The sequence below is a fragment of the Crassostrea angulata genome, chromosome 1 (assembly GCF_025612915.1).
Source record: "Crassostrea angulata isolate pt1a10 chromosome 1, ASM2561291v2, whole genome shotgun sequence".
Taxonomy (NCBI): domain Eukaryota; kingdom Metazoa; phylum Mollusca; class Bivalvia; order Ostreida; family Ostreidae; genus Magallana; species Magallana angulata.
This window is the reverse complement of record NC_069111.1, coordinates 22275714-22347802: the sequence shown is the minus strand read 5'-3', so window position 1 is coordinate 22347802 and position 72089 is coordinate 22275714. Positions and strand designations below refer to the sequence as shown.

General features: G+C 32.7%; 3 protein-coding genes and 1 long non-coding RNA gene across 4 annotated transcripts in view; 3 read left to right on the top strand and 1 right to left on the bottom strand.

Annotated features, from left to right (window-relative positions):
- Window positions 1–5170: 5170 nt before the first annotated feature.
- Window positions 5171–6069, top strand: LOC128165420 (uncharacterized). Its single transcript, XR_008241058.1, has 2 exons — window positions 5171–5290; window positions 5479–6069. It is a non-coding gene; the product is annotated as an uncharacterized LOC128165420 (long non-coding RNA).
- Window positions 6070–32781: 26712 nt separating this feature from the next.
- LOC128165325 (uncharacterized) lies at window positions 32782–52580 on the top strand. Its single transcript, XM_052829743.1, has 6 exons — window positions 32782–33205; window positions 36120–36267; window positions 37285–37332; window positions 37910–38134; window positions 43756–44208; window positions 49016–52580. Exons 2-6 carry the CDS (start codon window positions 36219–36221, stop codon window positions 50098–50100), a joined length of 1860 nt encoding a protein of 619 aa, XP_052685703.1. The 5' UTR covers window positions 32782–33205; window positions 36120–36218; the 3' UTR covers window positions 50101–52580.
- A 12430-nt stretch (window positions 52581–65010) lies between these two features.
- LOC128165401 (myb-like protein X) lies at window positions 65011–67083 on the bottom strand. Its single transcript, XM_052829912.1, has 4 exons — window positions 66946–67083; window positions 66236–66341; window positions 65952–66057; window positions 65011–65315 (listed from the first exon to the last, which is right to left on the bottom strand). Exons 1-4 carry the CDS (start codon window positions 66957–66959, stop codon window positions 65191–65193), a joined length of 351 nt encoding a protein of 116 aa, XP_052685872.1. The 5' UTR covers window positions 66960–67083; the 3' UTR covers window positions 65011–65190.
- Window positions 67084–67112: 29 nt separating this feature from the next.
- LOC128165390 (COMM domain-containing protein 9-like) overlaps window positions 67113–72089 on the top strand; it is a 13210-nt gene continuing 8233 nt past the window's right edge. The window contains exons 1-2 of the mRNA XM_052829887.1: window positions 67113–67252; window positions 71354–71479. Coding sequence (XP_052685847.1) covers window positions 67199–67252; window positions 71354–71479 — 180 coding nt within the window. The 5' untranslated portion in view covers window positions 67113–67198. The remainder of the gene's footprint in view (window positions 67253–71353; window positions 71480–72089) is intronic.

The window sequence follows — 72089 nt, the reverse complement described above, 5'->3', positions numbered from 1 at the left end:
AATGTAGTTATTGTCTAGACAGTTGATGCTTGAACGATTTTTGGACAACAGAACGGTGATAACAAACGCAAGACTTGATGGCATTAGGAATAACAACCCAATTTATCATTCTGCAATTTACTGAGTTGGTGGCCTCCATCGGTAAAGATTTTGCAACAAAAGGCCGCTTTTGTCCTAATATGAGTACCGTGTTAGCAGCCTTAAAATAGCGTTGGGGAAAATTGTAATTTGATCTGGTTAGACTTTCCAATTCTGTAAATGAATAAGGGTAGGAAAACCTGAGTCTTGAAGGATAAGTGAATGTATTAGAAATATGTTTAATATCAGATTTGATTGCATCGCTAAAGAAAACCGTTATTGAAGCTCAAAATTGTATTTTTTGGCTCTACATAATGGACCCTCCTACAAGCATCCATAAGGATGTAAAGGATGAGGGTCATTCTACGTAATTAGCCTGAGGCTCAAAAAAGGGTATCATAGAGCATTTTCCTTCGAGCCAGCGATGCGAACCTCATTTCAAAGAGTCTAAAAATATACATTTGACGTATGTATCATCTGAGTATTCGTCGTATATTAAGCCTTGCTCCACGTGCCGAACCATTTTTAAAAGAATGTTTGTGGCAACCTTACAACATTTAGGATGGGTTACTAAATTCATAATAGAACACAAATTAAGGGCGGGTATATGATATCCTTTTTAAGCCTCAGACTCATTACATAAAATGGCCCTCAACCTTTACATCCTAAAGGATGCTTGGATGAGGGTCCATCCTATTACATAACGCCTTTCGGCTCTGAAAGGATATCATATAGCATATTTAAAGTGCTGTCGCAAACGAAAAAAAAATCACATCCAATTTAATGAGAAATAAGGTTTCTTTTATGGCACACGTAAGAAATTTTTTGGTTTGGAATTGAAAGTCTTAATCTTTTAAAATTTATCATTAGAATTTTTCACTTGAACTATTTTAGACCAAACTCAGGTTTGAAATTAAAGCTTCATTTTCAGCAGTTTAAACTATTTCGATTCAATAATGATGAATTTGATAAATACTTGTGATAAAAGCTTATTTTTCTACAGTACTAGTTTTTCAATGAACTCATCAATGATTGCAGTGTTTTAAAAGAAAAAAAGCAATTAGATTTACTCTTTTATTACAAACAAAGAGACAATAATATCAAGTCTTAAAACTTTCATATACAAAAAATGTATTCAAAAGAATATGTAAGATTTATTACAGACTTTCAAAATGAACATTGTCCAAAAGGTTATGTTACAGTTCATTTACTTAAGACACACACAAATCATCTATTTAACACTGCAGATGCAAAATGTCCATCTTTTGAAGTATTCCACTCCAATTTAAAATAAAACTTGAAAACAGTCTTAGAAGAAGTCCAGTTTGCTCTTTCCAATAATTTCTTCATGGACGCACCAGAAAAATAAGCAGCAGATGCTGATGCTCCTATAAAGTAATGGGCTGTAAAGATTTTAATGCCAGAAAACTCCAAAACTGTCCTCAACCATCTCGCCAGAGTACACAGGAAGGAAAGTTTTATATGATTGAACCAAAGCTGAGGATTTTCGACGATCATTTGTCCTCTTTAAATGTTCTTTCAATTTATTACATACTAAGTAATAAATACAGGGTTTTTTGCACATGTGATACAGATGACATCACAAAATCCGTATCGGCCTCCGGGGCTGATACAGGTTATCAGCCCTCCAGGGCTGATACGGATCCGTATCACACCCCTTGCGGAACTCCTCTGCCTTTTTTCGCTTCGGCATTTTTTTAATGTTTACAGACGAAAAATAAAACATTTTCAGTTACAGTCGACATTTTTAAGTGCAGTTGAAAACTTCAAATGCTAGCAAACGTTTTAAAGCAGTGAACTTTTAAAACATGATGAAATTCCGTTCTGTAGCTTCATGTTTGTTAAAACAAGAAGAACTCATATTTTTATTAAATACATGTACAGACTTTTTTCAAATGATATGAATAATCAATCTATTCAAGTTGATGGGTTTTCTTTTTAAAATTTATTACTAAGTATGTAATAAATATAATAATAGATACCAATATCAACCCTCGGGCCTTCGGCCCTCGGGGCTGATATTGAAGTCTCGGGCTGATACAAGCTGTGATATGGAAAAGGGTATGTATTATTCTCTATGTATAATACACACAAAGGCTTAATCAGAATATTTGAACTATGTTACTTTGTGTACAGCGGTACCTGGAATACAAGTTTTTAATAACGTTCTTATAGTAAAAACAATTTTATTGTAGAAAATTTCCATATTACTCAAATCAAGAGCTAGTGTGTGCAATAACAGCAATCAACTTCAAAGTCAACTTATGTAAATTACATTACATGTACTTAATTGCATTAAAGTACGCAAAAGATTTAAAACTTTTGTAACATAGCAAGTACATTTTACTTTTGGTATTTGAAGATTAAGGTTGAAGTAAACATTCATTAAGTTGGGTAATAATAATAACGAATTCTTTATCTATCCAATCAACGCCCAAAAAAGTAAAGTGAAATGTCACCCAACAATATAATGATAGAAATCCACAACATAATTATGTGCACATGCAAGTCAGCATTATAATAATCTATGATTGTTCGCAGGAACGATAACTTTGGTTCAAACTTAACAATTACAGTAAATCTGCAACGAGGCCTCGTGTAGCGACAATAGAAAAACAAGGAGAGGATCGAGGATCTGAATTTAATCAGAATGACACACATACGTATACGCACGCACCAACACACCCACCCACCTAAATCGTATAACTTATTCTTGAGTCTGTATTTAAAAAAAATACAGTTTTAAAATGGAAGATGTCTGCTCTCTTGTCTGATTCATCTTGAATGAAATTCAATTCAACCAAAGAAATATGATGCATTTTTGTGGCATAATAATTCAATGAAAGACACATTTTTAATTTTTATTTGAGTCACAATTCACAAGTTTTGGCCAAACACTATTTAATTTACATGCCTTTCAAATGGTATCAGATATTTTGGGACACCCCGTACAATACATTGTTGGGTAACTTTTAAAAGTAGGTAAATTATACTTAGATACTCAAAATTCTCTGACATTGGAGTTGAACTTGAAAATCTTTTTTAAATTTTAAGATCAAATATAACGAGTTTTATAAGTAACACGTTTTGTTGCAAATTGTCTGCAAATAAATAGGAGACAAAATTAAAAAAACATGCAGTGTTACAACGCACTTTGAAAATAGGCACTTTGAAAAAAAAATGTCAAAGTGCGTTAATTTTGGGACCAAGTCAACGCACTTTGAATTTTTTTTTTCAAAGTGCGTTGATATCGTCGATATTAACGTACTTTGAAAAAAAAAATTGTACAGGGTTTAGTCAAAAAAGTTGATACTTTTATATACAATAAATGATTGCTTTAACCTTGTGTAGCTTTATTTAAAAAAAGAACCCATTGCATTCTCAGCTAACTTGATTAACATTTCTTTTTTCTCATAAGACAATATCGACAATTTACATACAAAGAACAAATCGGGAGATTTGAATTATCCAAATATGACATAAACTTCATTCAACTGCATTTTCTTATTTTGAGTATGCAGCAAATTTACTTCTTATTTGGTATATTGAGCTATGATAGAACGAATATGATTTGTATATATTGATAATGGAGATCAATGTACATGTATAACATATTTCAACTGGCTTATTGCACGTTCTTGTAAACAAACATAATGTGATAAAAGGATACGTTAGTTATGTTTATCAAAAACAATATGATCTTTTATAAGATCAGTGCGAGAAAAAAAACCCCACATCTTAATGCTCATTTAAAGTTTATAATAATTTAATGTTTGTTTTTGTAATTTCTTTTTATTTGATTAGAAAATAAAAACAGAATGTTGAAACTCTTTTAGATTCTTTAACATACCAATGGAGAAATTATTGTTTTGCCAGCTCGTTATTTCAATATCCGTCCATGTACTTAATTTACAACAGAGCATATTTCTTTTTCCGCTCTTAAGCGTTTAAGTTGCTAAATATCATACAGGGTGTCCCATAATATCTTAAATTAAACTACTTTACGTTTTATTTGAGTCATAGTTCACAAGTTTTGGCCAAGCAATAATTAATTTACATGCATTTCAAATGGTATCAGATATTCTGGGACACCATGTATGTTTTGGAAGGAAAAATAAGGGGTAGGGGGTCCTTCTTCCTGTAATCAAGTAAATGATGCACTGGTGATTGACCGGTATCTTTTGTTAACCCCCATCCCCACCCAACCCCCATCCCAGTTCTCAAATACGGTAAATTATAAATTCACCATTATTATCAAATCATCATACCATCAACAAATTAGAAATTCAATTCCAGAATTTGTGATTTATACATATTTTTTCAAAGTGCGTTAAGAGTGTCGATACCAAAAAATGTTGATGTACCATCTTAACGCACTTTGAAAAAAATTTTCTAAGTGGGTTACATTTGTAACTTGTTCCAAAATTTAACGCACTTTGAAAAATATTTTCAAAGTGCGTTGTTTTGGTCCCAAATTTAACGCACTTTGAAAAAGTTCAAAGTGCGTAATTTTTTCTAAGTGCGTTGCCACAATGCAGAAGTATTAATTAATAAACTTCCATCAAATCCGTTTATAACAAAATGTTTATTTTTCCTCAAATACCTATAATAGGTCAAGTTGATATTGTTAGATTATGTCATAATTAAAGTTCACTCTTCGATCGATGAAATCAAGGCTTTGTTCAACAAGTCTGTGGATTTCTACCCTGTGTTTTTAAAGAAGTCACCAAAAATAGAGGAAACTTTCCTAAAGGCTTGCTTGAACTATTGAGATTAAATTAATCAACTAAATAACATATGAAAGAATGTTCAATGATACGAAGCACTATAAAATGAGTTGAACATATTCTAATAATTACGTTATTAGATACAATTTTCTTCGCCAAAACATATGGTGTTTTGAAGATGCTGTCATGTTATTAACCCTGAAGTTAAATCAGTTTTGTATGTAATATTCAGAGCACTGTATCCGATTAGGCCATGATCAGCTGGTAATTATTTGCTTAGCAACAGCAATCTAACAAAAGCTCAGGCTGGGTGTAACCTATGCGACCACGTTTAACAAATATTACAACAAGTTAATAATGACATTTTACTTTTTGTCAGAAGGTAGATATTTATGATGGGTGTTATACAATAGGTAAAACAGCATTTCCAAGATGAGTTGTTTCCAGGACGACAGTAAAGTGTGGTAAACATCTTTCTTTTATTCGAGTTATCAACCTACTCTAGACACGAGTTGTTTCCTTGATTCTCTACATTAGCCACGAGCTCTTTGAAATCTTAAAAAACAATGATATGAAAGCATCAATTATGTAATTATCTGGATGTTTTCATATTCTAATGGATTACTAAAAACTGTTCTATAATCACTTTCAGGTATCGTGTGCTACTGATTAAAGACCACAACATGTGTTTATTTGGTTAACCATTGCATACCGTTTATTGGATTCCTACGGGAGTTGTCGAACTTGAAAAGAAGAAACTGCTCATTCGTGCAAGGAAATGTCGTGTAGCTGGCTATTGGATTCACCTCAATGGACAATAGCACAAAAATATCACCTACAATCCAACCTTCATGTGGCTAATTGATTTTCATGCCAGACATATTGTATCAATAAATGAAAAAGAAATACTATATTGCTCATGGGAAGGAGCGGAAGTGGTCGAGAAACATTCAAGTGCGTGGAAAACATTGTCAACTAAACGAGTGTCAAAACTGTTAAACTTCCTTTTTATTAAACTTACAGCCAACTTAAAAAAATTGAAACCTTTTATTAGATATTTGAAAGTAAAAGAATGACAAAATTACCAATAGACTGGTACTTATATGACATATCATATATTTCCAGAAAAAGCATCCAGAAATATGAAATCGGATGCTAACAACTAATGTTTTCAGTTTATCTTTGGCCATTTTGTAAATTTTGAATAAACTTGATGTGTGTAAATATATAAATTACAATATGACGACTACTGCTTGTTTTTTGTCTGTGCTAAAGGTTGTCTTCATTGCTTGATATGGGCCAGCTCGTTGAATTTTCTCGCTCTCGTGAATAATTCATATCATACTCCGATTGGTCGCTGGTGAATTCACAATAACAATTACCATGATAAATAGATCAGTATGTGTATGCGTGGGTTGTCGAGAAGGGTCGAAACCCAGGGTTGTCGAGAAGGGTCAAAACCCAGCTTCTTAATGTTTACGTTCTAAATCAAGAGGTACATGTACATGAAGGGGAGAATTTTACATGTTTTTTGATATACAATCTAGACTGTCGAGACGATTTCTATTCTAAGGAAAATATTTTGTCACCACTGTTTTATAGGATATTTATATTTTTTAAAACAATATCTAATTCAATACATATTGAGTGGAATTGGGCAGCAGCATATTCTAGTCTTCTTCCTTATATTTATGTTGAGGATATCATACAGTTATTGCTGTTTTTTAGGTCAGTACGATGATTTAGCTACCCGAGAAGTATAATATTCACCGAGTCGGAGGCAAGGGGAATATTTTACTTCGAGGGTTGCTAATTCATTGTATTGACCTTAAAAAACAGCAATTCTTTTAATTATATAATTTAGCGATGAATTGATACATATATGATTCATACCAAACTGAGTGTCATCAAGCAAAGAATTTCGTTTAAAACCATAGCCGAACAAATTGAGAATCGCGATATTTCATTGGACGATCTATTTTTAGTCCAATGTAGAGAAAATCGAAGGTTAAATTGACCTCTTAATCGATCATATAATAATTGATGTTATTTTTTGCTAACATTAATTTGTTATTGACTTTTTCTCTGTTTCTTGGATAGGGGTAAGTAAATATTAATGACTTTTACGATCGGAAACATATCTACATATCACTTTCATTTGTGTTGTAATTTGTAATTCATCAATATTAAAATTTTTCCCTTTAATGAGTGTTCCAAGGTTTGAAAATGTTTAAACTATTGTATTAATAGCTTTTCTCAAAACTTGAACTCAATCCCCGATGGTTTGGTTTTAAAAGTATGTTTTTTTTTAACAACCGGAATATAGAACTTCCTTATCATTCGCCTTCTTAAGGTCAAGAATTGAGCTTATTATCTTTTATGTCATCATTTTTTTTTCCAGATTTTCCAGTCATCGAGTGGTTCCGTGGTCAGCTAGAAGGTATCTCTGGGTCACTCAAGAGACCACTTTATATAGGTCTGATGCCAACCACTGGTCTTTATAATGAATTAGACCAAGATGATCTTTGATCATTTGCAATATTTTCTCGATACCAAAGACAGACATTTAACTAATAAAAATACTGGAACTGGGAAAAAGGTACACGAATGCCTTATGTTTTCGCTACATTTATATCAGTGAAATGATCTATGATATTTGGAAGCTTACTCTTCGATTGAGTCCATCTTACAGCAAATACAGTGTAGTGATTGTGTTTTGTTTTCCAATTTAATAGCAGACGATAACACTATTGGCATCATAAAAGACGCGACTTTTTATATTTTTTACGATGTTTAAGTCAAAATTCTTCTATCCACCTCATCTACGTTCATTGGTTGTCTTTCGTATATGACGTGGATACAGCCACGGTTATCTCCCTTTAGAAGAGCCTTAGTGAAGTTCAGAATGGCTGTGTGCCATTCAGATGTTAAATAATATCAAGAATCTAGAACTTTATGTGAAATAATTATTTTGTGTAGAAATTAATTGATCGACAAAAAGGTTGATTCCACAGATATTTACATGTATTTCATTATTTTGATGAAGGTGTTTTAATGGAACTGCTTTAACTTTAAAAAAAATGCATTTATTTCTGCATTAATACAATTTATTATGCGATGATCAAATGATTTTAAGATTAAGTTTTCTTACGTTGTTACAACTTTACCAGTATTCTGTTAATCTTTTGTGAAATTTGAGACTTTTCTTACAAAACTTTTGGGTAGAAAAGTAAATTTTAGCATTTGTACAAATTATTTGGTGTCAGGATTATTGATTGTCTTTGTCATGCATGCAGAGAGAATCAACGACGAAGACTGAAGACTGCGGCGTTCACAGAAAACAAAACTCTGGTGATTGAAGAGATGGCTGTAAGTCAATATTTCACTTAATAATTTAAATGCTCGGTTCAATACGTGGTGTTGCTGGCCTAGAAGAAAAATTGCAATGATGGGGCACGGGAGCAATGAGGATGATCTGTATGATCCCATTTTTTGACCTTTAAAAAATGAGAGAGAGAGAGAGAGAGAGAGAGAGAGAGAGAGAGAGAGAGAGAGAGAGAGAGAATATGACGGAAAGCATGGTAACCTTCGGAATTCGAGACATTTTCTGACGGATATCGAACTAAAGTATTTTTCAATGTTTGCAAACATTACATTCTTTAAAAAGTCATGATGATTTCCTTCCGCATTTCCCAAATCGATTTTTTCACAAATAATCTACGCAAATTACGGAGATAATTAGTTAAAACATTTGTGTTTTTCTGTATCTTTCTTTGCCTTTGTAATCAATATGAATCCTGTCCGAGGGCTGTTGAAAAATTAATAACACCTATCTATTACAGGAAATAGATATCAATTATCTTAAGTGCTACTATTGCTATCGACAGATTTATTATTTAGATGCCAACTGAAATACCCATTATACTCTGTCTAAGAAAAAAATATTGGATATGCCTTTTATAATTATTATCTATTCATTCACATTTCTTTAAGTTGAAAACATCATTACCTTTTCGAAGTCTCTCAATGATATTTCTATTACCTTGATAAATAAAACAGAGACAGAATATACCCAGATGAATATTTGAAATTGTCTGTTTTTACCTTTGCACATTTTTAAAATATTAACTAGGGTTGTTGGCAACATTGATTATGTTAGCTCCCAGAAACAAAATAGTGCCCGACGCGAATACTAGTAGTATTGTTTATTTCTATGTTACCTGGCATTAAAATTAATGGTTGCTTGTTTTCTCCATTGTTTACATCCCACTAGAATAATGTTAAATTTTCAAAGGTATTTTGTGTGAGGATTCAGGGTCATCTTAATCTGCTGAGACGGTGGTCGAACAGACAGAGGAGGGGTTAGGGTTGATGTATGATTGGTCTTCAGTTTCCTGTTATTGTGTGCTTTTATACAGTTGAATTTTTATAAAATATCGAATTACAAGTGATAAATTTATCGTAATGACTCCACAACTTCGAGTGTTTGATATTTTAATTTGATCCTCGGGATCTTATTTCCAGCATGCCGACACCTGGCGGGTGTCCTATCCAAGGCGTTCCTTTAGAATGTCTCCTCCTCTACATAAGGAGTGGTCGTGTTCCAATCTGTATTAAAAAACGAGGCAGAAAGACAGCTTCAAGTTGACTATTCTTTATTCAAAGTAAAACATTTTAATATGGCATTTCAGTAATATATATTATTATAATACTTTCATGTTAAATACTGAAATCTGATTGGTTTAGACGAAGTTGATAATCCGTTCTATTACCCTCAGCGTTAGCAACACACTTGGCAACGGGTAACATAACGAATTGTTACACGCGTGTAAATAATGCGCGTACAGTTTGCCGAAGAATTCATTTCATTCCTATAGAAAAGCAGTTAAGTTTATGATATTCAGTATAATAAAATAAATAGTACCTGTTTGGGAGGGAAACAGTTGAATTCAACACCCTCGAAATCCATTGTCAACCTCCGCTTCGCGTCGGTTGACATTGGTTTTCTCGGGGTGTCAATTTCAACTGTTACCCTCCCAAACAGGCACTATTTATATAATATTTATTACCATGAAATATATAAAAATTGATATTTATTACTATGTGAATACAAAAATCTTTGAAATTAAAATATAAGTTGAACCGCCCTGAATCTATTAAACTTTACATCTGAGAGTGCGCAAGTATACCTGCATAAAATACACCCGGACACTGCGCTACATGATGACCTGCTGTCCGTAGTGAGCGGTAGAAGTTGACCCGACTTCGACAAGCTTATCCCTGGACTTAATTACATATTCCTCCATGAGCAAAAACAATTATCAATACGCTTTCTATATCACCATATCTTTACTTTAAACAATTTTTATAGAATTTCCATTATGATAAATCTACCATTTTGACATCTTTAATGCTTGTTTGCTCTCGCCTCCTCTTTCCGTTTATCTTCGAATATAAGCGTCGTAATTACTGTAATTTCATATTTATGTCTCCCTTTCTTCTTCTTCTTCATCCAAATTTGTCCAGGCCGTAACTGAAATTACCTTTGACATTAAGACTTCAAACTTTAAACACAGGTAGATGGCATTGAGGAGGAGTGCATGCCACCAAAATTTTTGACCTTGACTTATTTTGTTTTTCAAGGTCAAGCGTTTTATATAAAAAATATAGTCCGGATCATAACACAAGACTCCTTAAACATACAAACTTGTAACATAGATAATTGGTATATAGTCTAGTTGAACCTTACCAAAATGTTTGACATTGACCCAAAATTTTTATTTCAAGGTCAAATTAGAAAAAACTTTATTGTTCACCTCCTAAATGTTCTTTGACAGAAGGACTTCAAACTTTTCACAAAGAACAATAATTATACACTGAGGTGTACTATTGATTTATATTTGACCTTGATCTTGTTTTATGCAAGGTCAAATTAAGATAAAATAATAAAATTTTGTCTGGGTCATAACTTAAATACCTTTTGACATTAAGACTTCACACGTGAAACAAAGGTAGATGGTATTGAAAACGAGTTCATGCCCAAAAATATTTTTGACCTTGACCTACTGTGTTCTTCAAGGTCAAACGTTTTCTAAAAAATATTGTCCCGACCATAACACAAGACTCCTTCAACATACAGACTTTTAACTTGTATCATAGATAGATGGTATATAACCTTGATGAACCCCACCAAAATGTTTTACCTTGACCAAACATTTTTATTTCAAGGTCAAATTAGAAAAAAACTTCATTGTTCATATCTTTAATATACTTTGACAGTAGGACTTCAAACTTTAAACAAAGAACAATAATAATACACTTATACACTGAGGTGTACTTTTGATTAATATTTGACTTTGACCTTGTTTTACTCAAGGTCAAATTAAGAAAAAACAATAAAATTTTGTCTGGGTGGTAACTTAAATACCTTTTGACATTAAGAGTTCAAACCTAAACATAGATAGATGGTATTGAGTAAGAGTTTTTTACCGTGACCAATCTTGTGTCTCAAGTTAATTCATTTTCTAAAAAATATTGTACGAATCATAACATGAGATTCCTTAAACATACAGACTTTAAGCTTGTATCACAGAGATAGTAAGTGATCTAAATGGAACCTACGAAAACTTTTGACCTAGGCCTAAAAAAAATTTCAATGTCAAATAAGAAAAAAACATTCTCCTCCTTGATTAAAATAAACTTCGACAGAAGGACTTTAAACTGTAAACAAAGAACTAACATACCATGAGACATACTGTTCTTAATTTTTTTTTACCTTGACCAGACTCCTAACTCAAGGTCAGATTAAGAAATAAATTCATTTTTTTCCAGACCATAACTTCAAAATTCTTTGACAGAGAGACTTTAAACTTAAAACATAGTTTGATGATCTAGAGAAAAAGTGAACCAAACCCAACTTTTTGACATTGACCTTTTTGGATCTCGGGGTCAATTATCATGAAAATATTCCTTACAATAATGACTTGTATCATATATGGATGATATCTAACATAGAGCTGACATCATTCTTTTTCACTTATTAAATTTGCCCCATATTACAATCCTTGGGGAGAAATGTGGTGGTTTTTTTTTTGGTAAAAAAACCCCCAATACCCTCTAGTTTTACTTAATTGAATCTACGAATATATGTATTGAATTTACATGTCTTGAGCCTTTAACTTTATATCTTATATTTAAACTTTCTTTATATAATGTGTTCATGCCTTTTTAATTTTTATTTCTTGTTCTTTTATCTTTTCAGTTTTAGTGCTTTTGTTCTCTTTTGAATGATGCTGCACGTCTGCCAAGTTTTGAATGACACACGTTTGTTGAAACGAATAAACGGAAACTCTAGAGACATTTCATTTCAACACAACAAATATCATTTTTCTATTTTAATCTGTTTTAATGGAGGAAATATGAAATATATAAATATCAGAAAGTTGATATTTAGACAGTGTGACTATTAAATGCCACGTGGGACCATCTAGCCAAGCGCTTGAAATTAAAGCAAACGCAAACTGCACCAAACATCAAAACAGTTTCATATTATCATTTATTAATGTTTTCTAAAACAAAAAGGTTATGTGACATAGCAAAAGTAATGGTGTATGTTTGCTTTTTGATAACTATCGTTTTTCTGTATCGGTTGCTTGGCAATGTTTTTACCGACACAAAGTTTAAAAGTCAATGATCTATAGCTATCAGCTGACATAAGAACCTGACCTTTTTAAGAGCCATCACCATTCTTTCGGCATGATGTTACTATCTAAGTTCACGCATCAAACAGTTGAAATAGAAACTAGTACCAAGAGATAATATCACTGGTTATGTAAGCACATCATGGTGTAGGGAAATGTTTCTAGAAGCCAGTGACTAAATAGCGGACCATGAACTAGCCAGACTTGCATTGAATTGTTGATTAATATAAACTACTAAAAAGCCAAGGTCTTTTAAAAATGGTTTCTCGTTTTTCACTTCTTTTTAGTCTAAGAACTCAAATTCCAACGGTAATAGTCATCTCTTGATAGAAAAAATATATATTTGACTATGCAAATTTGAAGTTTCTCTATTCTTTAAAGTACAAACAAACAAGTATGATACCATGTATACATTTAATTCCTTTACTCTCAAATAAAACCATTTTAACAAGAGCTTGGACATTGGGCTGTTGTGTCAAAGAAAGAGCAATGTGACGTAGGCCTGTTTATTTCATTGCTGACAACTCAGCCATGGCTCTTTGAAATCAACAAGATTTGGCTGGCTTTTGAGCTGACTACGCAATCGGTGCAAAGGACTATATATGATAAGGGCCTAAAATGGCCCCCTAAAATGAACATCATCATTTTACTGTAAATCTTTGTTTTTTTTGTACAATTATATGTGATGTTTATACGTTATGTTCATTTTGATTCAAGTGCCCACAATTTAGAAATATGGTATCATGAAAACAGTCTTTTCCCGCCATTTTTGCATTTTTAGCATAAAACAGCTTGTTTTCAAGCAGTTTTTCTTTCAAAAAACATAGAGCGCACGCTTGAACAAACAACATATTTTAATCAGAGATGTAACTAGCCAAGACTAATAACTGACAAAAAAAATGTCCTTGTTCAAGCATGCGCTCTATATTTCCAATTCGTTTAAAGGTAAGAAAAATGTCAATTTTTGACTGATTTTGATTGAATTATAGAAATAGCGTCGCTTCTAACGTCATATACTGCAAGTGAGTGCAAATAAATCAAATAAATAGGTGAAAAATATATTTCATATCAACTCCTCTAAAAAATAACATAACATTTTAATATTCCTGAAACACTTTAAAAATGGCGAATTATGGGGGCAAAATTCAACTCATATCATATATAGTTCTTTCGCTTGAAAACACATCATTTTGATCTTTTGCCTCAAGAAATAGATGGCTATGTCCAACCGAAAGTCCAAGGTCTTGTTAAAATGATTCTATATGGAGAGAGAGAGAGAAAGAGAGAGAGAGAGAGAAAGAACTTAGATGGCTATGCGAGATAGGGCTTCATCAGGAAGATCACAGTCGACAAAAACCGAAAGCCGAAGCTTTGAAAAAGAAAATTAGTACTATCTTGGGGTTTGATCCAACAGCTTCATGATCGATAATTCTGAAAAAAATATAAGTAAATTTGCGTCCAGTGTTTTAGGAGATATTTGCTACAAGGATCGTCACCAAGGTACTAGCATGTAGCAAATTCAAGTTTCAAATATTGCCGCTTTGTGACCAAAATCGTGCCTGACTATGCCCCTTAAAGTAAAGAATTATGATTTATCAGAAATCATTCTATAAGTTTTGGAAACAGTAATTGCTAAACAGAGAAAAAAAAACCTAGGCAAATCAAAAGATTCCTGGTTCTATGTGTCCTGTTTTCTTTACAATTTTTCAGATGATTAAAAGAAAGCAACGATTCCAAATGCTGAAATTGCTAAGAACTCAAATACACTCAAAAACAGCTTCATTACTGGCTTAGCTAAAGGACATTTGCACTTGCAAACTCAAGAATGATAAAATTTATTTATTTAAAATCGCTTGTCTATATGACATTTTTTTCATTGCAAAATAGGCGAGAAAGTATAGATATCATTTTTGGGGTAAAATTATATAACGTCAGCATTTATGCGTACTTGTCTGCAGTATTGATATTTTAGTGTCAAAATACAGAATTAAAAATCTTTTACATAACGGTAATACAAACGTCAGGAGTAAGAGGATGGGTGGATAAGGCGTGTAAGGCCCATACACGGTCGGACAAGCTACTGAAAAATTAAAATGTCAATAAATCTCATATTTTTTTTAAAAAATCATTTAAAATAACATATATTTTAGATATCATTGATTTTCAGCCTATAAACATTTTCAATACTTGGAATATGTTGACTCAAACCGGCGTATACGTATCAAAACCTGCAAATACTGTCATTCTTTTTTAGAACTTCAATGCATTTTCTTTTATAGAGTGGGTCTGTGCTCCAAATTTTTCTCATAGTCTAAATAAGGTCTATTGGAAAGCAAACTGATTTCAATCAACAAAAACGTGGAGAGATGACCCACCAACATTAAAAATATCATTTTGTATCCCAACAAGTGAGCGTTTTGAAAAAAAAAAAGTCCGTAAATTCGTGGTCAAAGTCACACATTATATTTAAACAGCCTAGTTTTTGTGTCTGAAATGGCTCAGTGGTCAGAGTACCTGACATAAGCTAACCTTATATATTTAGGTTTTTGTGTTATGGGTTCGATACTGCAAAAATTTCTGGCAATATCTTTTTCTTATCTTTTGTTAATTGTATTAAAAACTGAATATTGTTAGAAATTGTGCTTTTGCAAACTTGTATTATAATATATTTGAATGGATTTAATTGGGAAAAATTAAATTCAAAATTGCATTTCACTATTAAACCGAATGGGCATTTGCGCCATCTTATTCCCCCATCTTCTTTATAAGGTAAGAATATAGAATGTACATGTAGAACGTGCTCAGAGCTTTCCAATATATGTGATTTGACAACATTTTTTGAATTTCATGAATTACATTATTAATCAATATTAATGTTATTAGCTAAGATACATGGAATAGTATATGACAGATGTTTGTAAAATGTACTATTTAGAAGTAATGTTGGTCTTTTAGATTACCTGCAAGTATTTGCCCTTAGGATAGCAGTAAGTCCAAGTGTTAATGACTGTGTGAGTCTACCGGTATGCCTTGCTTAGTTTTTAAGTCATACCTGTTTATCCATGACTATAGAAACACTTTTGACTTCTATCAAAGTTGACATCATGGATAATAATCGATATCTATACATAAGACTGTGTGTCTGAACAACATAAAATACGATGAAGAATTGATCTCGTATCAAAACAATACTGTATAAACTGAAGAAAAAAAAATTATTGCCACTATTTACGGTCAATATAATTGTACCAGTCCCCCGTAACTCTTGTCTGATCTCATTCTTCCTCTTTCATTAGCCACAATTTAAAATATTGAAATATGTGCATTAATATCATATTTTGAAAAGTTTATATCGCTTTTGCAACATGAAAGACATCATATATCATTCAGACCGAGTTAGTAAGTTCAATTAAGTTGAATGACGACGTGTCGACAAAACAGAAATCTATTTCTATCAAATGTTATTGCATCGGTAACAAATAGTTGAGAATTATATTTTTGTTCTGAAAAATTGTTTTTCGTGTCTTCTTAAATCAATACTGTGTTCCCAAGAACAAATTCTAATTTGTGAACGCTATCTGTGTCACTGTTAATCCGTTATGCAAAATCTGTTTCGGAAATCCATGGTGAGAGAGAGAGAGAGAGAGAGAGAGAGAGAGAGAGAGAGAGAGAGAGAGAGAGAGAGAGAGAGATTAATATTTTGATCGTAATATGCGAAACAAGAGCAAAACGTGATACGTGCAGATTATATAATGTTTGAAAAATATTAACAAAAGATTATTTTCATAAATAATTTTTTATTAATAAAAAAATAAACCATCTTATTGACTTTCTTGGACATGATTTTTTACACCAAATTTCAATTTCTTTAATATGTTACTTGCAACCTAAACAGATTTTCCGCTTTCTCATGAAAAAAAAACAACAAAATCTTATAAAATATATGAGATCATGTATCCTTCTTTGAACAAAGATATCATGTTTCAGAAATGATACTTACACGATCTTTAAAAAAATATTTTTGTATAGCATATAATTTGACTTTTTTCTTCATTTAAGGTGGCTTACAAAAAAAAATACAAACAAATCTTATAAAATATATGAGCTCATATAATCTCATTTATCCTTCTTTAAACAAAGATATCATGTTTCAGAAATGATACTTAAACGATCTATAAAAAAAGTTTTGGTATAGCATTTAATTTGACTTTTTTCTTTATTTAAGGTGGCTGGATGGTCACAAGTTAACCATCAGACCTGCCTTAAACTTTTTAATATGATGAAATTTGGCCATAAATTATTATTGACTAAAGACAAATTTTAAAATAAATACATATTCTTTAGTTTTAGAATTTGAACATTTTCCTATATCTATTTTATATACATAGTTCTTTGTGTTAAGGAGTCAAATAAAGCATAACAATGGCTGTAACCATAGAATCCTCTTTAATATGGCCAATATTGTCATATTTAAAATCTAAGTTAAATCTAATGGGTAGTTTATTCCGACACTGGCTTCCTTAAAATGCACTTTCAGAATCAGATTTGATATGAATTACTAAAGTTAACTAATCATTGCACAGTAATACGGCATTTTTTTGCACATATATAAGATGAAAAACAAATCCAGGAAAGTAGATGAAAATCATTTTTCGAGCAACATCTAATAACGGATGTGGTTAAATTTGTACCGGAAGTACTGGAGGCAACAACCGATGCCGAGGGAGTATATATATAACGGTATACTTTTACCTTAGTTACCAAACCTGATTTGTCATGCTGCGTGCTAAATTTTTCCAAGGAGAAAAAGTATGGAATAAATTGATACATTAACCAATTTATAAAGTGGGCTAAGGTTTCTGGACTATTTGTCAATATAGTAAGGAAATTATTTACGGTTCACATTTTATATCAAGTGCGTTCTGGGCTCGACTTAAAATACGTAATACTGGAATTCTCCTTACATAATCTCGATCAATGAAATAGTAGGGATCGGGCGGTATTTCATCAAAACTCAGATGAAATATTTCCATATTTCATTTTTCCTGTCTGAACTGATATTAATTTCTCCCCGACGGTATGATTGCCTTGGTCAGTTCTCACACTGTTCTTGCTTTATTTACGAGACAAGTCGTGATTCTATTGCGGCTTTCTCTGCGTGACTTAATTTCTTCTGGTGAGGGAAGCTTCCAGCTTCACAAAGCAAGGTTCTTCTGGTGCGAGAAGATTCCAGCTTCTCATAGCGAGTTTGTTAGATATGTGATTAAGAAAAGTGCGAGGATTGGGCCTCTAATCATCGGGTATAAAAGTACACGTTACCATGAACCATATGTGAAATTGATAAAATTTCGAGAATTACACGACACATTTTCCCCGAGATCTTTAAAGGGGATGGTCACGATTTTGGTCAAATTTTATTTTTCTGTTTTTATTACTCACAATGCTTTAGAAATGCATTCCTATAGATCAAATGAAATTTGGGTGCCAGTCGATGAGTTTTAAGCAAGATACTTAGCTCACAATTCTTCGTCATGTAAACAAGGCTTGTGCCCTGTTTTTGTTCACATAGGTTCAATATACCAGTAAAAATTCTTTTTCAAGCTGATTTGTCTAAGTATTTTCCTATTTATTTTAAGCATTAATAAACAGTTCCTAACGATTAACACATTCACTGTAGGTCTAAAACGGGAATTTTCACTTCAACATTCAAAATGTAAACAAAAGCTTTGATTACATAGCGAATAATTGTAAGCTCTATAACTCGCTTATAACTCAACTAATGACACTCACATTTTGGTTGCCTATTGAAAATGCCTTACTGAAGCATCGTACACATTAAAATCGGAAAAATGATTTTTGACCAAAATCGTGACCATGCCCCTTTAAAAAGAACTATATCTGATATTTACAACATGCATGCCAAGCCTTAGACATTAGAGACAAAAAGGGGTTTTGCGTGTTTAATGCTATTTGTGTGCTTAATGTATTTTAGGTAATTTATGAGTCAAAGCAAAACGTATGAAGCCCAGATAAGTCCTTGAGGCTGTTTTTATCATCATTGCATAACTTCACATATATAGTGAAATCACGCATAACCGTTTTAAAACAGATGTGCAAAGATAAAATTCGAAAAACATGCATGCAAGAATATAATTACCATTGTTTTGCAAAATATAAGTGACAGGGGTCAGTAACTAGACCATTGATAGCTACTAATAATTATCAAATCTAATTTAGCAGTACCCCTTATGTACTTACCTCGTGTGACAGTTATTTTTCTTTTTAACAAGATATTTGTATTTTACAAATCATTTTTTAGAATTTGGTAACTGAGCTGGCACAGTGGTTGAGAAGTGGTTTCATGTAACAAACTACTCATTACTGCCACTTAAAAATTCTAAGTATGACTTTTTGGGACGATAAACCTCGTTTAATAATGAAAAGCCCAAACGTTTAGCTTATTCGGTTAGATTTTTAACATTTTCCAAGATCTTGATTTTTTTCTTGGAGGTAATTATAAGAATACAGTGTTCAGGTCCTATAATCAGAGATTTATGTCTGGCAATGTTTAAAAAAAAAAATATTATAACGATAAGTTACTGTCAAGTTTGCAGTTAATTAGTCTCGTGTGTTTACTTTTAAGGAATCTTGTTTTACCCAGTAATTTCATAATTTTTGGATTTACAATAATTTCTTTGTTCCATGGCGAAAGTTTCTTAAAATATAGTGAATCAGATGCGCTGCTCATCTGAAATAAAAATTAAAAAATTATCATGGAAAGAATTCATTGAAGAAAATGGCTTTGACCAAATCAAGTTAACTTAACCATTTCCGGGTCATTTAAATAAGGGAAGAAAAACATTTCAAAACCACCAGAGAATGTTTGAATATCGTGCTGAGAAATACTTTCATTTAACTCTTTTATTTCAAACTATAATCACGCGTCATAACTTCACACAAATATCAAAATCTTACTGGATTGTGGATCTGTAATCAGGTCATGGATATTTAATTGTCAAGATATGGCAATACATCGACCAATCCTATCTTTGTAAAATTTACGTACAACTCTTTATTCCTGCATTCAAATTTTCAGCAAACAAATTTAAAAGCAAGCGTTTCAAATTAACTATTACAATTGTGAAAGTTAGATGTAGAAATATTGTCATTTTAAAAGTTTAATGCAATATAAGGATAAACTTGCAATTTGCATCTTGAAAATTAAGATTTTACTAACTTTTGAGAGTCACAACGTCAATAAACATGGGAACTCTTTAAAGATAAAACAACCTTGTCTTCTTTGATTACTCAAACTGTAGGTTTTTTTTTTTAAATATACTTCCGCTCTATGCAAAACCAAATGACCTCGAACAACAATAAAATATACCAAAACCCAGCTGCAAAAATATCTTTTTTTTTTTAAAAATATTATAATTATGTTTGGTTTGAATATAATTTATATGTTATTGTACATATCTAATAAAGAATTTGAACTTGCAAGTTCATCTCCATATTATGCATGACGTAAACAGTAAAATAATGAAAATTAGTTCAACAGATAGAAATGTATTTTAGTTATATTCATTTCGTCATTGTCAAATGCGTGTAAGAATTAATATTAAGATATACCAAAAGAATTGAATTCGAAACTCTTAGTTGATACTTTTTTTTATTACGTTTCATGCCTCGTTATATACTTTGAAACCATTTTTTTATTGCAATATTTAGCTCAATTAAAATAACACATGTCCCGCGAGCATGTTCCAAACCCGGATGATATCTTGCACCCTTCACTACCAATATTGCATCACTGGTTATTGTTATATGCGATGAAAAAAGAATCTTTAATATATCAATTTAGAAAAATAAACGTTTACAACGCATTATACAAAAACAACTTTATGACTGGATATTGAGTAATGATGTGATACATAAAGGGTTTTGTTTCTCGTGTTGCAAAATAACCTAATATCGTGATAAAGTTTTCTTTTAACACAGCAGCTAGCTATATAGAGGAATTGCACTGTTGATTTTAACCTTTGTAATAGTTTTGTTTTAAAATAAACGGGTTTTTTTTGTTTACTAGGCGGCTTACGTCATTGGTCATTGTCCTGACACTTGTCGTCTGCATTTCATCGTCAGTCATATCAACCTCCTCTCCAAGAATCTCCATGGCTTATCTGAATGTTAGAAAAGTTCAGAATGTGACCTTATGCCAAAAAAACGACAAAAGCCAATCTTTCAGAGAACATCGTTAATTATCTCATTCCTTTGTGCGTGCTTTATGTTCTCAGTGTTCAGGAAATGTGGGTGTCCTCGAGAGTCAGAAACACCTGGTACTAATTGACGACAAAAAGTTTATTTTCAAAACAAGTTTCCTTACTGTACAAAACAATAACAGAAAATTATCGCAACAACAGAAACAAAATTTCAGAAACAATTTAAATTTATTCTTAGAGAAAACATGTAAGATAACATGTCAGATAACTTTATTTATCAATTGCCAACGGCGTGTAATAAATTGACACCTACTTAACAATTGATCAATGATTTTTTTCACGCAGCATTTCTATCATATACATCTTTCAAAAATAACTGTAGTCCCAATGGCATTATTCTAACCAAATTATCTACTGCATACACCTCTCTGACGTACCATATATACAATTTGTCTGCTTGCCTTGCCAAACACCGTCAATATAAAACATAACTCCTCTTTAGAGAATAGAAAGGCCATTTATTGAAAGATGCAATAAATGGCATTGAACTTAAGGCACAATAATAAACATGTTCAAGTAAACAAGTAAACTAAGTTACATGTATGTACTTAAATATCAAAAGTAATGATATAGATCAGAAAAAGTTTTTGACTGATAGCAACAATGAGTTGCATCCAAAGACTAAAATACAATTTTGGCATAATTGACATAAAAAATACATAGCCAAAATTAAATAAGTCTTAAAAAATGACGCATATTTGAAGAAAAAGGGGGCGTTAACCCACCTTTAGCAAGGAAGACAATATTTGATGAATACTTCACAAATCAAATAGTGTCGATCTTGTCAACGCCCCATAAGAAACATTCTCACTAAGAAACTAAACGTACAATTGGCAATGATAAGCATCAGTCCATGTCGGATTGGTTTTGTGTTTGTTTAGAAAAGCTTTAAAAAATGCGTTCTATTATTATAACCTAATTATTAATGTATAGCGCTAAAGTTTTGGTTAATTTATAGATAACCTAGATAATTATTCATTCCAAACATTTTTGTTTATTATACCTGCAGGTCTGTAGCTTCCGGTCTTCACTAAGAGACACTGTAGCTCACAGGTCGTCCAATGGAAGTTTTTTCAGACGGGGAGCTACAGCCCTGCAGCTATATTTATTAAAGAGAATTCTTAAATTGATTTGTTTGAATACGGCAAAGCAAACATTAAAGTCATTTTATAAAAAGATTTATGGAAAGCCAATTGGTATTTAAATTCGAATCAATGTTTCGTACATCCTAATGTTTAATAAACCTTGATAATTACGTACACGTGTTATTTTATATAGACAATATTAACTTGATTAATACAGTACGGAAAACAAAAAACTGATGTGATGTTTGATAAATCTGTAATGTATGGCATGCTATGCATTAACATGCTTAGTAAGACTTTGAGTCTGGCATCGTCATGATTATTTCGTGCAGTCCGGGATTTTACTAAGGCCGCTGTAGGTTCAGACCAATCGATAAACAGGGCGTGTCAATTTCAGTCCTGTCACTTTCAGCCGCTGTAGATTTCGACCAATCGATAAATAGGGCGTGTAGATTTCAGTCTGGCTGATTCTATAGAGCTATGAATTAACTATAAGTTTCCGTAAAAAATAGAGAAAATTATGCTTGGTAGATGTAAATATTATTTAATAAAAAAAATGTAACACTTGTAGACAAAAACCTTACCATACAAAACCGCTCTCGAAATAGGAAAATGCGGAAATGCATAAGACTTCTCTCATAAAATTATTTCACATAATTTTAACTGAACTTAAGGACAAACTATCCCAATTCTATACAAAAACAAGCCTATATTTTAAATTATGGTAGTTTTATATATATAATCAAAGAAAAGCAACTAAATAATTATGTTTTAAATTATTTTGTTTTCACTGTTTCACATCTCTGATAAAAACTGTTTTAAATGCTGAGACATTTTCAAATTACGCGAATTGTATCTTCTGTTTTCTAAGGGTTAATTACGAAATAGTATATTTCCAAATCACGTTGCTAATTGAAAATTTATAGAATTAAGCTCAAACAAGCATGAGTGAATGATGGCAAACAAAAGGTTAGATAATGTCCCATTTCACATTTTAAAGACTTTCTACTCATGACTACAACTAACCACGCGTATTTTCAGCAAAGAAACCAACCTGATGCCATTCCATTTGCTGATGAATTGTTTATATTGCATAACCTTGCATTTCTTGTATGATTTCTTGAAAAACATATCAAACCGCTTGATTTTATTTATAAATATGAAACACTGACTTTAAATTCGTTCTTTAATACGTAATCAATAGTACTCCTCAGTCTCGCTTTTAAAACTTAGCTAGCGGAGCCTCAAAAAACTACAGTTTTTAATACCATCATTGCTACCAGTAGATATCCAAAATAAGAAGGGGAAGTTTAAAAAATAAATTACAGTTTTTACCTCAAACTTTTGGGGGATAAAAGAGATGGATTTTTTCTAATTGTAGACCCCCCTTTTTTATTCAAAAGATATATAACAAATCAGGATTTGTCAAATAGTTTGCTGAAGAAAGCTAAACATTTATTACCTTTCATTAAGAGTAATCAATGCCATTTCAGATATCGCGAAATATTGTCATGAATGGCCCGCCATAAACATGACTGAAATGAATGAAAGGGGGAAACTCTACTATATAGTAGGCTTTCCGTGGGGGTAATCTAGCTATAAAAGGGGGAAATACTACTTTATAGCCAGCTTTTCGTTGGAAAAAACTTATTATGTAGTCATTTTTCGGGAGGGGGGGGCTGCTATAAGCCATGATGGCTAGGGGTAAGGGTACCATACAACACCGGTCCATCAGATCAATAATCCTATGAAGACATTTGCCGCGAAAAAATCGTTTACACAAGAGAAAAATATATGTTCACATCACGACTCACGACTTCAATATACTGTATTTTAATCTGTACGTCATTTTATTTTATTTTGGATGTAAGCTGGTATCAAAATTAATATATTTCAGAGCTTAAACTCATGTGTTAAAATCTGAGATTTTTAATTTCACACACAACTCTTGATATTTACACTTGTATATGTATTAATATTCCTGCATAACATCAGCCTGGGTCAAGAGGTCAACGTAGCGCATGAATAATCTGGGTCACTACTTCTGTGTACTCAAACTAACCGACTTACTTTAAGACACACCTAATATTGAAATGTAAACGTAATTAAGGCATTAAGAAAAATAAACTTATCTGTATTTTATGATACGAATTTTTTAAACAATATATAACATAAATGGCGGGGATAAATAACCATGGCGTAAGATCATGTTTATGGATCGACATTGTAACAAAGCGTTCTTGAAAATAACAATCGCAATTTGTCAGTTGTTAAAATCAGTTTCTTACTTCAATAACAAATCTCGATCACGATCGCATACACAATATCACAGACCTCGCCTTTCGTGTCTAGTCCATTCACGGCCAAATTTGACTCCTTCTGCTTCCTTCTTCGTTTTGTTCCGTAAAGGAAATTAGAATAGCTTGTCCTTATAATGTTCAAGGAAAATCATTAAGTCCTTTAATCGGATTCTGCGATAGAATTTTCTCTAATGTCTAAATAGACTCTAACTCGGCTTTCAATTGCTTTGTTTTCAAATTTCCAACCGCTCTGTGACTTCAACGGAGGTGTTAATATTCCGCCAAGCTTCAATCCCCTTTTTTTTTTACTTGTACAAGTGAATTTTCTTTAGGATTTCACTTTATTATAACAAAAATGTTGTCTTGTCAAAAGTAGTGTCATATTTATTTTTATATGATTATCAAATACTTGAAACACTGTTGAACTATTTTTCACCATCATGCAATAAATGTATATTATAAATTTACTAGTAGCAAAGCATGGCATATTGAGGCTGATAATTCGTGCAATGATAGTAAAACGTTGCAAGATTACATGAGACACGTTGAGCAACAGTCTCACGGTCGCAAAACAGACGCATAAACACCAGCGATTTATCATACGATCTTTATAAATCGTGTAACACTCTTACAAGTACACAAAACGTTGTAAAACGATCGTACTAATGTTCGTGCGTTGCACTGCGATAATTTAGATCGCGTTTGGTCGCCTCTGAATAGTGTGCATGTCCACTATTCAGAGAAGACTTGATGCGACCAGTAAAACGTATGCAACGAATGCGAGAGCTCGAGCAACGTAAGCGAGGGCTCGTGCAACGTATGCGAGAGCTCGCGCGAAGCTCAAAAATTTCGATCGCAAAGTAGTGCAAAGTGGTCGTGCGCCAATTGTGAAAGGGGCTTATCTAGACCAATCAAATATAATAGAATAATCATATTGAGGTATGATAATAAATGCTTATGCATCTCTGTTTCTTCTTGGGCGGCATGTTCTCTCGCTTTCAACTATATCTACTGAAGAGCGTCGGAATTGGGCGGTATATATTTACATTCTACTGTGTTTTTCCATTAAATTCCGTGATGTTTAAATGCCTCTAAATGCAACACCTATTCACTGCGTATGAATTTAGGAGTAATATACATAAATAGTTCTTAAACCGTGATTTCTATGTTATCGGTTAAAAAATGTATTTCATGAACGTTGTCAAAACACCATGTTTTATAATTATTAAACAAAAAGTGGACTTTATTATTAAAAGCAACATTTCAAGAGTTATTTATCATGGATTATATTTTCATGCTCGTCGATCTCATCTCAACAGTCTATGTGAAAACCAGTTTAAACCGGTTTTACAAATCAGCTGTTCTTGCTGTTACTTATTCACTCCCTCCGTGATCTGCACTTTATATCGATTTATTTAAGTAAACAATTGATTTCTTCAGTAAGGGAATGTAAATATAAGCATTAAATGATTTATTTTTGACGTCATCGTGTCAATAACTGCCGTCAGGTGAGCAGACAAATTATCATAACGCGCTAACGCGTTAGCGCGTTATGATAATTTGTCTGCTCACCTGACGACAGTTATTGACACGACGACGTCAAAAATAAATCATTCAATGCTATAATATACCCCCTATGACTCGCACGGGCATTCGTATCATGGAAAGCATGATCGCATGTCCAATCGCATTGGCGCACATTCAATCGTCTGATCACCTGGTCCCTCGTGCGATCCTATCGCATTATCTTTCAACAGTCGCTTTCATTGTACAAAAGTCGCATATAGACGCAAGATACATGTATATCGCAAGATTTAATGCGTTTACATCGCACAACGCTCGCTAAGATCGTGCGAATTTCGTACGAATACTTTTTTCATATGCGATTATTTCGGCAACAATTAACGATTCATATCTTATTTTTTCGGTCGCACGAATATTTGGTCGCTTCTGCTTGTGCGCCAATTGTGAAAGGGGCTATAGTCACGTGACAGGGCGATTTCATAGGAATGAAAAAGCCGATATGAGCATATGATGTAGACAAGTATGATTAAATCAAAAATATTTTATCATCATGATTCGAATTCTATATATATATCACAAAACCAACTTCATTATCTATGATTCGAAATTATGAAAGGAAAGCGCGACAGTAACAGAGGAAATCAAACAATTTTTAGAAATCAACGTATTTTGTAAAATCATACGTTGTTTGTTTATTGCATTAATGTTCAGGGAAAATGAAGATTTATTCCCCGAGAAAAACAAATTTCCTTCGGGCGATGCCCTTGGGAAATATGATTTTTCTTGGAGAAATAAATCTTCATATTTCCCTCATGATCATGCAATATATGTACATGTATATTGTTGAATTGTGGTCTGAAACAGAGATGCTTATACAGGGCATATATACTAGTGGCAAAGCATGGCATATTACTGATAAGTCGTGCAATGATAGTAAAACGTTGCAAGTTCACATGAGACATGTTGAGCATCAATCTCATGGTCGTACAATACGCGCATTAACAACTGCGATTTATCTTACGACCTTTAAAAATCGTGCATCACTCTTGCGAGTACACAAAACGTTGTAAAACGTTCGTACTAATGTTCGTGCGTTACACTGCGATGATTTGGATCACATTCGGTCGCGTCTGAATAGTGTGCATGTCCAATATTTTGAGGAGACTTGATGCGAACACTAAAACGCATGCAACGAATGCGAGAGCTCCTGCAACGTATGCGAGAGCTCATGCAACGTATGAGAGAGCTCATGCGAATCTAAAAAAATTCCGGTCGCAAAGTGTTGTAAAGTGCTCGTGCACCAATTGTGAAAGGGGTTTAAGTCATCACAAAAAAGAAAGTGTCGAGCAATGTTATCGTCATAATTTGCAAGAAATGTAAATATAAGAAATAAGGTATCATTTTTGGATGTATGTCGGGATATAAATACAGGTTGGTAGTGATAAAATGTTCCATAAAGACCTTCAGGCTTTTTGGGATTTGATCACGTGACCAGCCCCTATTTATATCCCAATATACATCAAAAAATGATATCTTTAAAATATTTCGTAAATAACTTTTTGGTGAAATATCAAAACAATTTAAACTGACTAATGCCATCACAATGACTGAAACTGAGTGAAAGATCCTTGCAGAACAAATCAATACGATTTTCTTTTGTTATCAGACCACTCATTTTATCGCGAATTAAGACGAGAAACACGATATTTTATTTGTGAAAATCTACGAAGGGGGTGACGTGGAAGAAAATTAAAGGTATCATATTCTGCATAATAATATCAGAGAGATATCAACAAGTATATAGTATCCATTCTTTGTAAGAATCGATGATTTATAAAAGGCCCTGGCCACGCATAGTAACAAATTTCCTTTGTATTTCATACATGGACACACCTAGGTGTAAAACGCAAAAATATACTAAAAGTTGAGTGCTGGAGGTAACCGTTGCTGGATTTGATCACGTTACCAACCCGTATTTATATCTCGATATACATAAAAAATGATTTCTTATTTCTTAAATAACTTGTGATATATCAAAACAATTTAAACCGACTTATGCCACCACAATGAATGAAACTTGGTTAATGATCATTGCAGAACAAATCAATACGATTTTCTTTTGTTATCAGACCACTCATCTTATCGCGAATTAAGACGAGAATCACGACTTTTTATGTGTGAAAATCCATGACAGAGGTAACGTGGAAGATTATTAAAGATATCATGTTCTGCATAATAATATTAGAGATATATCAACAAGTATATCAAGTATATCAACAAGTATATAGTAACTATTCTTAATAAGAATCAATATAATCTATAAAAGGCTCTGGCCACGCATAGTAACACATTTTCTTATACATTTCATACATGGACACACCTAGATGTAAAACGCAAAAAGACACTAAAAGTTGGATACTGGGGGTAACCGTTGCTATGGTAACCAACAGAGTTGGGGTCAATTACTTTGAAAAGTAATTAATTACTTTCAAATACATTGACAATTTTATCAATTACTTGCAATTACAATTACATTGATTTTTTAAAATGTAATTAATTACTCTCAATTACTTTGATAAATGTAATTAATTACATTTCAAATACTTTAGTTTTATTTCTTTAAATCTTGAGAACTTATACATATATTAACAGCATTAAGATATACAGAACTTTATGTACGGTTATGTTTTTAAAGGTTGTATAGTTCAGTTCAGATCAGATTTCTTGAAAATTTCTAGAAAAAAATTCTTTTACATTAAATTCATTAAGTACCATTGAGTTCATTTTTGGTTCTGAAAAATATTTTCTCTATAGTGAATTAATTTTTAATCACATATTAAAACTATGTTTTTTCAGAAAGTACAACTTTCGACGGTACAGCATATCAGTATAATTATAAATAATAATTGCTATAATTCACAAGAATGAGATATTTTGACACCCTTAAGTCTAAAATCAATGGGGATTCTTGGGTATTAGAGGAGTTCACACCTCCACAAAGTTAGATCTTTACCTATTGCCCTGGGCAGTGTGTTATGCTGTATAAACATATGAAACATTATGGGACATTTAATTATTGTATAAACAAAAGTCCATGCCAAACATGTATAAAATCTATTTATCATTTATATAAGACACCTTTTTTATATTTTAAACTTGGAAAAAAAGTAATTGAAATGTAATTGAAAAGTAATTGAAAATACACAATATTTTTGGAATGTATTTAAATACATTCAATTACTTGTAATTGAAGACAGACTCAATTACAAATTACTTTCAATTACTTTGAAAAATGTAATTAATTACACTCAATTACAAATACTTTTTTCAATTACCCCATCCCTGGTAACCAAGGCTTAATGTACACTATCAAATGCATAAACAATTTTTATTCTTTTGTCCATTCTCATTTTATAGAAGAAAATTGATAGATAAACCATACTTTTAAAATGTTAACGTGAAAACCGTTTGAAAATAGTCATTTGCGCTTTTTTTATTAGTTGAAATGGTATTTTTTTTTATATTCTTATTAAAGTTCATGCAATATACATTTTATTTATGGAAAATGACACCTAACTAAAAAAGAAATTTAAAAATAGAATATCTTCATTTGATTTGAATAAGAAAATCCAAATTTTGAGTTTTTTTGGTACAAACTGTTAAATGGTTATGCAATTAAGAATTTTTAAAAAATGAGAACCGTTGCTATGGTAACAATCTGGCAAATAAGGTAAATTTTAAAATTTTGAGGCATTTTTGAATGGAACATATTTTTAAAACATTTTTTAAAGTAACATTTGTCCTATTCATAAGAGAATGATGGGATGGTACCTTGAAGTTAACTTTTTTTTTGCATTTTGCTAAAATCGAATAATTCGATCAATTCATTGTAAGATCGTTTTGAAACAATTTATTTTATCATAAAAGGAATAAAAAGGAAGAGACAGAGAGAGTCATTATCGAATAAAGAAGAACTTTGGCCATAAGAGTCAGTTACATAAACGTTATAGTGTCGTTAATACAAAGAATCATAATAACTTAATTATCCTCTCTACTCTCAGATATTTTGAGACAAATTGGACATGCTTGATAGTAAAACGAACAAAAAAGTATTTGTATTGGGATTATTAAATTACCGACTCCATAATCTTCTTGGTATTTCTGTTTATTCGCAATGGTTAGGATAATATTATTTTGCTGATTTTGACTCCTCTAACTCTTGATGATTTTAAATATAAATATAAGGGATAAGATCTGCATGTATTTGAGTTACTGTGCTTATAATGTTGTTCGTATTCTTTGAGTAAAGGTATACAAAACTCACCTGAGCAACAATAGCCATACCTGATTAGGAAAGCTATGGGCAGTCTTTAGAGTAGCAAATTCAAAATGTCTAGACAATTTAGTGAATATTATCTTGTTTATAAAGATTTTCAAATTTTTCGCATACATATTTTTAGATTTAGCTCCTTTTGGTGTTTCTGTTTTTTTAAGACGAATATTTTAATGATTTTTCAACATATATTCCTATGTAAATTTGTGGCCCCATCCTACCCCAAAGGGGCAATGATTTGAACAAACTTAAATCTACACGACCTGAGGATGCTTCCACATAAATAACAGATGTTCTGGCCAAATGATTTTTGAGAAAAGGCTTTTTAAAGATTTTTTTCTATATGCTCCTATGAAAGATTTCAAACCCTCCCCTTCTGTGGCCCCACCCTACCCTAGGGATCGTGTTTTGAACACAGATAAATTAACTTTACCCCTTTCATATCCGGCCCCGCTCCCATGGTAGCCACACCCTACCCCAGGGCTTCATGATGTAAACAAACTTAAATCTACATACTTTATCATGCTTTTACTCAAGTTACAGCTATTCTTGCCAAATGGTTTTTTAGAAGAACAAAATTTTTGAAGGTTTTTCTCTATATATTTTTATGCCAAAATTCCACCCCTCCAAAAGTGGCACCACCCTACCCACGGATACAATGATTTTAACAAACTTAAATCTACACTTCTTGAGGATACTTCCATTAATTAAAGAAATGGATTTTCTGGATAATTGGTTCTTAAGAGTAAGATTTTTAAAGATGTTCGCTATATATTCCCCCATTGTTACCCCATCTTACACCCGGAGATCATGATTTGAACAAACTTGAATCTACTCTATCTGAGGATGCTTCAACACAAAAAAACAGATTTTCTGGCTAATTGGTTTTTGAAAAGTTTTTAAAGATTTTTCTCAATATATTCCTTGTAAAAATTTAACCCACCATTGTGGCCTTACCCTACCCCCAGGAATCATGATTTGAACAAACTTGAATCTACTCTACCAGAGGATGCTTTCCAATATGTAATAGATTTTCTGGCCATATGCTTTTTTAAAAAGATTTTTTAAATATATCTCTCTCTATATTCCTTCGTAAAAATTCGACCTCTAATTGTGGCCTCCAACTACTTCCGGGCTTCATGATTTAAAAAAAAAAAACTTGAATCTACGGTACCTGAGGATTCTTGCAAACAAGTTTTAGCTTTTCTGCCCAAAGATTTATGAGAAAATATTTGAAAAATACCAACAAATTTTTTAATGATTCTAAATTATTGCCCTTCCAAAGGGGACCTGGATTTTCAATTGAACAAACTTGACAGCCAGTAATTTTGATGAGAAAAGCTCACTTGAGCCTCAGGATCAGTTTTGAAAAAAGTAAACTTTGTCACACGGTCTTTAAGTTCTAGTATAATGGTATAAACTTTATACAATTCGTATTAAGACTAGAGTTCGCAATTAAACAAAATGGGCTCGGTTCTTCTGATATTTTTGTCATTTGTTGAAACTGTAAGTCTCCAAATAAGCATAACATTTGAATCAACTGCTTTTATAGGTGTTTTATGTCCTCGGAAAACGACCATTTATAATACGTCGGCCTCCTAAAAACGTGTTCAATAAATATTGTTCATGTTAAAACCTTTTACCGATCAACTTGATTGTTTTCAAAACGTTAATGTATAATTTATAGAAAAAATGACGCATGTGGAGTATATTACTTTTACATTTCATGTATAAATTGTGTGATGTGAGCGCAATCTATGAGAAAATCAATCTGGTATCAATGACAATCAAACCTTTGCTTACGACATGAATACTAATTTTCTAAAAGTATCAAATTATGATAACCTTGTTTCAAGTTCATCTCTAAAGGCCGAATGCTATTGATGTTTATTTTAAGCTTATCTTATAACTAAAAAATGAAATCAACCTAAAATTTAGATCTAAGTCTGTTTTAGGAGTGTGCTGATTCTAAGCCATAGTCCTTGTTACATGTACCTTATGGTTACACATTTTAAAAATACTTTTCCATTATCTTTCTTCCTAAGACACAACAAACTATCAATATTTGAAAGTCAAATGTATGATAGTTCTTATAGCCCCTTTAAGATAAAATTGATTGGCCGTGTCCTTGACCTTTTTACAGAGGTCAGGGGTCAATGCCAGAAATCTTAAAACTGAGACATTTTCGATCCTCAGTCACTTTTTGTAGAAGTGAAAATGAGATCAAACGTGAGATGGCCTGAGTGTTGGTTCAATTCAATGGGTTCAATAAACCACGGGGCCAGGGGACTGTATATTAATTTTTTAATATACTTTAAGTGAAATTACTATTAATACTATTAATTATAATTATGACCTTTTATACTAACCTGTATTCAACTTATTCTAGGCTCCACAGTCATCCTTTAGTTTCTAAAGTATATAGATAAATATTGTATTTTGAAACAAGCCTTCTAAGCTGAATATGGAATGCGAAAACCTTGTAACCGCATTACTTTAATTAAGGCGTTAAATTCTGAGTAATCACATGCATTAATAAGATGTTGTTTTTCAGTTAAAACCATTGTTTTTCTATCCCTCCAGGGAGCCCCATAAGTTAAAATGCGTGGTCTGTGGAAGACTAGAAATCCAATAGAGAAAGGTTTCCTAGTAAGTTTATACTTATCGTTCGCTTCACTTGTTCAGTATGCTTACTGCCATCCATCAATTCAATTTTATCAAAATCAATATCCATGCAGGTATAGTTTCAAACTTTACCTTGTGAAGCGTATTGAAACATACTTTGTTTTGCAAAGGAGTTGTTCCATTTCAATTTAATTACCGTCTTTTGAAAATCATTACTATAACTATTTTTTAGTGTAATTCAAACGTCGTTAGGCGAAATTATTTCTCGTGGATTGAATACATTTTTTCTGCTACGAAAATCAAACAACTGCCATAACTATAAGAAAATATAGATTTTTATTCGCACTTTCGCAGACCTAATGGAAGGAAAGAGCAGTGACTTGTTGTCAAAGCAAGGATGAGGAATATTCGTTTAGTAGACTTCATGTGCTTCGTAAGATGCTACTCTTGATATGAGAACTTTCGTTCTGGAAAAAAATCAGGATTCTTAACTAAAGATTCTTTTGAGTAGTGGAAAGTTTATTTTCAATATGGTATGTATTTTAATAGAATTTTCTTGACAAAACAAGACAAACCAATTTTTGTTTCCTGTGCTATCCTTTCTTATCCCTTTTTATGCAAAAATGGTAGACTGTGCTAATTATATGCCATGTGAAATAATTGGTGCGATCGGAAAATAATTTATAAACAATTGTTTATATCTGTTAACCTCGTTCACGTGTTTCAAATATGCCTTTTGAGATTTGGAGTCTTCAAATCTTTAAAAAAAAAAACCCAGTATATGATAAACATTCAATAAAACAATAAAGGAAAATTATGTATAGTAGATACTATATACTTAAACTGTTTATTTAGGGAAATATAATTACACCCTTATATTGAAATATGATCGTAAAAGATGTGTTAAAGATAAATCTAATCATAACTAGTGTATATCTTTTAAATAAATGACCCATTATCAATAGTTGACTTTTTTGGGGTCATTTTTATTATATTTGGTCTTGCGCGATGTATATTTTAAAATTGTAGGTTGAACTTCCGAATCAAACTCATTCTAAAAGCGTACAAATTAATATGTTTAAATACTGGGTTATATTTATATGTTGCAATTTTGCAAAAATTAAGCAAACGGGTAAGTTTTTCTGCGTGCTTAAGTCATCTTTTGCAATTTAAACCAATTACTGGTCTATTTTCTGTGTGTTTTATTTCATACAACATATTGAATTGATCATGGTTGCACCACACAAAACAACAGATGAATATTATATTAATACCATCTATTGGCGCATAGAAATCCTTTTATAATGTTTTAAATATCAAACTAAGGGCATGCTGCCTTATGTATTCTCGATTTATCCTTATAAATTAATTTAATCATAAGTCTGAACGTGACTTGCGTTGGTATTTCGGTACAATATGACCCAAAACAACAATCATGTCTCTTTTGTTATGAAAGTTTGATACTCGCAGCAAATCCTATTATATAAAAATGCAGTGAGGCTTATAATTTCGTCATTGTGGTAGTTGTCATTGGAGAAGGAAGCATTTTAATATTAACTAAGGTGATGTAGTCACCGGTGTTTACGTAATACGCCTAACAACAGCAAAAACTGCTGATGTTAGTATAAAATGTTTGATCTTAGTTAAGTTTTAATGTGTGGTTTTAATGCCGGTGTAGATAACCAATCGGGTTCTCTGTGTCTCTAAGTACGTCTGTCAACGATCACTAATATATTTGTTTTACCTTTGAACTGTTACTCGTAAAATTTCCATGCTTTGAAAGTAATTTAAGGTATTAATGACCTTTTGTATGTATCCAATTCTGTATTAAAATCAAAAACCGTGTATAAGTTTGTTTGTCCGTGATATGTATGTGTATTTTACCTTTGAACTGTAACTCGTAAAATTTCAATGCTTTGAAAGTATTTTAAGGTATTAATGACCTTTTGTATGTATCCAATTTTGTATTAAAGTCAAAAACCGCGTATAAGTTTGTTTGTCTGTGATGTATATACATGTTAAAAATATCTACATAAATTTATTTGTCCTCGTGAATATCTGAAGACGTATGCTAGCATTTGTTTGACACAAATCTATAACACTGCTTGAATTGCATTTTTAGCTAGGCCCGATTTTGCTTTTGTGGTTTTTTATGTTATATTTTATTTAAAAGATGTAAATGGGGATTTTTTCAAGATTTTCTTTGGTTTTATACGCCTTAATGAAAAAGCTTGATTGTGGTATAAAGGTTTGGACATTGTCCATGAAAAAATCACATTTGGTTGAGAATAGGGTGTTAACTGGTATGGTAAAAGTCTCTTCAGAGGTAGGTGCTGACACAATAGAAATCTAGGCGCCATAGCTAAGTACCTTCATGATTTTTAAGTTAAACAGTTTATCAATCGATTTGACAATATATATAATGATGTTTGATTGTTCTGTATTTAAACTAGAATTTTTAATAGTTCTGCATTTGATTAAACATTTTTTTCCCTGAAATACATCGATAGCTGTGTGCTTTGTATAGTGTAGTACAAAGTCCATTATTATATTTAAGTTCATAAACATCCGGAAACAATTATTTTAAAAGCCATTTAAAAGGTTCAGTTAAAACCAATCATTTGAGACTATATTTAATGAGAGTACTATTTAATGTACAGCCTGCATATCATTTTCAAGCTGCTTATAGAACATGACAAAAAACAGGTTTCCTAGTTTGGCTTCTGTGTTGCATGGCAATTTTATTTTTGTCTACTTCTTTGTTGTCTTTATTTGTGACTCTATTGTACAAAATCACAAACGAAAGAAAAGAATTCGAGATATGCAGATGTATGTAAAAATGTCAAAAAATCATGTTAAACAGATATCAAAATGTCGATGTTCAGGATTTTTGTCATTTGAACAGAAGTTACGCAAGATATATATGTTTAATTATATCTCTCATTTTATGATCGTCACGAAAATGGCATCAGTACTTGAATTTCAAAACTCTAATAAACATATAACAAATATACTTTAAAAAGATAGTTGAAATGAATAATCGTTAAATTAGATTCTAATGAAAACTTTCCCTCATTATTGTTTCGAAACTGTATTGAACTGTGCTTAAAATAAAATTCATGTTTATTTCTTTAAGGATTACCCTGGATATCAAAACAAACGTAATTTCATTTACCCGGATTTTCTGGATTGATTTTTCTTCATACGTCGAAAGATTATTGTTCAATTATTGATTCTGGTAGCTTAGAGAAATGAAACAATTCTAGCGACCCTTATCCTTACCCGTGGTTCAGTGCGGCAACAACCTCCTATTAAGGAAGATTGAGTTTGCTGGATACTCTTTAGCAGAAATATGCAAACTCGATCTGTGATATTTGAAGTCGTGAAGACAAGCCATGAATAAGTGGTGGTAGCAGACGACATTATTTCTTTTATCTCTCGTTGCAGACGACATACCGTTAAAACATCGTGGATATCTTGTTTAGAAGATCACAATGTCGGGGAGACGAAGAATCGAAAGGAAAAAACAGTTTCCTTAATTTATCGATGGAAATGGGTTTATCAGAAGTTTTCTTTCCCCATGGAAATTTTCAAGGTAAAAATATTTTAGCGTATCGATCAAGACTTTTTGAAAATGAATTACAAGAGACAACTATATGAAAAACGTATTTTTTATTAAACATAATCATTTTGTGTGCTTAAAATTTATTTACATACATTTATATAGATTTATATGAAAAATAAAATAGATAATACTTTAAGTATCAGTACATGTACTGTAAAACATTAATGTTTATATGTAAGAATTTGTTAGAAAAATTAACACAGCAGGAAAAAATTTACTGTCATCATAATATTTCTAAAAAGATCATTGTTTTTAAATAAGAATATGAGTACTCTCTCTCTCTCTCTCTCTCTCTCTCTCTCTCTCTCTCTCTCTCTCTCTCTCTCTCAGTATTACGGTTAGACTTGCATAGATCATTGCTATTTGATATGCTTATATAATATTAATTTTACTAATATTGGTATTTGTCTCTATGGAAATCGATCGGCTCAGTCGATGATTTTGCTTAAAGCAGAATAAGAGGAATATTCTGGCACTGAATTCTACTCTTTTGCAATTACATCAGTACATGCGAGAAACGGATTAGGAGAGACATGATAGAAAACATGTAGGATGAAAAGTCGTGCGTTTTACCAATAGGATGCAGTTTTGCTATGTAATTAACTTGTCTACTCCTATGGTTTTCTGAATCCATAAAAAAGCGTTGTACTACTAGGTTATAACCGAGTTTTTTTTTTTATATGAACGTAATGGAGTCAATGCCATGTTTGGTGTCTACACAAAGCATTGTACCGTCAGACGTCAAGGATATGATAAGCAGAGACTGCAGACATGCCATTATTACCGAGAAAAGAATATATGGGAGACGGATAAAATCGCAAGATAAAAAATCCCGATGATTATATTTTGGGGTTAGAAAGCGTATAAAACAATGCCATTGTTTCTGTAATGCATGAAATTTCTACCAACACACGTAGTAATGTATCTGTAACAGACACAGTATTTATCCAATGTTTAAGGCAAGACTTTGAATATTTTTTTTTTTAGATGGATTTGGTTTTGCTGTGTTCATCTGGGTGATCGGATTTGCAAGAGGTAAGCCAAAGCTCAGCGCTGTGTTTCCGATACATACAATTAGTTACTCTGACTACATGTAGAATTAATACAGCCACTTAATACCATGAAAGGAAATATCTGTAAGTTCCATAAACCAGATAATATACAAATTCCCAGCGCAAGATTTAATGAAATTTATTAATTATTTATGCATTTCGTTCACTGTTTGCAAATGGACAATGTTCATAAATACTTGTAATATATTGATAATTATATTGACATCTTTCGATTGAAATAATTCGCTGAATATAATCATGTGATTTTTGCAGTAGTTTTAATTGGCTTAAATAAAAGACAAGTTTTAATCATCAGGGATTATTTACTTTTGAAACTGATTATCTATAAATTAATTATGCTGGGCTCTATTAAGCTCAACACTAAAAGGTATTGAACAGATTGGAAAATAAATAGTTTCAAATTATTATTGTGAATCATTGAATAAAAAGTAATAAGCTGAAGTAGTTTTGTTTAACCATGACCAAGAATCCAAAACATGACTTCATTTATAGTTTTATATTCTATCATATAATATTCCATATATTCCTATTTGTTTCAGGAATAGCTTCATACGATGATTTCTTGGTGTATATCCCTGTTATTGAAGAGATTATGAACGAGACCTTTTTTCTTGACCCTGTTCCGATTCAAAACAGTAGCTCGTGTGTCATTACCATTCCGGCCATGTCTGAAAACGGAACTTCCGGTGGTCTGATAAACCTTACCTTGTTGAATAGCGAGCTTGGTCAACAAGACCTGTCAGACATATTGAATGGATCAAGAGGTAATGTCTGCTTATTTCGCACTTTTGTTCGTTTTTTTTTTTTTGGAGTAGGGTGGGAGTAGAAAAACATCATCTATATTAGTTTGGTTTCGTGTTGTCTATAATTCAAATGTCGCATGGCAGGTCCTCTCCAAATAAATGATCTTTTAGTTTGGATTTATGTTGTAAATAATTCAAATGTCCCATGGTAATTCCTCTTTAAATAATTTGAAATGATCTCTTTTACAATAAGTGTTTTAAATCTATATTTTATTGACTACTTTTCCCTTACTTCATCAACAATGTTATTAATCGGCTGCTGTCACTGGCAAAATTAACAATTTGTACTTTAGAAAAACTGGTTTAGATAGGTTTGATCATTTAAGTCGGATTCGAGTTTCTGAAATATAATTTCCGTACGACATTTACAGCTGTAATCTTTTTTCCCTCACGCAATTTTTGTGAAATTTACCTCAAATTTTACTCAGCAAAAAGAGCAGACTATTAGCGTTTTAAAAATTTATTGCTGTTCCTCCGGGAGAGAAAAAAAGTAATTTCTGATCGAGTCCTTTTGGTCTGTACAAGGCCTAGGATGGTGCAGGGTTTGCAGGCGGTATTTGAATACCCGACAACAATACATCTTTTTTTATACGTTGTCACGTGTACTTTTTCCCTTGCCTGCTATAAACCCCTTTTCTCATTTTGAAATGATACAGTCGAGCGATAGAATTTACAGTAACGTTGCTGCTTTATAGTTATAAGATAATATATATTACCATAACAAAAGTGTATTAAATACAAATTGCTCCGGGATTGATCTATGGCAATTATGATATTAGTTTTTCATAAATAAAACAGGTGTGACATCATGATAACGTACAAGAGTTAATTGATTAAATAATTGTCGCGATATATTTAAGAAATAAACAACGTTTTTTAGTGAACATGGCGTTATGAATAGCAATTGCTCAGCTGGCATATTCCATGATGCGCGCTAACGCATATAATTGCAGGTCCTCCGTATGTGCTTACATTGGGAAAGAACAAGGGATATGCAAATGTTAAGTTGTGATGCACATAGATTGTCATTTAAAACAAGAAGTACTGATGATTAAAATAACGTCATTTCCTTGCATGACTCGATCTGCTTTAATCAACTTCAAACAACAACCGTCATGATAAAGGATTTTCAAGTCAATATTATCGATTTCAATTTAAAATAATGACCTATCAACAGGCTATCTTGAAAAATTATTGTTTTTCAAGATTCTTGCATATTCCACAGAGTTTGTTTGTTTACATATTAACTTTCGTTTTTAAAACGTTATATTGGGATGTCTTTACAAATACATATATGTATTAGAAGGAATTCAATTCCAATAATTATGTAAATTAGTCCATTCAAAAATACTAAACCCTAGGGATCAAGTCTAGCAGAGTTGCTAAAGAGATTTAGAAGAAAAGACGAGCCTTTCGAATCAACTACATGGATCTCTTCCAAATTAAAGTATATGAGAAGTTCTTGCAGTTCAGCCTGGATAGATTATTAGATCTGTCTGTCTGTCTGTCTCTCTAAATAAGAAATTCAAAGCCAAAGAAAATAGAAATGAAACCATTTTCTATTGTTATTCCACGATAATGTCATTGTCGTGTTTGAATAACATGTTGTAATACAATACATCTTAACAAGTGAGTGCAGACTACATTGGTGTGACTGTTTCCTTTTACGTGCTAGTTTTATTACGTATCATAAAGCGAATCGGTCTGTGATAAAAAGGCTTAGATTCCCTCTCTTTCCCGCTCGATATTCCGAACATTGAATACAGCAGTAATTACCCTGATCCCTGCCTCATCATCTTACCAAGGGTATTTATAAAGTAATTATGTAAAAACTAATATTAACTTCATCATCGGGAAACAGATGAGCCGAGATATTGGGATGAAAAATCCGAACGTCTGTACTTCGAAGATTGCCCTTCACACAGTAAACCGCAATATTCCGGGGATCCCAATCCAATCTATGGCATTGGATGATTTAGAAAGGTTATCCTTGCATTAAAATTGTGACGAAATGAAATGATGTTTGATGGCATTTGCATTGGTTTTGGAAACTAATTTTTTTTCCTTTTTCGGGTAAACACATCTTCCCCCACAAAAAATAATGGTTCTTTTATTTTTATTTTGTTGAAATGTTGTAATCTTACTGCCTAAAAGTACCGTTTTTTTCAAATGACAACTTTGCTTTTCTTTTAAAAACAGAGTATTGTGGTATGTGGTTTAAAAAGTCTCTTGATTTTAATGTTTTAACTTGTGTACACAATATAATTTTACTCTCTTTTATCTTAATATCTACATTTACAGTTTGTTTGTTAGTGTTATATAGTCCATAACTTGATAAATCGCATCTTAAACTACATATCAACATTATTTTATTTCTACTGTATTCACGGATATTTTGGCCCCGTCTATTTTTCGCCAATCGGTTACGCCCCGTCTTGAATTCGCCCAGACATTTTTGTGTTTAAGAGAGATATTTTGAAACATTGGAATACGCCCAGTACTTAATTTACCCGACAACGAGGGCGAAAGGAACAAAAAAAAACGGGGGCAAATATTTTCTTGTACACAGTATTTGTACAACATTTCTTACAATCTCACAGATTAGGGAGTTCAATTGAGTTTTTTTAAAAATCAGTTTCAATAAAATGATATACATGTATATATTAGCAAAGAGTTGGAAACCATAATATTGTGAAATCCCGCTTAAAATTTTCCCATGGAGTTTTTGTGAGACTCTTTCTATGTCGCTATCTTACTTTAACGATGAGAGTTTGTATCAATTTTTTTTCCTGAAAAGGTTGTTAATGCTCTGCTGTAATCAATAAACCTATTGGTCAAGATAAAAGACCTTTAAATCATCAATATTGTTTTTCCCCATTCCTTCAGTTTTTCATACCAGTGTAAATGTTGTTTTTCAAAAGTCATGGATTTTTTATTTCAATAATCATGCTATTCTCGCTAAAAGAAACAAATAGATTTAAAAATATGATAAAGCCATTTATAAAGTACACGTACAGATGAAAAGTGATCCGTTGCTTGTAATTTCCATTAAATAATAGATTTATTCTTTACATGTTTAAAGCATATCGCCCATTACTGAAGTATATACATGCAAATCTTTGAACTATTCCTGTTTTTTTTTAAAACAGTGGCTTCGCCAAATAATTCTATAAATACATTGATATCATGACGAAGAGCAGTGTTAGAAAGCGCCTTGTCGATCGTCATTCTATTTCATCCTGGCACTAATGAAATTATTAATCTCCACATCGGCAGATTTCTGGATATCCATAAAACCTTTTCGTTAGGGTGAAAAATCTTCCAATGGCATGAATAAATGTGCAGGCTTGCCCTGGCTTAACTCTAATGGAGAATTAGTCAAGCAGATTGTACTATCATGGAGGTTAACCATTGCCCTCAGTCTTATTACATGTGTAAATACTCTCTTTGATTTTACATTTGATTCACTGCTTTAAAATCATGAAATTTTTAGGAAATGTCGATTAGTGGCATAGTTTAAATGAACTGTGACGTAAAAAACCTTTTCTCGGTGTCTATGTAAGCCAAATCAAAGAGACCGGAAGTCGATGATGTCTTGGTCGAATTGACGCTTGACGTTGCAATTGTATCTCATCTCATCAAAATAGAATTTGCCTTCAAGTAATGTTTTCTCAATATTTCGAGAATAAATAGCCATATACATAGAAGAAACGCAAAGAGATAGATAATCCCTTCGCTTTTATTGCATTTATGGAGATAATACGTGAATATAATGTAAAAGGCTTTCGATTACTGCGTTACATTATTCACAACGTGGGTCAATGTCCGAATCAAACAAACTCTTACTGCCGTTTGTACGTCCCCTTAGATCACTTTATATCATTAGCACTGGATCCATGTCTTAAATGGATAAACAGAATGTTGTGTCCGTCGGATGATGTTTAACGAAAGAATATTTATATGCAGTCCTGAAAAAAAGAAAAAATCGAGGAAGAAAGTAAATTTCCTCTTAACTGCTCGGCGAAAATACTCACTGCTCTAGGAAGAAACAAATACTTCCATTAAATAATCCTCATATGCACCAGAAAAGTGTACCATTAAAAAAAAACAACGAAACATTAATTTGAAGAATTTAAAGCTGAACTCTATAACGGTTTATTGATTACATCTGTATGAAATTATCACCATCAGTTCGAATCATCAAAGGGCTTTGATCTGCGTCATTAAATGCTAGAGTTTCTGTTTTTAGAAGCAAAATTCATTCAATTCACTGATGTCTGCAGTTATTCTGCTGCTATTCTAGCCAAGAGGACATCAAGATTATTTTGTCTAAAAAGTCAATGGTATTTATCTTCTAAATCGGGATGAAAGAGAAAGTGTCGATAGAATAGAAAAAACGTTACTACTGTAAAAATTTATTGCTTTTCAGCAAGCTTATTTAGTGTTGTTTGGTGGCTTGTTTCTTATACTGAATAATTATACTTGTTTTTCCCTTTTCAGAATTCAACATAATTCACTTCATTTCACTCTATTTCTAGATTAAAACACTTACCTGTTTTACTGAATCTGATTGATATTACATGCCTTGATGATACATTTAGCCACAAAAATTATTCTATTGCGTCACTGATAACTTGAGCAGCTTCTGAGGACTGAGTGGAAACAGGGACATATCAGTTTTCTGTTTAGACTCCGACAAACTTTAGCCTCATAAATTGTATAATGAACAAAAATATCACGATGCCTAAGGTGGTGTATTTGGGACACCTTTATATAACCATGTGGAATAAAGTACATATATTTAATGTCCACCATTTAAAAGTTTTACAATATTGTATTTATTTGACCATAAATGGATTTTAAAAGTTTAAGAAAGGATTACAAGGTAAGATCATCAGTAGGTTCCGAACACATGTTTTGCATTTTAGAGGCTAAAGCAAATAAGACTAAAAAATGCATTATAAATATCATATTTTGTCATTTTTTTATATGCAGTGGTGTTGACATCATGATGTCTTGATCAAATAAACAACAATCACTTTATATATATATATATATATATATATATATATATATATATATATATATATATATATATATATATATATATATATATACCCATGACAGGGAGACTGATATAATAATAATTATCGCAACATTCAAATTCACTATTCATCCATACGATAATCTTTCCGACATATGCCCAAATCATCCTATTTAAATTAATATTTATTGTAAATAAGACTTAAATTATTTGTAAGGTTCTTTTTTATGTTGATGAAAGCACCCGGGTTCAAAGCACTGATAATAGACCAATATCGATGCTTATTTCCCTCTACCTAGAAGCTATAAATTTAGTGTCTATTCCGATTAGAAAAGTTTAGCCTTCATCCACTTTAGACGCCTAAGATTTTTAAACCTATTATTGTTCAACATAAAATGATAAAATCAAACTATAATCGACAAACGCAAGTTTAGTTTTATAATCGTCGATGAAGTTTTATAGGGAACTATAATTCCGAGTGAGGGGGTTTTCGAGAGGCTAGATACAAAAACATTTAATAACTTTATTTTTATTTCAGGAGGGGTAATAGGGGAAAGGAGCAGTTTTGGACACATTTATCTAAAACAACCGACAGGGGACTTAACTCCGCTGTATGACGTCACAAATAGTTCCCGCCAATATCTTGTTCCTGTAAATATTTTCAATAACACCAAAATATGTTTGTACTCAGGTTTTGATTCTGTGACGTACGAGATTTTTGTGTTCAATTCTACGCTTGTACCAGAAATGCTAGCTTTTAAAGTCCGAAAAGAGCTCCACTCATTTAGCTCAGACTGCTTGCTTGCTGGCGATATGGATTCGGATGTTATCTTTGTGAATAGCTCAAAACAGTTTGGTGTGATGTTGATAAAACCGGAAGTGCTTCCAATACCCGGCTCAAACAGAGCACTGGAGTCTATTCCAAACACAGATTATATGAGAACGGAGTTTGTTATGGTAACAGACGAGGAATCGGAAATATTTCTCATGGGTATGTATCCTAGTACATTGTACTAAACAGACGAAAATAACAAAAACTAGATACGATCTCATGACGAATAAAGAGTAGGACTTCCGTCTTGTTTTTTGAAACGATACGATATTAAACTAATAAAAAAACCAGACAGCCCCCTCTCAGATAATGTATAAGAACACCATTTTTTTTCACAATGTTAAACAACGTTTTTAGTGGGTTTTTTTCTCGAGGTTACCTGAGTCACTCAGGTGACCTATTGCAATTTGTCCTTGTCTGTCGTCGTGGGTTGTGCGTCGTCCGTCAACAATTTGTCATTTTTAACTTCTTCTTGAAAACTACACGACCAATGATTATCGTTCTTGATGTAAAGCATGTCTATGGTAAGAGGAATCTAATTTATGAAAACTCATGATTCTAACACTCCCGGTGCGCCACAGCGGGGCTAAAAATGCATAAACGCCAAATTTTTAAAAATCTTTTTCTTTACCTTCACACATGTGAGGAAAACCCGAATGCATGGTTATGATGTCCATAAAGCCCTCTATAAAAATTATGAAATGCATGGCCCCTGGGTCATATGTTCAGGCTCTAGGGTGTGGCCAATATGACCATATAGTAAAAATGTGTTAGATCTTAGAAACCCTCTTCTTTACTCCCATGTCCATGAATTCTTCTGCCTGTGAAGTGCATCAGAATCACAAGATGCATCATGATATCTATTCAGATTTGATAAAAACTGACCCAATTATAATTAAGATGTGTCTATCAAAGGGCATCTGCACAAAAAAACTTTCACCAGCTTTAAAAACCTTAACCTCATCAAGCTTCTGAAACTTATGGCTCAAATTCAGCATTTAAGCCTGTCAAATGCATAAGTATCATAAGATGCACCATCCATGCAAGTTTGGTGAAGTTAGGACCAGTAATAACTAAGATATAATCTTCAAAGGGCACCTCCTACAAAAACTTTAACCAGCTCAAAAAACCTTAACCACATTCAGCATCCGTAACCTATGGTTCAGATTCAGCATTCAAGCCTGTCAAGTGCACAATCCATGCAAGTTTTGTGAAGTTAGAACAAGTAGTAACTATGAAATGGCTATCAAAGGGCACCTGCACCAAAAACTTTAACCTGATCCAGAAAACCATAACCTCCTCCAGCATCTGAAATTCATGGCCCAGGTTCAGCATCCAAGTCTTTCAAGTTCTTAAGTATGTCTATATGCACCATCAATGCAAGTTTGATGAAGATAGGACAAGTAATAAGTTAGATACAGGATAAGCTATCCCCGACTTCGTCTGGGCGAGCTAAAAAGGACAAAAAAGCACAGCTTCTTACACATAATTCATTATCATACTGTTAATTTTACGTTTGCCATACACTGTCCATACATATACTAATAGTGTTTGTCACGTACTCGTACGACCCCTACATGTTTTGTGTTTACCTCAGTTTCAAAAAAGGATATGATATATATTGGTATCAAGCTTCATATTTACTGTGTAATTATTTCTGACCTTGACCTTCGTGTTACTAAAGTTACATCCAATATGCACTTATATTATATCCTCTTTTTTGTAAACATACATATTGATATATTTTATTTATTAGTTAATAAATATATAAAATTTGCATACAGTACGATTCCAAAAATGTTGGTACGTGTATTATCAAAAAGAATAAAGACATTGATATCCATATCAAATATTTCCCAAAAAATTCATAACAGCTTTTCTATGAATTGATTTTAATGTAACCAATGTCTTATTATAAGGCGATCATATACCATGTAAAGACAACAAAACTATTTTAATCATTTATTATACAAAATTTCATTTATCCTCTTTATGAAAAGGCAAATTTATATCAATGTCTCTCAGAACTTTTCTTTAATTTAACAGTAAACTAATAGCTGAATATTGTATTGAGAGTCATAGTTTTAAAATGCAAACATTGTCAAAACTTATCATTTTAGAAATGCATTTTCGACAATCTAGGAGTTAATCACAACCATATTTGTAAAGTATTGTATGATGATTTTAAGATAATTTAAAAATTAAATTATTTTCAGGTAATTATTATAATCTACTCTGTTTTCCTTTTGATTTGGAGAAAACATAAATAGATTGAATGGACATGAGTAGGACTATGTGAAGGAACGTTAAGCAGTCTTAATCATCTTGGTACAATATTTAGAAGAGTTAATTTTTAAAAAGCAATTGCCAACAATTTATTGTTAAAAGAAGAAATTGTTCTTGAAATTTATTTACAGAATTCGTATATTGCATGATGATAAGGGGAATAAAGAGGTTTGTTTTTTCTCAAAGAAAAAAATTATTTTCCAAGGGTATCGAATATTTTTCTTTATTATATTGATTTCACATTTTTTTAAATCTATAAGTATTTGGATCGTAAAATTATTCAAGATATTTTTTATCCTTCGCCACATTTTAGTGAGGGCAGTTCAGCTGTGTCATAGTTGTCTGATCTTGATCTTTTCTTTGTCCCTGATATCATTACTACTTAGGTGTGATTTATGTTTCAATTAGATTCAAAGACAATGTCCATGGTTCAGTGTGTATCAAAATGCTACATGAATTGTTGCTACTCTTTCTATTCTTCTTCGAATTATTCTTGAAAGAAATTCAACTTTCAGTTTTTGACCTTGACCTTTCTCCGTGACACTGAAGGCCTGAACATCATATGTCACTAAAAATCTACGAGGCGTCATATAAATATATTTCTTGTCATAAATACTGAAAACGTATTTTTAGTACATTATCACTTTTTAAATTTTCATTACTAATACTAGTATTAAGTTACACACAATATCGAAATTGAGTATTTTAATTATTTTCCTTTTAAATCAGACGATATCCTACTTCATGATTACATAATGATCAGCACGTTTATTCCATCAGATGATGTTATTTTTTAACTGTTCGGTTTGTTAAATTGAAACTTAATATTCAATGTAAAAGATTTGATTATCTTTAAAAATTGTTCAATCTATTTCCCCAGTATGGAAATTAATGTTTGCAGAATGTCTCCTTCAAAATCCCATTACAGCATTTCCCACTTTGCATTATCTAGAGTACATTTTCTTTGATTTTAAAATGATGGTTGACATTATTACATAAGATTTTAGATAGATAGGTTTAATGACTGTCTGAAACGTCTGATTAAAAGTCGCGTTCGTTTGAAGTTGGAACTAATGTAAGAATGTGCGCACTACTTATACCTTCTTCTACATTTCTCTCTTTTAGCTAAACGGGACTTTGAGACCATTTCAATTCCGTTCCTTTATGCCCATATACACTATTAACTAGTTTACAACAGGTCATTGTTACATTCATTACGTTCATCACCCATCTACCCCCCCCCCCCCAAAAATGATAATTGTTGTAAATGACACCCAGGCAATACATGTATAAAGTATTTACAGTTATAGATGAACTGTAACATTCAAAATATTACGAGGGTTTTATTTTAACTATTCTGAGTATGAAATGTTGAAATTGTAATAAAGATTTGAGATAATGATTTTGTAAAATAACAAAGTAAATCAATGCCTACGAAAGTCAAACAATCATGAATTGTACAAAAAAACTTACTAAATTTTACAGACGTGAAATTTAAGACGTTTGTTACAATGCATAGTTTTAAACTTGAATTGTAAATCATAATTTTTTATTTAAATTATTTAAAAAATCCTATTTAAATTTAGATAAAATGTGAATTAAACTCATAGCTGATTTTAAAATTCGATAGCCCTCCAATTCCTGTAAAAAATACTTTTTATCTACAGGAAATATAATTCTTGATCTCTCTTACAGTGTATATAAGATTATGATCCCATAATGTATTACTTTTTAAAGGCAAATGTCTTACGTGTCAGGCGAGACACACTAAACAAAAGTTGATCATTTGATTTGTTTGGGTGTTTACGAACGCATCTTTATTGTGTGCAACAACTTCACCTTGTTAATAGCAGAATTATCTTCAAAATTTTCATTGTCGTTGATTATCAAAGATCGTTAATCTTGTTTGGTTGATTTTTTCTTTTTTCGTTCAAATAATGAAAACGGTGATATTATTCACTAAATTTGATAAAGTATTAAAATTTTATTTCTGAAATGCACAGCTTTGTAAAAGGATAATGCATTATAAGAAAGAAAATTGATTATTTTTACGGTGGTATATCATGTAATGGGTATCAGTATCTATAAAATCATTAGTAAAGAGGCTAAAACAGACTACTGGGAATAGACAATGGTTTCTTGTTACGATGGAAACAAAACCCATATCTATAATGTTCCGTTGTTCATTTATATATAGAATGGGCATACATAGAAATCACTCTGTATCATTTGAAACTTCCATGTGCAAGCAAAAATGTCACGTGTTTTTAATATCAAACCGCACGATACGAAACTTAGTAGGTATTTTACCTTTAGTTGCGTAAGTCTCTTATGCAGTCAATGATATTGATACAGGATTTCAGTAAATCTGTAGACGTTAGGGTTATTTTGTGTCTGGGGTTCATAAAGCGTAATTAGGAAGCGATCAACAAACCCCTAAATGAATTGACGGCCTAATGGAGCCTTCCACTTCACTGGCTGATCAACTTCACGTCGCCAAAGAGCGCTTGAAGTGACTCCCGTACCTATTACCTTGGAAACAGTTTCCGTCTTGTCGTGAAACAAAATATCATTATCAGTGTCAATTAGCGCTAATTCTAGGGAATTACAAACATCACTCTTTTGATCATCACAGATTTGACTGAAGTCCTTTCATTTTTTTTAAATATGTCTTTTACAGGTCTAGAAAATTCGGATGTAAGGGTCGAAACAAAAGAGGATAAGTTTAATTTCACTGTCATGGCCCACAGCGTTAAGAAATTGAATGTGAAAGCCAATCTCACTCTGCAGTTGACTTCGTCAAAACCAATTCAAGTTATGTGTTTGACAAGCATGAAAACCCTGCAGAACATGTCTTTTCTTAATCTGTTCACAGTGTTCCCTTTGGAACGTTCATTTTGCAATTGGTTTGAAATCTCTTCCAGCTGTGTTGTGGAACCTTGTGTGATTGTTGTGACAAAGAAAATGGACAATTACCCTAGCGTATCGATTAACGGCTCGCTAGTGCGGGCTACAAACTATTCATTTAGTGATTACCATATCCTGGAGATAACCAATCTACAGAATGGACTGCATTTCTTAAACGTCACAAATAGCGCGGGATTAGCCGTGTATGTTTTTGATAGAGACCGGGCAAGACTTTATCATGTACCTCCATTAAACCAGAACAAGTGTTCTGAATTTGTTAAATCCTCGTTTTCTTCATCAGTTAACAATGGCGATGATAAGGTGAATTTTACAACATACAGTAGTGTAACGATACCATATTTATCAGATGATGACACATCAAATATTTCTTCTTCTACTGAAAAGTTTACCTCTCTTAGTGGTAATTATTCAAACAGTCTCAATACAACATCTTTGCCGTTATATAATTCAACGCAGAAAACACCTAGAGAAGAAAGTGCCTTTCAAAATGTGACAACCGTTTCTTATCCAAATACAACGAATACGGCGACATTGAGAAACGTCACTATGAAACAAGCCATAGAAATAGAGATTGGTGGGGTAGCCGCGCAGTCTCACATCAATCAAAACGCCTCAAACAGTTCCCATGCTGCCAATGGGAAATCCCCCAGTTACAATATTTTTTTTCAGGATGTAGAAGAAGACGACTATAGCCAAGAGTACATGATGGCGGTAGTTCTCTCCCTTTGTGTCGCCATCTTTGCTGTGATCGCCGTGATATCTTCGTTCTTGCTCATGGAGTTTATTTCACGACAGAAACAGATTAGAAATACTAAAATTCGACCATTTGTGTCGTGAATTGAAAGAAGACAGTTATAATATTCTTATTAACGAGAACACATTGGTATTTTTTATTATGTGTTTTGATACATTGTATGATATACTGCAGCGGTAGTGACGTTTGTAAGTGGGTTCCGCTGTTTCTCGTTTAAAAATATGATCTACATGTATATGTAACATTTTATCTAATTAGTCATCCCTGGTTGACATCAACTATTGTTTCTTCTTTGTACATGTACTTAAAAATGATACAAAGGAGAAAAAACCATGTTGTTTATGATATCAATATTGATTGTTTTTTGTTAAGTTTAGCTAAGATTTTTAATTAATTTTTAGAGATATCAAATACAATGTTTATTAATATTGATCGTTGGCTGTTATAAACTTTTGACTTCGTACAAAATACTAATCAGCTTAAAACAATTTTATATCAAATTATAATCATGTCAAAATATCGGAACGAAGTCAGCTCATCAGTTGGTCGCCAGGTAACTGGTTAGGAAAGTAATTATAATGTGCTGTAAACCAATTTTCATTTTCGAGCCATTAAAGCAACGAAAATTTGCGAGGTTGATGGGTTCGCAATCGTAGCAAAAATGTCTTATACTGCAAACCAACAACTTGTGTTTGTTATTACTTAACTAAATCAATAAAATCGTGGTTACTGCAAAACAGTCAATCGCTCATGTGGTTTATTGCGAAATAAAGTCGTCTCGAATAAATTGTAAGTTTGTTAACAGTATGTATAATAAAGGGGATTGTTGTTGATTTTTAAAAAGTGTTGCTTGTAAAATACAGACAATGTTTTCTAGAGTTGTTTATAGCTTTATCAAACGTGAAAGCAAACAATATTCAGGATATGAATGGAATTTTTTTAGTGAATGACAGGTTATTAAATTAGCCAGTCAATATTGAGGAGAATACAATCTAATAACGTTTGTAAATTAGCCATACACACGCTCAAGCATCCACGATAGTGGTATTTGACTTCCAGCAAACACAATTTGCAGTCAAGGTGAGAATCTGTTTGAAATTTAAGATAATGCCAAAAACGTGTCTGACGGGAAAAACGAGATATCGACCCATGAAAAAACTACAAAAGGAAATTCTTAGATTTGCACTGAAGGGGAATTAGACACGATTTTAGATCAAAATTTTATATTTTTATTTTTTATGCATAAATTGGTTTACTTGAAGTGCATTTTGGATGATGGACCAAAATATTTGATGAATGTTAGAGGTCCATTTATAAGGGAGATACAGAGGTAAGAATTCATTATTATGTAAACAAAGCTCGAGTCTTATATTTGTTTACAAATAATGTAAAGTATAGAATTGCCATTTCTTTGACAAAATGATGCATTGGCAAACAAAGAACTGATTTAATGCATTCATAAATAATATTATAAACTGAAGAGAGCAACATTTGATTGAAACTTACACCAATAAAACACATAGAAAAACAATAACAAGGCTCGAGCTTTCTTAACAAAACAAAGAATTTCAAACTCTGTATCTTGCTTATAACTTAAAGCAATATGAGCTGCTATTTTTCATGAAAATGTTATTTTCTACTAAAATGAAAAAATGTAATGGTTTTTAAATTTCTGTTAATCATGTTTTGGCGGGAAAGCCGTTTAGACGCCTTAATTGAATTATTGTCGTCCTGTACAAAAATTGATCTCCCATTTATTCCTTAGAAGAAAAATCATTCTCTTCTGACAACATTGAATGAGTTTTCAAGTCTTATTTATCTTAAAATTGAAGGTACATGCAGACTTATTATACTAGCTGGTTTTTGCAGCAAAATAAAATTCTAAAAAATACAGCTCTTATTGTTTCAGTATTTGACTTTTAAATTTTGACAAAGCATTAAACATACCCATATTAATCATTTTAAACATTAAAAAAAAAATAAAACTGTTCAGCTCAAATCGTGTCTAATTAATTATTAATACCAGAAACGTGTTCGACAATTAGAAATGACAAATACAATACGCTCTCAGCATGTACGTTGTAATAACAACAGCTAAGGACGCAGATACGTGTAAACCGGTATCCCAAACGCTAATAACATTAATAGGTAAAGCATAGGGACAAAAAAAAAATCTCATTTGCAATTCAACTGCACTTGACACTTCATTGCGTACCTAAACCCTAAGGTAAATTGTGATACGGTTGGTGCCGATCGGATTGAATGTACTACGCCGAAGGAACTTGACAAAGTTACCTTGAAAAATAGTCGCACTTAATTACTTTCGGAAAATACCTTTTGATTAATTTGAGAAGCAATCTTTGTTTTTACCAGCATCCATATTCACTGATCTCTTGTAAACTTGACTAATTTTTTTTTTCAAATAAAATCATTAAATTATTTTAGGCATTTGTTTTCGTATTAATTACCTATGTACAGCTTGATTCGTAATTATTAAAAGGGGGTCTGCAAATACCTGACTTTATTAAGAACTTGCAGGTCAATATTTATAAGTGTTTTGAGTTTAATTATTTGATTTCTAGACTGATCCAAGATAGAACCATTGTAACAAGGCCTTGGACTTTCAGTAGGTTGTAAATATCTATTTCTTGCGTCAAAACAATGACGCTGGTTTCAAGCGAAATATACACTGATTGCGTAGCCTTCGCTCAAAAGCCAGACAAATCTTGTTGATTTCAAAGAGCCATTACTGAGTTGCCAGCAATGAAATAGACAGGGCTACGTCACATTGCCGATTGACACAACTACCCAAAGTCCAAGCTCTTGTTAAATGGTTCTAATTATTAGAACCATTTTAAATATAATGTTTCTGTTACATTCAATTTTCACAAACTTATAAAGGATGAACTATTACGTATTTTCATACATGGCTTTCGAACAAGGCGTATAGTAATTGATACAACAATTGATTATTCAACGTTTAAAAAGGGGCTGGTGATATATGTTTAGGATTATCATTCTTTTTGTCTTATCTGACTGATACGCCCATAAAGTATAAGAAAAACCTACTATTTTAAGCGTTTGCTGAAGACATATTTGCACCGAGAAGCCACATTATTGAACAATTACTTGAAGCGACAACTCGTGGCTCTTAAGGTTTGTCAAGAACTCATTAATATCTTTTAAAGACAATTTTATTACAGACCAGAACAAGCTTTCAGCAGAGAGAAAGTAGAGAGGAATCCCTTGTAATTAGGCGTAAGTCCTGCTGGAGTTCTTTAGGGACGATCCTAAAAGCTGTATATAACTCTGAAGCACTTGTTTGATCGTAGAAGTTCCACACATTACCATAACCCCTCATTGTCTATACCGTTCGCTTAAACCTTGTGTGACGTTTTCATGCTTAAAATAGTTTCTTTAGGCTCTAAAAAATCTAGGCTATTTATTTTTTGACAGACTGCATGTCAAAACATTTTGTTTACGTACATAATTTTGTTTTTCGATTTGCAGAAAAAAATGTAACCTTCGAGAAATTCCTCATTTTGTGCTAAAAAGGTTTTGGCGAATATACATGAATTGGCATCCTTAACACATTGTGTTTAGGACATTAGATAACTATTGCAACATGGGTGTCATTTTTCAACATGAGATATTGAAACCAAATTTGTTAAATAAAGAGATTTTTATAATCCACATAACGAAGTTGCGAGAGTAATAAGGGTTTTGACTGGCTTGTCAGTCAGTGCGTCCGTCCATTAGTGCTGGGTTTTTTTTTAAGGGCATCTCCTATTAAAATACTTCATGGAATTTTGTGAAACTTTGTGGGCATTTAAGACAAAATGTGCAGATAACCAGGAATTTCCGATTCCATTATTTTTCTGGGAATTTCGGTCCTTTTGAACATAGAATTTTGGTCCTAAGTTGAATACAGTGTATATTAATGAACAGAAAGTGCAACTCCTCTCCAATTGCTGCATGGAATATAATGAAAATATAATGAAAATTTGATAGCATTTAGGACACGATGTGAAGATGTGCATATTACCAGAAAATTCTGATTTCATTATTGTTTTATTATTTTTTAAATATTTATCCCCTTTTTAACTTAAAATATTTTTAGTTGACAAAGTTAGACAAAGGAATAGATTTGATAATTTTCAGGAAGTTTTTTGCAAGTTATGCTCTTTATCAAATCATTTTTGTGTATTTAATGTATACCTTAAATTGCCATTCATTATGTGTATCATTGTCAAGAAATACCTAGGTAAATGTGGGGTAAGTGAACTTGCTCACTTTTTTTTAAAATTTAAATTGTTAGTTGTAAGATTGCAGCATAATGGAATTGTTTTCTTTAAACTGATTCTGAAATCAAATACATAAAAAAAGTTATTTTCACAGAATTTAGGCGAAAATAAGGTAAATTAGTTCAAAAGAAGCACAATTTATGTGCGCCGTAAATTGCAGCTTTTTTTAAAAACACGTATGGAACTGTACCTCCCAGGTCGTCCATCGGGATTTTTTCAGACCGGGAGCTAAAGACCTGCAGCTACAGACAGGCATAAACCAGCGTTAAATCCAGAGCTCTGTGTATATGGAATAGATTGTGTGACGTAAAAAATATTGATTTTTTAAATTTTCAATACAAAAGAGTCCTATATTATGTTAGCCTCCAGTAAATGGCAGGGAATTCGATTGTTATAACTCAAAATAACTTAATAACTTAATAATGTTGTTTTTCTTCAACAGAGTATGACCAAATGTAAAATTAATTAAACCACTTTATTAGTTCAAATATGAAATGTTTATGACTTTCCTTCCCCCTTTAAGACTGTTTTGTGCAATGAATAACTTATAACACTGATTCTCCCTCATCTGTGCACTCAGGAGGATTTTCTTCTCTTTGCCTCCTCGGTCTTGAAAGGTGGTGGCACTTGGGCGGCGGGGTAATTTAATCCCCTTATTAAAAAAATCAGTACCCTCAGTGCTGACCTCAGGGTCTCTCAGTGCTCCCTCAGTACCCTCAGTGCAAATCTCAGGCACCAAAAAGGATATTAACCTAAAATAAAAAATTATAGGTATCCCACAGGAAATATCACAAATGAATAAATCTATTGATTGTGACAGTGTGATGAAAAATGAATCAGATGAAATTAAAAATTGACATTGGAGAGCAATGGTTAATCAATTTGAAAATTCTATACACACTTTTCAAGTCAATGCTAATAGAACAATCAAAACTTAAAAAAAATATTTTTAAAAATCTTAGTTACAACTAATTCTTAATTCACCTTAGAACTTACTATGGTGAAACAGGAATACCAAGTATACAATTAAAAAGAAATGGGAATAAACCAAGAGAACGTGTGAGAGAAAGATACAATTATTTTTAAGGATGATTTTCCTATACTTCATGAATGTGAAAATAGCTGAACCATATTAATGGATATTATTATATTTCCAAGTATCCGGTGCCAAAGAGATTTTGGTAAGAACCTCGTAAGTTGCAAGAACTTCTGTTCGAACCTTTTGTATCTGTTTATGCAATAAAATATTTTCAAACCAAACCAAGCAAACCAAAGAGATTGAATAGGTAACTTACCCTGACCAACTCACAGTCTCATTTAAAATTTTAACAAACACCACGTGAATTTGAATGCTAAAAGAATTTGTAAGAACAATTTGTCAAATTTATGCTTGCGGAAGCAACCTACAACGAAAAACAAAACATGGCAAAAATTAAAGCGTCATTACTATGATACCGTATTTCTAGTTATTGCGTGATATGATATTCACTTTTTCAGAATGACTTTTACGGTGCAATAAATACTGTATGAAGAAATTGTTTGTTACTGAAATCTTTTTAAATCGTTAAATGACTGGTGCAAAAAAATTTGAATTGTTTTTAGATGTATGGTAACAAATTCATTTTACTTTAAACAATAAAGTACACTCATAATCAAATACTGTTTATACACATCCAATGAAGTCAACACATACAAATCTTGTAAGTGTTATTTTATTAGTACAGAAGATAAAATCAATTATTCTGGTTACTGTCGTCCATCATTTCCTCCCTGTATCTTTGGTCTTTTCCAACTCTTTGGGTTTACATCATTAAAATGCTGAAGTCCAACGCTGGCCCCCATTTATGTTTGTCCTCATCCAATTCTGTTTAAAGTTCGTTTGAATGCTGTAATTTATCGTTGGTCCCCCTTTATGTTATTCCTCCTCCATCTTTTTGTGTTGACTTTATTTCACTTCGGATGTTGTACTGTCAATCGAAACCCCCTTTATGTTATCTTTATGTTATCTTTATGTTATCTTGACTGTATTAACATCACATGGATGTTGTGATCAAGCGTTGCTACTACACCCCCTCCCCCTTTACGTTTGCCCTTCCAAACTCTTGTGGTTAACATCTTTTGGATGCTGTAGTCCATCATAGGCCAGCTGTTCAGTTTGAACACCTTCAACAAACTGTGTTAATATCAGTTGTCATCTTCCAACTCTTTGTGCAAACATCATATGTGAGTTTCTCCTTACCAAAGATGCAAAGAACTCTCCATGAAATCCTTATTATGTTTGATTTTTATGACTCTAAGGGTTAATGTATCAACATTTTTTATAATGATAAATGACGATGACCATTCGCAATTGCTCTTTTGCCACTTGGAACACTAACAAAAAGTTAAACTGAAATCAGACTGTTGTTGCTGCTGATGTTCACCTACCATTTCACATTCAAGATCATCGCTCGAATAAATCATTGATGAGTTGATTAATTAGCATTCATTAATTTGGTCGTAAGTCGTAAGTTCTTTTGTGAAACGCAGCCTAGAATCAGCACCCAAGCTTGCTGGGTGCATCAGTATCACAAGATGCATCATCTATCAAAATTTGGTAAAGATTTAATTAAAAAATAACTAAGATTTGTCTATCAAAGGGCACCTGCTCCAAAAACTTGAACCAGTTTTAAAAACCTTCACTTCATCCAGCATCCGAAGAAATATATGTCTCAGATTGAAATTCAAGCCTGTCAAGTGCATAGGTATCATTAGACACCTCTTCCATGCAAGTATGGTGAAGTTTGGATCACTAGTAATTGAGATATGGTCGTCAAAGGGCATCTACTCCAAAAATTTAAACCTCCTCCAGCATCCAAAGCCTAGGGCTCAGATTCAGTATCCACGGCTGTGGAGTGCATCAATGTCACAAGACACAACATCTATCATGGGGTGAAATTTCAATGAACTATAATTCAAGACATTTTGTATAAAACTTCAAATTCACATTCCTTGATTTGTTATCATATTGCTATATATATCTTTATCGCATTTTGTCTTTCAAAACATTAATCCCAAAACATTTGCTTACGTAAGGCGTAATAATTATTGTTTAATCGTTTTGAATTAACTCTGAACTTAGTGGACTTGATATAATTGACTCACTCAGTTTGAAGTTTCACTCCGTGTCATCTGTCATTCGTGCTTATAGTGCTAATTACTAAAAGTCTATTGTTTACTATTCATATTTATATCATTTGTTCATTATTATCATCAGTCAAGAATTACATTTGTAGGCTTGGATTGTTCGGGTGTAGTTTTTGGATTTCCAGAATTCACCCTACCGACCTAAATTTCAAATAAAGTGCTTTTTACCATCTAGAGCATTTTATAGTCTTATATTCGCCGGATATATAGAAACACCATATTTTCCCCGGTGATAGTTTGGTGGAGATATCCTAAGGGTAATTCACCCGGGACTGCTGCATAAACTTTGTAGCAGTTCGATTTCGTGTACCAACAACAAAGCGAGTTTCCCCGAGATTATCTTATTCAACATGTCAGAAATGCAACACTAGAGCAGAGGATTTCCCCGCTCATTTCGACCATCAAATCAGCGTCACTGCTTTTCGAGTTTCTGGACATCCCCAGGACTTGCACGACCACACTCCAGACCTAGATCTTGTCCAGCATGCTACAGGTGCGGGAATACTTTCTCAGACACCTGTACTCGTGTCCAGCTACACGTTCGGAGTGTTTCGTGTGTGGATTACTTGGCCATTATGCTAAAATGTGCTTCTACGCAACCATTCCTTGCCATTCCCATGCGCGGAAAACTTACCCGTTGGCGACCAACGACAAACGTTTGTTCAAAAACGGCTAGGCCAAGGATGGAAGGACCTGCAATCGGACAGTATCGTCTGTAGGATCGACTGATACCCAAGCAGGATCAAAACTCGACCCTACTGTAGCCTAAATTTCAAATAAAGTGCTTTTTACCATCTAGAGCATTTTAAAGTCTTATTGTCGCCGGATATATAGAAACACCATATTTTCCCCGGTGATACATCTATGCAAGTTTAAAGAATATATGACCGGTAACCGGGATATGGTCATCTGGCGTCTGCTCCAAAAACTTTAACCAGCTTCAAAAGTTATAACCTCATCAAGCATACAAAAGCTATGGCTCAGATTCGGTATTTAAGGCTGTGGAGTGCATCAGTATCACCAAATATGCAAGTTTGGTGAAGTTAGAAACAGTTGTAACTTAGATATTGCCATCAAAGGACACCTGCAACAAAAACTTTAACCTGCTCCAAAAACCTTAACCTCCTTCAGCATCTGAAATTCATGGCCCAAATTCAGCATCCAAATCTTTCAGGTCCATAGATCCTGATGCATCATCCATGCAAGTTTGGTGGAGATAGGACAAGTAATAACTTAAATAAAGGACCTGCTCAAAAAACTTTAACGCCGACGCTGAGGATATATAGCATAAGCTCCCCCCGACTTCGTCTCGATGAGCTAAAATCATGCCCCCAAAAAATGTATATTTATATAAGGTTAATCAGTCCAAAACTAGCGCAAGTTTTTACATCATGTACCATTGCACTGTTAGCTTTGTATATGTTTAAACCATCCACGTTTTCATTTATCACTCACATTCCACTCACATTTAGATTTTATACAGATCGAAACAGCTGACCACACAAGGAAAACTGGGGTTGTAGTTAAGTAAATATTTCGAACAATATTTTGAGAGGCAGCTATTTCAATAGAATTTCATTCTGAGTTCAAAATCCTTTTATTGTTTACAAAGTCACGTTGCATAGATGACATCTACATGTTTATTTACTATAGATTTTAGGCTTACTCCATTTTTTCATATGTCTGTGAAAGGATTTTTTATGTAATGCAATAGCATGACTTGCTGTTTCAATTTTGATCTTTTCAAATCCACGTATTATAGACATTTTGTGTGTGAGGTTTTTTGTGTTTGTTTTTCGAGGGGATGTATGTTTGTTTGTTTGCTGCCAATCAAATTAAACGATTTGCGGCTTTATTTTTAGCCTTGCGTCCATTTTTTCCTTGTCTATTATTCTGACAATTATTACAAGCCTTCAAACCTTGAAGTCAATAAAGATGCCACACTTTTATAAACCTGCTTATCCCCTAGAATCTCTCCCACATTCTTGTCACACGAAACTTTTATGGTATATCAAAACGTAATCTCGCGGGATTAGACGATATTATCAGCTGATCATATCTTTATTAAAAATCGGTTGTTTGGCTTCTTCCATCGCTGCACAATGCTCCTATTTGCTGGCAATTTTCAAAATTGTGTGACGGGCGAAGACTTTCATATTAGTGTAATGATTGTTATTAAGAATCCCCCAGCTTGGACGAATTGATGGTCGGGCGAGCAACACAATATATTAATAAGATATTGGTTTCCACCAGGAGACTCTATCGGCTTCTCAAATTTTATACATCGGCATAGGCTGAACAACTTCAGTTGGCAGGAAAACTGTCTCGCACGTCCAGTGTATAGAAATCAATTAAAATGAAACATAGGACAATACATCAGCGAAGAGAAATCAGCATCAGATTTTAAAATGTTTTTTTTTATTTTAATTTATTTTTATTTCGTTCATTATGCAGCTGTATGATAATAATTACAATATTTTGAATTTGCAAAAATCATTTAGTTTTTAAATCAATTTTCAATGCTAAGTAGTAAATGCATTGTCCTTTTTAGCCGGGCTCTGCTGAAAGCAGAGTCCTGGCTGTAGGCAGGCAAATCGCCAATGTTACTATAAATAGCACAACTTCAAAAGTAAACAAAAAACCAAACAGCGTCAAAGTAATTAAAAAGCATCCGCTATACCAAATAGCTATACCAAATAGTTACACAAAGAGCCACGTTTTGTCAAAAGTGTTGGCATTTTGTTTCTTTTTTTTTTAATTTCGAGAGAATTGTCTACCTTTTTTAGTTTTTTTTTTAAATTAATAACGTGTTTTAAAAACAAGACTATGCATTTTGGACACATACAATGCGCATGAATATCCATGAACTACTTTGCTGCGCGTTGAAAAAATGGGGATTGAATACTGAGTATATAAAGGCTTGTTGCAAAATTCAAGGCAGCAACTTTTTTCTACTATATTTTTGTTTATAGCCGCTTACAAAATTTGGTCGCTCTCTGACGCTTTGCCGACATTAAAAGCAAGAGAGAGAGAGAGAGAGAGAGAGAGAGAGAGAGAGAGAGATTTCAGTCTTTACTACACAATATGCATAAAGACACACCAAAAGAGCCCGGCTTTCAGTACTTCAGTACTTTGATTATTATTGTTGGCCATTTTTAGTGCTTTATAAATATATTCAGTGTACTGACTTAGTAGATCTATATATTAGATCTGACACTTTAAAGATGCCTAGTGATGTTGATTCTAATCAGTGCTTTTTATATCATAAAAAAATAATTCTTAATTAACTGTATCTTCAGATCCACTAGCATCTTTTGTCGGTATAGAGCCGCCTCCTACCCTAAAAGGATTTTTTGTTACGTGTACATAGCTCAAAGCTACCCTTCACTTCTAAAAAAAAAATATTTATGTATTTCTTATTCTTCCTTACTTTTTTTCTTTTCGGTTCTTTTCAATCTCCCTTTTTATGTTTGCGATTTTTAGTTCATAAATCCTAAATTTGATAAACGAATGTTCAACCCTGGTACGACCTAGCCATTAACCTGATTTATTATTTGGTTCACAACTTTTCATTAAATTCTACATTCTTTGGCCATTTAGTTTTTATTTTAGATTTTATTTATTGTCTATTGTTCTTAAACTAAACAATACTTTCAAACTTATGTGATAATGTGTTATTTGAAAGGTTAAAAGACAGGAAAACCCTTTTTCAATACAAAGAGAAAACAGTCAAAGGCAGCTAGGGTTCCACTTGCTATTACCAATCACCCCGCCCTTGAGAACCTTATCAGCATCCTTAGAAATAGTCTGCCCATTCTTTACACTAACGAAAGAATGGCTGACCCTATCAAGGACCCGCCTAAGTTTAAACTCCCAAGAAACTTTAAGGGACATGGCATTGAGAGTGGGATTAGACATCCTCCCGTTTCCAAATGGTGGTTTTAAAACAGGTTCAGATGTCTGATGCCTTTTGTGCAAGTACACGACAATACGAATTGTTTTAAAAGCCCTATCACGCCATTCACAGGTCGCACCTACAAGATATTTGGCAACACTCTTGTCGCAAAGACAACTGCATCGATCTCATCAGTTGCAAAGTTTGCTCTTAGCAATACATTGGTGGAACAGGTGACCTCTGCTCCACCATAAAGACCAAAAAGCGATTAATTGATGAAATAGAGGAAATATTCTTTAGATCTTTATTATTCCTATATAGCTAGCCGGTTAAATATTATCCAACGAGAAGCGTGCGTGCGTGTGCAAAAATAATAAATAACATGCATATGTTTATTTGTATATTGTGCAAATTGATTATTTACATATTTGTACAACCTTCCTGATGCCCCTTAAAACTGTTCAATACAGGGAAACGAACAGTACATGTGTATACTTGGTTGTTATAACAGGATATGAGAGCGAACATGGCTGAAAAAAAAAAACATGCGGATTTATAAATATTTATATTCGTCAATATTTACATTTTCCAGAGTCTTTGTCTGAGATCACTACTAATCGATTTTGTAATGTATTGTCAAATACAGTTCAGCAATGATTATTCTAATACTTGATCGTACAATTGCTGAGAAGTATATGAATGCAAGTAATAAGTATTCATGATTATTATATTAGGTGATCAAATACAGTATCATAAAACCGTTCGGGCTTTATTGGATTTGATCACGCCCGACCACATTTGATCACCTCATAATGCTCAAAGAATGATTCCTTATATGTATATATACCTGGTACTATGATTCTGTGCGCGTGTTGGGTTTGTTTTTACTTGCAATGCTCGCTATCTTTATCCATGTATGAAGCCAAAATAATTTTATTACTTGACTATGATGACTCTAATATTGTGAAACCAGTATATATTACTATGAGTGTAATTTGTTTTATTAATTCGTTATCTATGATCCATAACCAGGACTATACATAAAGTTGTAGATACATTTAAAAATGCAATCAAAATTAAACCTCATTAGTGATTTTTAAAAGCCTTTTTTGCGTTTTCCTTTGACTCTCTCTATTTATTTCATAACAAAACCCCTGGGGAATCAGAGATGGGGTTGTATAAATGATATATAGGTTTTTCAAGTATTTTGGGAGTTTTCTGTGACATGTTTTCGAAAAATGCCCTTCACTCAAATTATCGATATGGCCCAAGAGAAATAACTCTTAAAGAATTTAGGGGAATTTGTTTTACCTGTGTTCTGCCACCAAAAATTATTGACAAATCTCGTCCGTGGTGACGGTCGGATTCGTGATATTTTCCGAGGGGAATCCATAAACTACATGTAAATAATGTGATTCATGTAAATAGCAATTAAGAAAGTCACCTTCTCTCATATCATCGGAGTCTGATTTCTATTCATTTGTACAGAACTCATTTGAGAAACAATACACATCAGAAATTAAATGTGTACTATTTTCCCTTAATCCATCTTCACTAGCCAAGGGTTTTCGGTCCACTTCGCGATCGCTCCCCATTACTTTATGGGGACCGAAGTGGACCGAAAACCCTTGGCTAGCGAAGATGCCTTTAATCTAACTCATTCGTATCCTCATATTCTTCTTACAAACGTACACAAGGGGTCCATTGTTCTAAAGTCAATTGATTATATCCCCCCCCCCTTCCACAATATAAAAATGAAAATATAAACCTTGGGTTGTTTAATAAAATCATAGCCATGTTTGATGCTTAAGCTTTTGGTGTGCAATACCATGCTTTTTAAAAAAGGATGGGTGTAGGTTTTGTATAAAAATGTAGTATTGAATCGAGCCCTTTTTGTCTAATAAGGAACAATCTGCATAAAATACTTTAGTATAGTCTGTTTCACTATTGCTGGTATTACTAGGCCAGGCGCGGATCGAAAATTAATCATGGGGGGGGGGGGTCGCTACTTAGCATGTTGAATTGTTGCAACAGCAGAAAAAAAACCTATATTTTCTATTGTCACATTTATTTCTAGAACTCATTATGTCCACCAATCAATGAGGATTATGAAAATCAACAAACGTCTAGATTTTATGTTTGACTACAAGTACCTAGACACACATCTTCGCTAGCCATGCAAGGGTTTTCGGTCCACTTTGCTCCCCGTAAACCCTTGGCTAGCGAAGATGCTAGACTCAGGGAAATAGTCTATTATAAACACGAGGCACGAATTTTACTGCGAAACTGAAAGGGTCAAATAAAACATTCGCAGGGGTGTAATAGATCCTGTTTTTTAAAAAAAAATCCCTGTTTATTCTTATGTTTATAATTGAGCCCCCTTGTAACAGGATAATTTTACAGTCGTGTCACATATTGAGCATTCCTGTTCTCGAGAAGATGATCAGACGTAAACAACTGTTTATATACATGTATATGGATTATAAACCTACATCAAACTTTAAACCTCAATAATTGTCAACAGGCAGAGTCTTAACAATTTTAAAGAATCAACAATATGTCAAAATGCTTGCATATAACTTAGACACCTTCCCAATATCATCAGTGTTCATCTCCTTATTTTTTAAATTTTTTAATATCATTTTTACATGATCCCCCAAAAAAAGGGGGGGGGGGGGGAGGGGGACTCCTTCAGAATTCTACTTTTTGAATGTAAATTTAAGAAAAATCATTGCTGTAGCCCCCACCCTGCTTCGTCCCTGTTACGGACAGACAGACGGACGCCGAACAAAAAGTGAACAGAAAAGCTCTTTCAGTTCAGGGGTGCTAAAAACCTTTGATTTTCAAAAGCGTTTTCCGGTAAATCCATCTCCCCCACATGGAGTTTCATTGCTTGCGTGACCTAGGCTATTTGTTCTACAAAAATCAAACTGCACAGTGTTAAATTTGCGCTCGGTCCAACTTTTTGCATATTAGGATATACTAGACCCTGATTTTTCACTTTATAACGAATTTACGATTGATATTTTGTTCGATCATCTAAGTTTTGTCATTTCTAATTTACTCCATTATCTGATAATCTCTCTATCTCCCTCCCTCAACTCACGAGCGGTTTCTTGTTTCAATTCCGCCTTCTACGGTCCGATTGGACAAGGATTCATTGAAAAATTTTTGGAGTTGACTCCTTTTTAAAAGCTACGTACTTCGCTATTATGAATCAACAAAGATATCCTCGATAGCTGTCAACAATTATGTGTATTTAACCTAAATGTAATGGAATCAATAACTTTGGACAGACTATAGTAGAATTAGGTTCATGCAAGATAACTAGCAGCGTAAAGAATCCATCCTGCTGTTAACTTGTTGGGAGTGTTTCAAATTTACTCTGATGGAATTTCACTCGTTGATTTGTCTCGACAAAAATTTACTGATCTGCACCTCCTACTCCCCATATTTTTTTTTTTTTACATTAACAACCCCCAATCGCTCATTATTAGATGGGCAGCGCCTACTTTAGAACACATGAAAATCCTCTCATTAATTCATAGGACTTTCTTTTATAGAAAAAGTAATACTATTTACATGTTCATCAACAACAAAACTCTTAATAGCATAACTAGACTATATTTACTGTATATTAACACCAACATAAAAAAAGTTTGAAACAATTTCCGTCCATCCACTTGATCATTAAATAAGTAACATGGGTATGATCTCAAAACACTAGGACAACATATAAAAACATGATTTTGCACAGTTCAAATGAGATGAAATGTAATGAAGATGTGTTAAGCTGATGCTGCCTCCACTTGCTGCTGCTCGGCCTCTGGGGCTTCGTCCTTTTTCACTTTTTTGGTCGGACTGGCCTCCTCCGAATCTTCTTCTGATGTTCTTTTTTCTACTGTGGCCTCTTCTGTGAAGAAATAAACACAAACATCAGCAATGTTTTTATAAACATGAAAGACAGTCCTTTTGGACTTAAAAAAAAAAAATAAATGTCATAACTGTTTGTCATTATTTTACACAAAAGGTACTCATTGTGATGTTTAAACTCTGTCGCAAGTTTTTTCTTCCACCACTTTTTGCTTGACATTTCAATAATAGTAAATACCTTTGTACTCAAACTACATTCATCCACTAATATAAAAAATGTCCATATTATCTGTTTTGAAATGCCCCCTAAACCGCTTCAGGTTTCAATACACATCAAAAAATTGAAAGTCTACGGAGACTTTGCATTGCATCAGCCATTAATAAGCCCAGATGATAACGTTAAAAAATTGCGTGATGTATTTGGAGTGTATTCCGAATGGAGAAAAGATGTAAACATTTCCCATTACAAATCTCCGTAAGAAAATTGTTTTCGTTCCTATGAAATTTTATGGGTGAAAAGGGATAATTGTTCAATGAAGATATCTTTGATATATTCCCTTTCATCGATTTCAATTGTATTTCTTTCACAGGTATGTGTATTTTTATCAAAAATCATAAAAAATTGATGGAAGCAATTACTTGGGACAGACTATAGTAAATGTGTAGCTACACAAACCTGTGTTGGCATTTTGGTTGGAGTCGTCTTCCTTTTCAGCACCATTTTCATCTGTCTTCTCCTCTTTTTCTGTTTTCTTTTCTTCTGTTTTTTCTTCTGTGGTGGTCTTAAAGATCAAACAAAAGATGTCACCAATCTGTTACAGTAATATCTTAATTATACAAAAGATTTCATTAAAATTTACACTTGATCAGCTCTACATTCTTTTTGTTTAAATCGTCCAATGCATTAGTATTACTATAAAAATGTCTGGTTTTAAAACTTTTTAATCACAAGAATGTTACCTCCTCCTCTTTCTCTTCCGTTTTTTCTACTTCTTCGACTTCCTTTGTCTTGGTTTCTTTGGTTTCTGTGGTCTCAACAGCCTGAACTTCCTCAGTTGCTGTTTCCCTGAAACCACAAAGGTTTTTTATCAAGTGTTGCACAAAAAAAAAAAAAATGCATGACACAAAGCATTCTCTGTTGAATGATTTAAGCGTAAATTCAATTAAAACCCACAAAAGCACATGTGGCATGATTTAATCACTAAACATTATTAAAATAAAAATATAACTCATATAAATAGAGCTTAATTTCGCAACAGAATCATCTTCAGCGATTTCATAAATGCAAGTAATGGATTCTGAACGCTTTCTCTATGCTCAAACAAAAACCAATAATGGCGGGCATCGCCTACGTTTTCTTCATAAATTACTCATCTTCGACCTCATTAACATATTTTACAAGTTATACCGTATATTTTTATTCAGGTATTTATCAAAATCAATCCTTGGATACAGTGAACTGTTTTAACTTGTTGTTTCTCTTTTGTCAGAATAATCGTGTTACGATCAAATCCGAGAACAAAGAAAGCCGACCAGGAAGACAAAGGAAAGCCATGCGAAACCGGCATGTTTTCCTAGAATTTTCCTTAAATTGAATGGAACATGACATTTCTTCGCATTTCAAGTAAGTAATAGATTTAAAAAAACGTAAATATTTATGATCAACTCACTTTTCTCCTGGCATTTTTGTATGATTTGTTTCCCGTGTCTTTATTTACAAAATTCCTGAGGTAATCTGGGTACGCAGACGACCGAACTTCCCGCCGGATTGGTGTCGTTGTTTTGGACCACGTGACATTTGCTTTGATCTAATTGGTTGTGTTGAAAAAGTCGCTTTTGATCACATGCATTAAGCGGCATAATGGATTGGTTGAAAGAAATTTACTCTATTTTAAGACAGGGGATTTTTTTCTTTATCACGTGATGATCAAAATGGCAGCTCACTGTGACTTCAGCTCCTTAGAACTTTTGATGAAGGTGTTCATTTTACTTTGGTTAAAATTTAGACTTGCACGATTTTATAAGTTAATAGCATACGTTGTATAATTTGATTTCTCAATATGTTTTTGCATGTTTTGTTACGAAATTTGAAATGACACACACCCCTTTTTGAAAATTTATGTACAGGTACGTACCATGCATACATAAGGTTCAGTACAATCTATTGCTTGAATAAGTTATATAGCTTTATTTAGAGAAGCATGATTTATAGTCTGGCTCAAGAAATTTATAGTGCACATTTTGACAATTTTTAATAAAAATACACACACCTGTGAAAGAATTGAAATTGATGAAAGGGATAATTTCCAAGATAGCTTCATTCACACATTATCGTTTTTCCCTCATAAAAATTCACAGTATCGAAAACATTTTTCCTGCGGAGTCTGAGATATATAATGGTAAATGTAGTCTTAAACAACCAGAAGCTCGACTATCTCCGTAAATCGCCGACGAGCAGAGACGTCAGAGATTTATGGAGACAGCCGAGCATCTGGTTGAACGAGACTATGGGGAATGTTGACATCTTTTCTCCATTCGGAATACCTCGCACAATTTTTCAATGTCATCATCTGGGTACATTCGTCTATTTAGCAATGAAAAATCCCTTAGACTTTTTATTTTGAGCTGTGTATTAAAACCTGACAAGCTAGAGGGGGAGTTCCAAAGGGGAAATCTTGGGATTTTTTGTAATATATTGAATGAACATCTTCTGAACCAAGAGGTATCTATAAATATTGAATAGTTTGAGAAAATATGCGACAAAATATCTCGGGACAGACTATAGCCTATTTGCTATTCATTTTTCTTAAATGTGAATTTTTTTTCATAAGTGCAGTGGCTTATTGTATTCAGTGCGTCGTAGCACTTGCACATCAGTCTCATCTCTTTTATTCCAAGTTAAATCTTCCTGTAAGTAAAACACTCAAATGACATCATTTTTAAAAAAAATTTTAAAGCATTGTTGCTTACATTCATGTCAAGAAATATTGAGCCCGATAGTAATTACTTGTCAAATAGTTTTGATGCACTTTTATAACAGTCATCTTCGCTAGCCAATGTTCTTTGTATTTCATTTTTAATTAATGATTTGACCTTGGATTTTGTCTATTTTGCTAAAACTTTGAGCAGTTAGAGCTTTGGCTTTTATTTTCTTTTGACATCACCAAACAATATTTTTAATCTGTAATATGACACTGATCCAGGAGTCTAGTCTAATCAAATATATGCTTACACACGGCTTATCATTGTCTGAGCAATAATATCATAAGGTTTATGACAAGAAGGCCCTTGGCATGTACAGACATTTTCTATAAGTTCAATTTCTCCCGCAATTATTCCTGATATATTGTTATTTTTCAAGTGAGAACTTCTTGCCAATTTAAATAATATTACAAAGTACTACTATACATATGCGAACGTTGAAAGTGATGATGTAGTACCCATTAAATAACATGTAGTTCAGCACGTTTTAAAAGAGCTGTTTAAATACAGTATCATATTATATAGGTAAACACTTAATTTTGAAAACATAGTTTTGTAATTAGGTCAACTACAAACTGTGTAACGTTTTTAAAATATGACACAAAATCATATCTTGATATGATGTCATTTCATGATACAATATCATATTGTATCATGATATATTACAGTTACTGTATTATATTGTATCATTTGATATATCATATTACACAATATTGTATAATATCATGGGTTGTAATATGATTATCATATTTTATAGTAGTGTATTGATAAACATTGTATCATACAAATGCTGTATAAAATCTATACATATATGATTATTGTACAATTTTGTTTCATATGATATACAATGTTGTCAATGTGTCAACCACATTACAGTATCCAACATCTAAGATCGTTAACTATACTTTTCATAAAATGATAAAATCGGTCTCATAAAGGTGATGCCTGGACATGGTGATGAGCTTTGAAATCTGTGATTAACTGCAGTATATTTGATATACATGTTCATTATAATAAATTCAACACCTGGTCAATCAGACATGTGAGGTATAATTTAAACAAGATCACATATAAACTACTTTAAGACACGGTTTTTGAACAAAAATATTGCTAATAAGTAACTTATATAGCTTCCTTCTTCCGTGTTCCATCTGAAATACAGGTATGTTGAATGGGGATTTTAGTTATGGCTCTTTAATAACACATACTGTAATTTTCTACGCTGTTTAGAACCACAGGTTTAAATAAAATAACTATCCATTTGAAAATTACTTCCACACTTTTTGCTAAGCAATATGTTAAAGAAAGCTATCTTCCTCGTTATTAACATTTATACCATGAAAATTATGAAAAATAACATACATGTAGTTGATGAACTTGCCAAAGGTAAAACTGTTCTGAGTAAGGTAAAGAGATAAAGAAAAACAAGACATATTAGTATTTTAGTATGAACAGTTTGAACTAGCTGCTATTGAATTTGAAGTATGACCACTTGGCTGTTTGCTCTTTATTTCAAGCTCTTCCTATAGTACCCATAGAAACTGAATAAAGTCAACAAGTCAATTTGTATTCTACTGTTGATTTTGCTACTAGTATTTAGTTTCCAAATTGCTAAGAAAATAAAGGATATTATGTAACTTGTTGCCATGGTAACTATTATCACTTTGGAAACATGTGAATTTAAAGTCTGATAAGGTCTAAGCAGGCTTATATTTGTCTAATGGTTGATGTTATGTATGATCATAAAATCCCCCATGTGGTAGTTAATTATCAGTCCTAAGATATATGGCTTATAGAAATACCGATAACATTTTAATAGAATGCTAGTACAATTATGTACTGATTTATATAATAATTAACTTTTTGTTTTATGATTGGAGGTCAGGCCCTAAATGTTGTTTGTCCATCAGATTAATTTCTCAAAAAAACAACCTTCTGAAATATTCTGTTTACTCAGCCTAATTAAGTTGGGATGAAATATCTTCAATTGCCCTTGCGTAAATAGGAATTCTGGGAAGGAATTAGGCAGTCCATGTTAGAAAAATTCATAGAAGTTATATGAAACAGGTCAGTTCCTAGGTCAAATTGTGCATCGTCATGTTGGAAGACTGTCCATGGGTATCGTTTATTGCCGTGGTTCCGTTTACTAATGGCTTTCTCTACTTTTCACCCCTTCAAACCATTAGATTTACCCTGGGTTGTAATTCTGTTACACCCTGAGGCTGAAGGCTAATTAGTAGAGTTTACATTTCACTTCAGTTGATTCCTATTTTAATGTATGGAATAGAACCCAAGATAAATTCCTTGATTTAACCTGGATAACTGATACCATTTAATTAAAGAAATAATTACTGTACTTCCATATACCGGTAGATGAAACTGTCTGTCAAGTGAAAAATTAATATTCTTCTGCAGTACATGTGTGTATATTATTTGTATACTTGACAGACAGTTTCGTTGGAAACCGTAATTATCCCTTGTATTTGTATTGTTTTATACTTTTGTACTATTGGAAGTGTGGGGGACAATGGATAGTGGACAGCTTTCTTATATCAGTGTGTACTTGAAAAAAATTTGAAGTACAAACCTTTTTTGAAAGTAATTAATTAATTACCATTACATGTAATAACAAAAATAGGTCAATTACACATTACTTTCAATTACATCAAAATTTGTAATTAATCACACTCAAATACCATTACAAATTACCATTACCCCATCACTGATACTGCATGTGGTTGAATCATTCATAAATATGTATCTAAAGAGATTGCATTGGTGTGGAGTGTGCAATAGCATTTACATGTATATTATTAGGTTCAAAAGGTCATATGCTAGAGTGCAACTGTTTTAAATGGATAGCATTTATACTATCAGGTTCATATCTATAGCATGCAATTCTGTAGCAATAATTTCTGTTCAATTATGGTAACATTGCTTCGTAGCTTTGTGGGGACACACTAACTTATATATGTATATACATTGGCAATGGAATAGAATTTTCTATTTAATACAATGGAATGGCTTTAGCATACCTCAGTAGAACCCTGCTTAATTATCACTTTGATTAAGGGATGTCTTTCTTTTGATTTCCAGGCCTCCTCAAAAGAGAAAGTGGTTAAGGTCTGCAATGATGTGTATGTGATGGGCTCCTCTCAGTCTGATGGACTCCTGTCATCTGTGTGTGAAAGTCTGGGGACTCGTCCAAATGAAACAAAAAAGGCAAGTTCTACTCAGATGCTCAGAAAATTAATAGTATTATATAAATACTGCCTGTTTGGGAGTGTAACAGTTGAAATTGACACCCCGAGGAAACCATTGTCAACTGACGCGAAGCGGAGGTTGACAATGGTTTTTGAGGGGTGTCAATTTCAACTGTTATCCTCCCAAACAGGCACTATTTATTTTATTATACTGAATGTCTTGATTTTAGAGAATATTTTTACTGCTTTTATATAGAAATGACTTGAATTCTACGGCAAACGGTATGTTCATAATTTACGTGCATGTAACAATTCGTTGCGTTGCCTGTTGCTAACGCTGAGGGTAATAGAACGGATTATCAACTGCGTCTAAACCAATCAGATTTCAGTATTTAACATGAAAGTATAATAAACATGTATGGTACATTATATATAAACATGTAATTTATATACAAAAATTATTCATACTACATGCATATGTTTGCAAACGGATTGTAAAATTTAAAACTTAACATTTAATTTAGTTCATCGTAATACATAAAAAGATAACAAATGAATTAATTACAATTTAGAAAATTTTTGCAATTGCATGTCTACATGTCTAAGATTATTTAAGAGAAACCTTAATT

Excerpts from the sequence above, each read along its gene's own strand:
- LOC128165401 (XM_052829912.1), bottom strand. Across the intron at positions 66,058-66,235 it reads CGGAAGAGAAAGAGGAGGAG|ACCACCACAGAAGAAAAAAC; the intron begins GTAACATTCTTG and ends TTGATCTTTAAG. Across the intron at positions 65,316-65,951 it reads CAACCAAAATGCCAACACAG|AAGAGGCCACAGTAGAAAAA; the intron begins GTTTGTGTAGCT and ends ATTTCTTCACAG.
- LOC128165325 (XM_052829743.1), top strand. The coding sequence starts at position 36,219 with ATGGAAATGGGTTTATCAGAAGTTTTCTTTCCCCATGGAAATTTTCAA. Across the intron at positions 36,268-37,284 it reads TCCCCATGGAAATTTTCAAG|ATGGATTTGGTTTTGCTGTG; the intron begins GTAAAAATATTT and ends TTTTTTTTTTAG. Across the intron at positions 44,209-49,015 it reads ATCGGAAATATTTCTCATGG|GTCTAGAAAATTCGGATGTA; the intron begins GTATGTATCCTA and ends TGTCTTTTACAG.